The sequence below is a fragment of the Haliotis rubra genome, unplaced genomic scaffold, assembly GCF_003918875.1.
Source record: "Haliotis rubra isolate DU_JTF1 unplaced genomic scaffold, ASM391887v1 Scf9, whole genome shotgun sequence".
In the NCBI taxonomy this organism is placed as follows: domain Eukaryota; kingdom Metazoa; phylum Mollusca; class Gastropoda; order Lepetellida; family Haliotidae; genus Haliotis; species Haliotis rubra.
The window spans coordinates 2,563,111-2,635,199 of NW_025767634.1; the positions used below are offsets into that span (position 1 = coordinate 2,563,111).

A 72,089-nucleotide genomic window follows, 5' to 3' on the forward strand; every position below is an offset into this window, starting at 1 on the left:
TGCATGATAACTGCAACAAACTGACAATCCGCAAACTAAACTGCAATCATATCCCCACATACCTTCTGTTCTCCCCCACCCCCAAACAACAACAACAAACAAAACAACACACACAAACACTCAATCCAAACAAACAAACAAACTAAAACACACAAAACCAAAAACCACAAGAATGAAGAGAACGAAACTGTTTATCTATATTTTTGGTTTGACAAAAAACATACAAAGGTTTACTCAACGTTGCCTTTCTGAAACGGTCGCCGAAACAATGAAGTTAAGATCCAAAACATAACGAGGTCCATAACATAACGATTCAAGTATACCGCAATCGAATAACCATATCTAGCTTGTCTCATTTTATTCACAATCAAACATATGTGTATACATTCCTTTGTCCTGCAATAATAAGTTCCATGTCCTGAACATTTTTAAACTCAAATGCTTTACTTCTTCAATACACTCTTGTGCTGTTGGAGTTCAGCAACATCTAAACAAAATAATCTGAATGCACTTTATTCTAAATCATTCATACCGAACCAAATTAACCCAGACTTAACAATTTCCACGTGTTTTCTGGTTTTCAGTATTTTCTGTCTTTTCATAACTTGTTCGATATGTTTGCCTGCTCAAAAACAAGTTCACAGAACGCCACACTAATCACCCCAGATAGCTGAATGGAGATAAATAATCGGAAAGTAAAACATGTTATGTACCCCTTGACACTAATACAGGACATTAATAATATTGACCAAACAGTTTTTCAAGAATGTCCAAGCTTAATGTAAACATTGATTGAATAAATTATAAGTCAAGCAAAAATTTTATTCTTCCCGTAGCAGTTTCCGCTGCCTTGTCTACTTAGTACAATTCACATAAACTGTGCACATACCTTCAGCTTCCACTCCCTCCACCTGTCTCTCTCCTCTTACCCTTCTCCCAATTATTAAGTTATCCGGCAGAATCCTCCTCTTGTCCTGCCCTATTTCCACCCTACCCTCTACCCTAACACCATTCCTACCATATTTCTACCTGTTATTGTACCTTTCTCCTCCCTCTGTCCTTCCACTACCCTTCATCTCATCCTACCCTAACACCATTCCTACCATATTTCTACCTGTTATTTTACCCTTCTCCTCCCTCTGTCCTTCCACTACCCCTACATCTCACCCTACCGTAACACCATTCCTACCATATTTCTACCTGTTTTATACCCTTCTCCTCCCTCTGTCCTTCCACTACCCCTACATCTCATCCTACCCTAACACCATTCCTACCATATTTCTACCTGTTATTGTACCCTTCTCCTCCCTCTGTCCTTCCACTACCCTACATCTCATCCTACCCTAACACCATTCCTACCATATTTCTACCTGTTTTATACCCTTCTCCTCCCTCTGTCCTTCCACTACCCCTACATCTCATCCTACTCTAACCCTTACCCTGTCCTTCACTATCCCTACCATACATTGTTCGTACCTTGTACTTTATTAAATAATACCTTTATCATTTCGCTTGTTCTGTGTGAAATATTGTCATATATATGGGGAAGTTTGGAATCAAGTCCTAGCCTTACTTCCACTCTTGCCTCCCTGACACTAAGTTTTCTCAAGCACAGCCTCTACCCCTAATCCTTTGTCATATCTACCTCTACACTTACATCTATTCTTACCTATTCACTACCCCAATCACTGCCATTATGCCTACCCCTACCAAAGGGCCATCCCCCACATGTACCGTTTCCTGTGCCCCATATCTGCCAAACCCAGTCCCTTCCTACTTCCCACCCTAGCCTTGCTCCAATGCTGTTCTGAATGCTGAGCCCATGGATGTATAGTAATTCTATCCCACGAAGAGGCAAGTCTAGGTAAGTTGACAGTACAAGGAACCCAGATTGTTATTTATTATTGTTTTAGAAATTATCATTTAAACTGTTAATTTGTACCTTAGGGACTTGTGCATAGACATGTGCAGTCTATCCTAACCCCACCCCTACTTATTGCCAACACATTTCTACCGTATCACTTCCCTACTCCTACCTGTGCCTCTATACTACCCCGAAGACTAACCCTACTCCTGCTGTCCCATCTACCAAACCCAACCACACACTACCCCTATCCTTACCTCTACCCCTACCTGTGCCTCTATACTACCCCTACCTGTGCCTCTATACTACCCCTACCTGTGCCTCTATACTACCCCTACCTGTGCCTCTATACTACCCCTACCTGTGCCTCTATACTACCCCTACATGTGCCTCTATACTACCCCTACCTGTGCCACTAAACTACCCCTGCGACTAACCCTACTCCTACTGTCCCTCTACCAAACCCAACCACACACTACCCCATCCTTACCTCTACTCCGACCTGTGTCACCCAACATGTTTCTCTTTCTACCCCGGCCAAACACTATTCCTTATCCCTACTCTCCTTCTACCTCATCTCCACTCCTTACAATCCCCTACCTCTAATTCTACTCTTCGTCTACCCTTCTGTCTACCCTACTTCTGCTGTATCTTCACTTCTGCCAATACGTCTCTCGTTACCCTACTCTTACTCCTTCTCTAGTCCTCTAATTAATTCTACCTCTGCCTCTACCCTATTCCTACCGCTAGACTCTTCGTCTTATTGTGTAGCTACCTTCACATTTATTCCACCCTATTTTCTGTTTCTACTCTACCCCTATCGCTTTTCTATCTCATGATTACCCCTACTCTAACCCGTTCTCTATCCCTGTCTCTACCTCTATCCCTACCTTTACTTCTAATCTACTCTTGCCACTACCCCTATTCTACCTAAAACGTTACCCCTACTCTACCCCTTTCCCTACCTGTGCATCTACCTATAACCCTGTCCCAACATATACTTACATCCCAACTCCACCCTTACCACTACCCCTATCGCTTTTCTACCTCAAATTTAACACCACTCTACCCATTTCTCTATCCCTTCTTCTACCCATATCCCTGTCTCCACATTTACTTACATCCCTACTCCACCCTTACCACTTCCCCTATCGCTTTTCTACATCAAATTTAACACCACTCTACCCATTTCTCTATCCCTTCTTCTACCCATATCCCTGTCCCAGCATATACTTACATCCCAAATCCACCCTTACAACATCCCTTATCGCTTTTCTACCTCAAATTTAACTCAACTCTACCCATTTCTCTATCCCTTCTTCTACCCATATCCCTGTCTCCACGTTTACTTACATCCCAACTCCACCCTTACCACTACCCCTATCGCTTTTCTACCTCAAATTTAACACCACTCTACCCCTTTCTCTATCCCTTCTTCTACCCATATCCCTGTCCCAACATATACTTACATCCCAACTCCACCCTTACCACTACCCCTATCGCTTTTCTACCTCAAATTTAACACCACTCTACCCCTTCCTCTATCCCTTCTTCTACCCATATCCCTGTCCCAACATATACTTACATCCCTACCTCTATCTTACAATTATCCTACCTATGTTCTGCCTCAAGTTTAACCCTACCATACCCCTTTCTCTATCACAAACATCAACCTATGTCCCTATCCCTACGTTTGCTTCTACCCTTCCTTCTACCATGTCCATAAATATCAGCCTACACATCTTTTAATTACTCTACCTTTCCTGAAAGGAATGGATGGATAGTATGTAAAGAGACCAAAACATTGAGGCCATTTTCACATTTTCATGTAAGGGGGAGGGTGAGCTGACTGGAGGAAGAGGTACGGGTGGGGTAAGTAATGCAATTACCTCAAGGTCTGTATGAAGGCTCTAGGCATCTTACAGTCACTTACGGCCCCCTCTATCTGTGGATGAAGGGCATCAGTGGGGTTATCCCGGCTCAAGACTGATGCATTCGGAAATTGAATTAACCACATAGCACATTATTTTCATTCAGACATGAATTCAATTATGTGTCTGTTGTCAGCTAACATCAACATCATCAAGACCAGATGGTATTTTAGTTGAATGTTTTACTTGCCCCAGATTTCAACTGAAAATATTTCTTTTTAAACAATTTACACTATATATAAAAAACAACTTCACTTCGTAAATGACAAACCCAATGGCATAACTTAAACATATTATTAGAAAAGTATGTGTTTTGGCAATTTGAACATATTAATATTTTTGTTTTGCTATTTTTATGTAATAATTTAACAAGTAACCTCAAAAAGAAAATGAAAAACAATGGAAGAAACTTAAGGTAATGTTAGGAGTTGATATTTTTCTTCATAAGCTTGTACTTAATTTAACCGCCCGCCAGACGTCCGTCTTCACATAATATACATTTATTCTGAGAGAAAGATATTACGACAAATGGATATACCTGCCCGCAACAGGTGAAAGTCCGGATTACAAACTTTTCACATAAATACTGCTCATTTTTTTATGTACGTCAGATGTAAATTTATTTTCTCCTATGTGATACATTTCACCAGCCCTTCCCTTCTGTAATTTATGATTTTTGTGTATGTATTCTGTTGTCCGTGAAATCTGTTTAATGTGGATGTTTTTACTATTGCTTTTTTTTATATCTTTTTATTGATAATTCAGATCTGATTTAATTCAAATCATTCATTTTCAATTTAGAAAATCATTAGAAACTTTTATCATTAAGCTTTTAGGTTAAATAGCTTTAGTTCAAGTAATGTGAACAAAGCCAGTAAGCATGGTTTGTGTTTATTAACCATTCATGAAAATTATATTTCAGAATTATTACTTATGATACAGCGTCTGTTACTCGCATATTACAAAAATGTCTAATTCATGTCAATAGCGAATGTGAATATACATATTACTGTACACAATTATCTACTAATATTTAATGAAATAATGTGAAATATCCAATGAATGTATCGAAGGATATACGTGTAGGCATATTCATCAACATTGACGTTAAAAGGTCACGTGTATAACTTTCCTGAAGCTAGTGAGGAACGTTACATTGAACAAGACAGCAATCTGAATACTTGTCGCCAGTTTATGTGATAGAGATTGCGATGTTGTGGGTATATCTCTGGCGCTCGACTCCGTCCCGACGGGTAAGGTGAGAGATGGCTCAACACCGCTACCCTGGATCGAGAATACTCCTCAGTCACTGATCACTTCTCGCCTAGATCAACTCTCAGACGCTCTCTCCTCCCTCCCGCCCCTCCCCACTCACGGCCGCCATGTTTGTCCCATTAACAAACCACGAGCCCTCTGCATACAGGTAAAATCTCACCCAACTGACAAATATGTCGTCACCCCATGAACGGTGTAGAAAAAAGGAAATTGTAACAGAAACGAAATCTTCCAATTCCTTTAATGAATTTGCTCAATTTCGATTTTAAAGTCGAACCGAAAAGATTTTTGAACGTTTCCATATATATACACTTATCCAGTTCACCCCCCGTAGCTTTTGCGGTGCCTTCAATGATCACCAACTCGCGACGATCTAATTGCAATCAACCTGTCTGCTCAGGCCTTTGCGTGAAGAAAAAAAGTTTGCCTCGAAGCGATAGCTGGAGAAACCTGCTAGGTATTTTCTATTTACAACAATGCGGCAACATCTCTTACAGTGTCCCCAATGCTATAGTTTATTCGTTATTTCCTTCTGGCGTGCAAAATCTTACCCCGGCTTAAGACTGTCCAATGATAGAGAAAGATGTTAATTATGACTGCTAGAAATTTCAATCTACCCCCCGTGATCATTGCACGGCGTTGTTTTTAGCAAGGGCAATCGAAATAAAGCTAATAAGTGTACGTTTTCTACCCGACGTGCAAAAATTCGTTGAGATCAGAGCGAGGGAACGTAAATCCTGAGTCTCGCTAATCCCTCAGCGGCGGCCATGTTTGAGAAGCGAAGCGGCGGGGAGATAGCTGGCTGGTCTGGGCGAGGGAAGCGACCATACCCCGGGCTGGTGGGACGCTAGGGAGGGGCAGGGAGAGGGGTCAGGACGTGAGGGGGTCGGAATGTGAAGATGAAGATCGAATAATACCCAAAGTCGATCGTAGCAGACCCCTGATCATGTACTGAGACGACAGGCCGGCGACGGGAGTTCCCAGTGAGTAAACACACAATGTTTTTACATATGCGCATAATGTTTATCTCCGCAGATTGATGAAATTATAACTTAAAGTTGTTTTGTTGTGTTCTTAAGTTTCATTCTAAATATCATTTGCAGCTATATAGTGTTTAGTTTTGTTTATTTCGTTTGCATTCGATTCCTTTGTTCCCGTGAAACAGATTTAAGCGAATGTTGTCGATAGGGTGCGCTATCGATTGTTTTTAATCTTATCTTTGCATTGTTATTTCCTGTGAGAAACACATCTGTAAATATGTCGATATGTTTATTATCATTATGACTTCAGTGTGGGTACACACGACGTCCGATACATAATTTATCCATAGCATGCCATGATAACGTTATCGAAAGATTGTAGGTGATAGCAATTATTACAACGAAATATCAAATATACCTCAGGTGAAAAGTTACTTATAAGTTTCAAGGTATAATTCTATGTTGCAATAATGTTTATTAACATAAACTAGCTCTGAACTCCACCATGGATTGACTCATCCAACACACTAGGGCAACCACCGGCGATATCCGCCATTTTCTATTCAAAGTGAATATGCTTGGCCTAATGCGACGAACGAAATTCCCGAAGGATTAGGACCCAACTCACACTTATTGCACAAATTTGAAACAACAGTCAAGTTTGACTACGCTGATTGTGGATAATGTGTAAATACAGGCCCGATTCCTGCAGTGTAACTAACAAACAGTTGTTTGTCGTCAACACTCAAAGGAAGATCCTAGGCGCCATTTTGGAGCAGCCAGGGCCTCCAAATTGAGGATAAGGTTTGAAAATTTGCACCTTTGACTCACCACACCTGTAAAAGCTTTTATCTGCACTATATTAATTTGTTCATGATGTTATAATAATGCATAAATCCACAAAAACCGATAATCAAATCAACTTGCGCAGCGAGTCAAACGAAAATATCTTTAATATTTTAACAAACGATTTTGTCTTCAAAAAGCAAGGTGATGAAACATCATCTGAAAAAGCACTGAAAGTTTCAGCTTCTTCATCCGTCTCAAACACAGCTACATCAACTCGATGTACATTTCATCACCGGATCAGCGCGACGAAGTAATTGCGTTTTGGGATGTCGATCTCACATCGCGGGCAAGGCGCGTCACCCCAATTGCAATTAACATGTCGTGTTCCGTCGTGGACAATAGGCTAGGCTATATCGAAGTTGCTACCCCTACAATGGGGTGCCCCCGGGCAGCAGCTAGGGGCAAATCGACGCAAGACAACCCTACCTATCCGAATACCCCTAGGAAGTGATATGCACAAGGTGAACGTGGCTAGTAGACGTCCTGATTGCAATAAGCCCGGTGACCTGAAGGCCCGAGGCAATGATCGCACGTCAAAGGTCGAAAACATATAAGAATTAATTTGAGCAGGATTGTTTTGAAATCGCGAGGAGATAACAGGTATTATCTCACAAAATGTAGAGAGCACGCGAGTTCATTTGATACAGCTGTGAATTATTGTAATTCATTTCTAAATTTAACGAAACCTAGCTAGAAAATATAAACGGTCAATACAAGAGAGAATCCAATCTAGGTTATCAACCAAAACAGATTCCATTTGTCATATAGGGCTAAAGCCTGCGGATATTGTGAAAATGGACACCTGAAAATCAGTGACGACACCGGGTGTTCTCCAAAAGTGTAAGCGTGTCCTGCCTACCAGTAGGACGCATCCACATAATTGATTAATATTACAAAAAGTATTGTAATTTAATACAGTTTTATCACAAGTGGCAACTTTACTACATTACTACTTTGCTACACTTTCTTATTAGAATATCGATCAACGTTGCACTTAAGTAGGCAGTTATATTTCCAATCGCGTAAAGAGGCTCAACCACTAGAAACTAAGTGTTACTATTGTCATAAAAACTCAAAAATCAGCTACAGAGCAAATAGGTTTCATTCATTTATCCGGAAATCACCGAACATTCACATCGGTATAAGTTCTGAAGGTATATAAAATGTTCTCAGTAAGTGAAATAAATGACAGGTGATGCCTCTTAAGATTACTATGATAATACTCTTCATCATAACAGTCTTTCGTAAGGAATATATAATAGCCTATATCAGCAGTCCGCTAAACAAACACTCATTGGAGATAGTTGTAGACAGTCATGATCGTGTTTGTGGACCTAGGCACTAAAATACAGCTAATGTAACGGGTTTTTGTCCAGCTAAAGGGGTGAATTTCAAAGTAAACAAATCCAGACCCTCTCACCCACTGACTACCATACACAGATATTCTCAACGACTTTAACGTATGGAGGAGCACCAGGGCCACATTGTAATGAATTCTAGACAATTCGTTGTGCTGAGATCACGATTTTATCAAATTATCGAAATTTTGACATTATGAAATATTTTCTATAAATGTTGCACTTTGATATATACATCCCAGTCCCAGGCCCAGTTACCTTACACGAGAATATATTGGAGGTATATGTACATTTGTTTTGTATGTATAGGTATGTTAGGTATAAGTACAATTTTACATTTTTTTAATTGTACTAACACAGTTTCGAAATGACAGTTCATTTTCAATTCAGTATTCACGGCATTAATTGATGCAAATCCCAGCAGAAGCTGGTTACATTAGAGCAGTTTGAAACTATGTGCTAACATTTTTGAATAAGTCCAACCTGTGACAGACCTTTCTAGAACTGTGTGTGGAATTACTTTGTGGACCAAGTGCCAACAATTCGTAACCAAGACTTCATTTATTTACCGAAAAGCTGGTCGAAATATGTACGTTATGGACGAGTGACACACATAGAAATAATTTGCAGAAAAAAACCCATTTAACCCTTTCCTCTTTCCAGCTGGCTGAATTCCTATAAAGAGCAAACACATTACGTTTGTTATCTCTCTGTAGATTAGCAATAGTTAATTCATTCAAAACTTGAAAACACATGGAATGTATTTTACTAAAGGCAAACTTAAGAACAAATAAAAATCGAAATCCAAAGGTGCAAACTTGCCTTAAAAATGACATTTAATTTTAACAGTTTAACAACGTCAATAAACCATTGAATCAATAAATTACAAAATGTATGGTTTCCACCTCAAAAAGCAGCTGTCAGAATAGTCTTGATATCAGGAAGGCCTCACACTAAATAAATAGTAAAAGGTCTTAATAATATGTCTCTCCACAAACTAAAACCTAGTCATATCAACAATCAGCCCAACAAAACAGTCAACATTTATCGAGAGAGATACAAAACTATGGTAGACCAAAGGGACCAAATTTACTAAGATATCCGAATTATCAGCTTATGGTACAGCGATATCGGTCGTCTCCCTCCATCTATTCCCACATAACACACGTCATAAACATAATTACTACCTGTATGTGGGTCAATGGCGGTATTTAACAATCGGAGTCCACTGTGACCCATAAACCCACAGAGAGCAATTACACTGAATGTCATGTTTCTGTGGAAACCGGTAGGACGAAAAAAACACCCATTTATCCTACAAATGCCAGAAAAGATTTTATCACAAGTTTATGTCACTCTGGAGCGTGGAGTACAGTTGTATGTGTTTTCATACTCAGTCTCGCGGTATAAACTGAACAGGGCATATGAATCATCCCCAGTGGGCAAATTTGCTGTTATTATTATCGACGGTTTGATTTGTGAAAGTATTCTGAATGAATATTACAATGAAGTAAGACCTGTATGGCTTTATGATAAAATCGATTAAATAATATATTTGATTTTATAAACAATTCACAATGTTTACACACACGTTCAAGGTATTTCATAACATCAAGGTTAAACTAACCTCACAGATATAATTTGGCATCTACAAGCCGAAATACAAACGTTCATACAATACGTGAGATGAGTATTTCATTATATAAATAAAAACGACAACAAAAGAATCTGAATGGGCATATTCATTTTGTTAACAATATATTGATAAATTTCGTCTTATAGAAGCATCATATTTTTTCTGTGTCGGTGTGGACATGGGAGGGGCCAGTCAGCCTGAAAATCCAGGGTTAGCCAATGGGAGGTCTTGGTCTGTAACGAGGTCATCTTTCCAACCAATCACTATGCTCTCACATGACTTTTATTGCTTATGTGCCGTTCGTAAACGTTTCTACTTTATCTCTTCGTATAAAAAGATTTTTTTGCGTGATTAATGATATCAGGAAAACAAGTTACATTAATGTATAATATTCACACTTACAGCATAAATAAGAGTTATAGTTTGTGACAAGAAATTCGTCAAGTAAAACAGTTTGAAGTACAAGGAGACGATTTGACACGAATTGGATTTCATATACAACACATATACGTATGTTTCACAGCCACAATAACGAACTGGTTTTGATTTTCGAAACAGAATCGTCTTTTTACTGAAGTGACCAAGATTCCCTCCAAGACATTCCAAAAATCATCAGACAAAAATACTGTTTTCTCAAATGTTTTAATAATGTTTGTTAATTGTAAAAGCACATGTTATTATTACATTTTTATTAGCAAAAGAAAACAATTCAAATTAGATTTAACTCCACCGAAATGGCGTACAGAATCATTTAATTTCGTTTATAGTCGACAATCTGAAATCCCTTTGATAAATGATCTCAAATCGTGCATACAATGTGCTTGTTTTTCGGATATCGAAATTTGGCATGTATGTTAGAAAAGCCCTGAAGGGACACTCCTGTAAGATTTATGGGTGTCTATAAATATGTCCTTTTGTCAGTTACATCAACGAATTATGTTTTAAAGATCCTGACAGTTCTGGTATAGATTCACTGTGAATGGGGACATTCAATCCTCGACATAGACCGATGTCATTGCTCCACATATAACGCTAACTATGTGTCTCAGGCTTCATCAAACGGGGTTGGTTTTAGGGGCCTGAATAACTGGTAACCGCCTGATTAGGTCGTCTCGGTAAACATAATGGATGACCTATGACCCTCCTCTTGTGTCACGTGATAAACATCACGTGATCGTTCTGGTATGGAAGAACTCATGCAGGGGGGGAGATAAAACAGAAAGAAATTAGCACCTATGTATGCCGAACGACAGTTGAAATGGTTTAATAATTACCACAGGAAAGATTGAATGTGATGTGATTGGATAAATTGCCACTTATAGTGTCTGTGTTGGTTTGTTTGTGTTTACAAATGACGGGTTGTCCATCAATTCTGATGAATGCGATGCTTCTGACCCCGATATGGGCCTATAAGCTGGAGTGGGAAGGCCTGTAAGGTTCGGAGTGTTCTCTCCTATAAATTACAGATGTAATGTACACACATGGCCTATCTAATTGAGTATTCACTTCATCATACCATCGTCTAGAACTTCCAGCGTTCTGATTACACAATAAACGTGACTCAGATAAATGGGGGGCACACTGCGTTTAGTATCTACACATAAGCCACCATGGCAATCAACCCTGAAACAGGTATTCAGTAAAATGTGAATTTAAAAAAAATATCCTCTGTTTGTTTACCCAAACATTTTAAATAATACTCTTAAAGGGTAAATGAATTCGTAATTTATAACATATAGATGAAAAAAACCATATACATCCAAAACGAGTTTGTAAACACAAAACGCTATGAATCAACCGCGCTATTATGAACGGAGATATATTTTATGCAGCAACTAACTGGTATTGTTTTGCCCAGTCGGATTAAACCGGCGTTTAAGTTTGACATTCAGGGTAAATAATCGACATCGCCTCTAAAGGATGTCCCCCATTTGGCTACGCCAGGCTGCCTGGGGAAAGACAGGGCTGCATGAACGGGAACAGTGATACTGGAGATCTGTTTCTATTTGTGACATACGTTGACAACAGTCAGTTAAAAATTTAAAATCAGTCCTGTAAAAATTGTAGATTTAATACTTAACCCTGTGTCTACTATTACAATTTGTGATCAACGGAATGACACCTGTAGTTTAAAACATTTTGTATATATATATATAAAGTGTATATTCATTACTCATAAATTTATAAATAACGCTATTTTAACACTGTCTAATGACCGCCACTTATGGAATTGGTAATCTACTTCGTTTCTATCTATTTTAAACAAACAATCCTTGAGATTCCATTTAGCACCTAACTTATGCAGATTTCGTTCAGTCTCTTTAAATTATCATTATTTTCTACACTCTGCAGCTTATTTAGATATAGAAAACCTAATCGCCAAGGCTTGACGTGTGTAAAGTCATGTGCAATAATTTCACACATTTGCTATAACATTTGAAAATAACGAAAAGTAGCAAAATTGCACCTCGTTTCAAAACATTAGACAGTTTAATAGTATTTTTGACGCCTGCAAATGTGCTGTTATAAAATTTAAATGATTTTTAACGTGATTCATTTAAATATAAGGTCGTTAAACGTTAAGCGTTGAACGTTAAGCACGTGTGTGTGGTCCTACACTTAAACCGTCGTTAAAGTGGAGGTCATTTTATGTCACAATACATTCACACAAAGTCAAGGTGTTATTTACTTTTAATTGTCTACTCATACAAAACAGCGATAAATTACCGTGCACTGTGACAGATCACACCTTACAGAAAATAAAGGTGCAATGCAGTGACTTAGATTGCTGAATGGTGTTCTTCAAGCCTGATACATGTGTGTGTTAAATACGTATGAGCAATGCTTCATTTATACTCATCAACCTAACAATAGGGGCGTAACTTAAGCAGAGTGTTGTACACATATATCAAGATACACGTATATGCCCCAACCCTCCCTCATTGGTTAACCAGACACTATATTTTCCATAAATCCAACCGAAAAACAATGTCCCCGAGTTCTATTTGATCATGCAAATGTGCAAGTATGATCTGCATTTGTAACGTACTGTGCAGCGTCGGTGCACGCAATTGTGCCCAGTCAGTGTAAAATACTTTAATCTGGTATTTTTAGTCGTTTCGTAACCCGATTCGTTCTTCTTGGGCGCAGATAAGGAAAGGTCGGGGACCGGTTATTGTAGCCAAAGCTTCGATGACATAAGGGCAGGGAGCAGCAATTGTTGGCAAATACTGTGATGACATTACGTCAGAGAAGACGAGATAGGGAGGACCTGGGTCTGTGTCACGTCAGGGAATGCGGGTCCAGCAACGGGCTGGGGATTAACAGATTTCTCAACCCTTTCATCTGTGATTAGCAAGGGTGGATTGGATAGACTCGTAGCTGTGAAATACACGTTAAGGATTACGAAAACACGTAGTTGTGGATTTGCATATTATTTGTTTACCTTTCAAAATTAGAAAAAAGGCTTAACCTTCAAATATCACCATTTCTTCACAGAATAACATATAAATACAAATTTCTATTTTTCTCCTTTGGTCAAAACATTGAATTTTATTTTGAAATAGCTTTAGTAAAATGCTTTATTTTTTTAATGAAAATCGAGAGATAAACCGTTTTGGACATCTTTTTCAAGTTGATTCCAGAAAGAGCTTCAGATTTGAGGTTACACGGCATATGTACATATATCTGTCTTATTAACTGACAAGTCAACAGAAAAAGGGCATGAATTTGTTAAATCAATGCCAAAGGTGAATAATTTATCATAAAGGACGAACTTATTTTTAAATGGAATTGCCACCTTGGGGTTTATCGGGTACACTGAAATATCCCAGTATTACAAGTGTCAAGCAGATATCATTTTGTAACATCGGACTTTGTCCTACTGATAGAAGAAATGTAGTTTGAAATTCCGACATCGATTACGTCGGGAGTTAGAACGTAGGTCAGCTTGCCGTCACCCCATTGGCTGGACACAAACCGGCGTTATCTATGTAGATGAGGCGTAGCCTCGTTCTGACGTGGAGTGGGCGATCCAACCAATGGTGTGGCAGGTTCAAGCATGGGTCAGGTGTAAGGGGTAATGTTATGAAAGTAAGGAGGTTTTGTGTGAATAGATTACTTAGATAACAATTTGAGTTTCAACGTTACTTTGAAACACAAGAATTTATATTAGCTCTGTAAGGTGACACTGGTACGAACGAAAAATTGCCCTATACCATCACGACGAATCTACACATTATGTATTGATTCGACGGAGTAATTATTCAACAAATCATGCCTTATCTGTCGAATATTTCAGTTAAAAACAACATTCCAAACAACAATATCTTTGGGACTATAACAATACAACACAAAATTGCATAATTTGATACCATCGTCCTTTCGCGCAATTTTCAACCTTAACATTCCAAAAATCAATAGAAACACTACACGATAATTTTCGTTATTGTAAAACACACATTTAGATGTCAGATTCAATCTATATTTACAATGTGTTGACTTCAGTCTGCCCGGCTCAGAAAGAACATTAAAACATCAGCTGACACTCTTCAACGGGCTTTCAATGAAATATTCGTGTAATGATTTTATTATTGAATTGCCTTGTATAACTACCATTTAGCAAAACATGCAATGACGATGAAGACTTTAATATCCAACTGCGTTAATGGGATAATACAACCGTTAGAATACACGTGACAACTATAGCTTTAAGAAACCACAATGAAAATATAATTTAACGAAATATGAATACTTGAAGCACCATGTAATATGATTTTAGCAAAATGTGCAAGTACTTATTATTACCACGCTTTCTGAATAATCTATGAAAGGTTAAGAGGTGAGATTTCTTCGAAATCGTAGCTTACTTTGCGTTAGTGTGTCTGTCTCTTAAACCACGCCCCAACGTTCTTGCGTTCCTTGCAAGTGGTGTTGATTACATCGTCTTTGATTTATCACAGGCTGTCCCCATAGAGTAAAGCCCCTCGTCCTATCGTATACGTTGGAATTGGACCATTAAAATTGATAAAATCACAAGTAAACGGGCCTTACCGTTTACCCTCCACTGCGCTTGGATTCAACTCCTATTCAGAATTTCATCCTTTTATTCTCATTACGAATACTCCATTCAGATTTAAAGGGCCATATTTGAGAGCATGTGATATAAGAATGCTTGACAGATACCTTTGGCTGTATTTCATTGTCGCACTTATTTCAATTTTATTTAAGACTTCCTATGTTCTCGTAAAACAAAAATATAGTCAATTTTCGTAAAGTACTCTCTTCTCTGAATTTCCGATTCTCTCAGGGAATACATTTGAACAGAGAGTTTGAAAATGTTCACTCAGTATTGACAAGTTGTACTGTAGTCCAGTGTTTCTCGTTGCACCCATGCACGTGTTTGGCATTCGAGTGTAATATTCAAGAAAGAAAGTATTTGATTGGCCGCACGTGACAATCGCGTGACTATTAATAGTAATCCTGCCGCCGTAATCAACTTCCGTTCTGGGTGTTAGGATCAGGGATTGGGTGAATTCATCACGTGACTCTTTAAATTCCGGCTACATAAACAGAAGAGACGCATAACTGATGTTCGCTGCCGTAAAACAAACCCTTGTGTAGTAATTGGCAGTTGGTTCAAAGATGGGCTTTGAAGTTGTCACATTTTCTCTTTTTAATGGAAAGTTGCCAGATCAACAGAACAAGTCTCCCACGTTTTCATGAACTTCAAAAGCAACACAGAAACATATCTGTCCGAAAAATATTTTACTTCATTTCTTTGGGCAACTGCTAAGAAACGAGTAAATACATGTTTACGTTTTGATATTAGTGATATTCGAATTTAACATGAAATGGGTAGTAAAACGGTATATTTACCTTACCACAACCTCTTATTTGAAAAGATACATATGCCAAAATAATATATATTTTCCTCTTTCGTAGCCCTGGAATGCCTTCTCGCTCGACTGCTTACAAATGTAAGCTACCTTTTCAGATGCCTATGCATATATCGTTTCCTTCCCTGGGGATTTCTCGTTTGAAATGTGTCCCCGTTTCCCCAATGAAGGCCTCGCATTACAAAAGGGGGACGGGTTGAGAGTTGATATCCCATCCCCGTACTCAGGTATTCGTTCGGCTGACATCCCCAGAAAAAAAATTACTTGTTATGTGCGGGGAGTCTGTCCAGCCTCACCCTTCGCGCATCACTGAGATGAATCGCTTAAAAAGACTTGTCCCAAGATAACCAACTCCAGTCTTTGTGTCATACTTCATAGAATTTGGACGGTGGGACAGGCTGTCCTCCTTTATTCGATTGACAAGGGTGGCATATAAAAAAAAACAGGAATGAAGAAAGATAACTGGAAAAAAATTCAGCGCTAAATCTCTATCCCTACCCCTCCATCCATACCCCCCACGACACCCCCTTCCGTTTTTTTTATGATTAATCATATGACACTGGTGAAAGAAGCAGGCTCAATGGTGGCCAAGCGTACCAGATTTTGTGACCCATTTTATGTCAACTGGTTACTGAATACAGATCAGTCGTTATTTGCCTGTAGTCGCAGTGTTATTGGGTGAAACCAGTATGAATTGTCAGCTAGAGTCATTATAATAGACCTAACTCATGTCTTTGTGAGGTCTGTTAGGCGGGGATTAGTTTATTAGAGTCTTACTCAAGTCTTTCACATAGAGGGGATCTTTCACTCTTTTAGGGTAAACCGCTTCGACTTGGTCGCAAAAAGACGTCAACAAAAGTAAGATCAGATAAATAGACGCACATTGTCACCGTGTGAATAGCGGATCGATGTGAACATGGATGTGTAAACCATAAGGGTCATAACGAGAAGATTGGAACAGCATAAAATAAGTGACGACTCGACCCTACTGTCGACTCGGGCAAAGACGTCGTGTCACAGGGTTTGAATGACGTTCTCATCGAATATTCAAAGAATCCTCTTTAGACTTATAACTGTTGGAGCTAAACTTGTTTGTAAGATTAATCCTTTTATGCCTAGAGTGGTACTAGTGGACCCCAGGGCTAAGCGCTGTGTTAGGCCACAATGGAGTCTGTAGGGCAAATATGTACGGTGGGATTACCCTAATGTTCATTTAACGAATTTTACAATACTATGCCGGAGATTTTAGGTTTTAGTGATTAAGCGTATTTATTAACATCGACTTTTTAGATCCCTTAATCCTGTAAGTGTGGTATATGCTTTACCTCTGAGTTATGTTCGCTATTACGTTACGGCCCCGGCCCGTGAAAGCAGAATGCGGGTTACATGTAACGAAATTTCGCACATTTGCCAATTTAATTCATACTTCAGTGATTAAATTTGTACCTGCTATAAGGGTCATTACGTTTTTCGAAAGACGTTTTGTCACTTGTGCGTAAATAGGGCTAGCCGGTAACACATTTTATTACCATCAGAATCTCGCTCTCCTCTTCTGTATGCATAATGTATGTATGTTCCCATAAAGTATGCTTTCGTTAATTTTATGAAAATCACAACATGAATGTTCTGCTTGTTCTCATCCTTTGTGAATATGTGAACTGTATGTGTGTACTTTGACACATTTGTCATGCAAATGTCTGGAAAACGTTCTACAAAATATGTAAGAAAACAAAACAAAACTTTCCACTAGTTAGTGAAGGCAAATTGACATATTCCATGTTAAAATAACATTACAAATGATCATGGTCTACTGGCATTCCTTTCGGATTAAATCTTCTGCAAACACACAGAGACTCAATTCCTAATTATCATAATAATTATCACCCATAGCTTAATAGTAAATCGAAACATATTTCTAACTTTTGTACAAGTTATTGCTGACACATGAAAATAAATGATGAAATAGACTACTCAGTTTTCGAAATCATTAAATAAATATCTATAAGGATTGAAACTGTGGACCAAACTTATGTTACATGTATATATATACACATGTAGTTTGTAAATGCATTCTAAATGGGTTGTCAAGTGGTACGTTGTTTATATTTGACTTTGGAAAATGATGGAATTCTTTTCTAATCCATATAGCCGGTGTCCTTTCATGGCATTAGGGGGCAAAGGGAGATAATGTATGCTGCGTTATTAATCATTTCTCTTGCTTGTTCCCGTTTTATTGAGTGGTACTAGCATTAAGGGCCAAAAAAGATTCCAAGACTGTAAATCACAATGGCTCTTGAATATTGATGCCGTGTAGAAGAATACACAATTTATCACGATGATTTCGTTTGATATGCCACGTAGTATGTGAAATAACGAAATACAAATACTTAATGCATAATCGTGTTGATTAAGAATATAAAATACGTAATTACCCCATAAACTATGATGCGAAACAATGATTAATCCTAATTACGCTTAACAAGGGGATTTATGGCATGCTGATGAAAAACACGCCCACTTTTGAACATTATTTCAAGCCTTTGAAGCGATTGGACAAATGTTTATCAACGAAAAAACTACAAATATGCGTGTTGAAAAAGTAACCTTGAATAAATCCTGTTGTAAATGCATATATTATATATGTGCTTATTCGAAACAGCTCGACTGGATTGAAATAAAGTTGCATTGACGATGCATAGTTTTAAGTTTTGTAGAAAATATGTGAATGGTTTTGATTGGCTAGCTCGATTCGAAAAGTAGGTCACTGAGACACTGATTGGCTGTGAGGACACTTCCGTTTTAAGGTCTTTGTTTTGACCAATCAGCAGGCTTAAACTGTTCGGAATGGTTCGAATGTTAGCCTAACGAATTAACTTCTATTTACAGCTTTAATGTAACTTTTATGCCAAAATATTTTGATACCCTGTTTACTTGTTGAACTGCAGTTACAAAACGTACGAGAATCGATGTATTGTTAAAGATATACTCGTGCAAACAAATATGTTTAACATAATATTTCTGAAATAGCTATTAATAAAAGTATCGAATAATAGCTAGATTTAACTAATAATAATACTTTTTTCATAAAATATACTTTTCGTGATATTATTTTATGATCCTCTTAGATCATTATGCTTTCCTTGCCTTTGATAAGCTCAAAAATATATATAAAGGTTATAATAAGAAAATAATGTTTTGCGTAGGATATGTAATTAGTGTTAACGAAGTAACAGAAACCATTAATATTGACTGTGAACTATTTACCAAAAAATATTAAACTATGGCTATGGTATCGGTAGCACCCTGATCTATAACTCCCAGGACAATAATTGAGCTAAAATACCTTAAATATGCAAAATACACCTCCCACAGAGATCCCTGTTATCGAATACTTCCTCAACGAAATTTTGTCAGTTTTGACGCCACTGTTTACATTTACTCGACATTTCGGTGACAGGGAGACCCGAGTGTTCGGTAATGTATATGTCGCTGTGCGTAGACCTGTGTATAGAGAACCACGTTATCCTAACTCGCGGAATACAATGTACAGGCTTGAAGATTCTGAGTCCTATCCGTCTCTCGCTCAGTCCAGTACACCTTAACAATAGCCGGCCCTCAACATTCCGGTAACCCTAGCTACAGGTAGCGACGCTAAAGCGGGGTAAATAGGGGAATACGCGGTTAGCATGTAAATTTAGCCTCCTCGTTATAACACCAGTACGCTTTACCTCTGAATATTCAGTTGGCAACTCCTGATGTAGTTTTAACCATGTATAATTTACAACATAAAGTATTTATCTGTGATTCTGTTCAATAATAATTGTATTATAATGATTTATTAATTATGTACATGTTAGGATTTTAGGGCAAGTTGATTAGACGTGGAGATGGTGTGTATGATGTTGGTGTAGTGGTCAGCGGCTACATGTGGTCAATTTCGTTATCCAAATGGCTGAGCACTTCTGAACGTGTAAAACTGACCATGGAGGGACCCCGTTTGTTGTTCTGCTCGGATTTGTACCTCGTAGCACGTGAACACATCACTGTCATGTTGACTTTTATTATTAGAAGATCCCAGAGGGAGATTTGAACACAAAGAATTAACCCACTACACGTTTGGGTGTAGTAATAATGTGTCGGCAATCCAAGCCGGTCGCATTCGCTATTGACGACAGATTTATCCAGTTAGTTATGTGAGTGTATGCCTCCGCCGTACAAAAGAGTTCCCCAGTGACCAGCAGAGTGCGGCGTTTGTGTTTACAATACAAACACGCCGAGAGATAGGGCATGTGGACTTATACTGTAGTACTCAAAATATCATTGCACTTACAAGTTTTCTAGTATTTGACCGCAGTAAATAAACATTTGTGATGCCGAAAAGTAATCGGTAAAGTACTATTCCAGGTCGACTAGTTTTCTATTGACATAATTTGAAGCTTGTTTTAAGCAAATGCAAAACGGCATCAACTGGGAGAAGCATTGATTTCTTTACGTTACAAAAACAATTTCGATATTAATTTTTTCGATTTGAGTTATCTGAAACGTGGTTAAAAAGGCATATGTCAGATTCAACACCAATTTTGCCATTTACCACTTTTCTCCTGTAGATACAAAGCGGCTCTATCGCCCGTGGCCGTTTACGTGACGACAAAATATTGATTTGTAATTTGCTGATATAATCTTCAACATCGAAATGGGTTGTACGAGGGGTCGAATATTGACGGTACACACATACCATTACGAATTCAGATGCGAGGAAAAGGAGCGTTATCATTTACTTAAATGTGTTTTGTTCGTAACCTCCTATCATTGGGCATCGCCAGACGCACACGAATATGTCATTTTCAAATGACATTTGACATGCAACACGTCGGCCACAGTGTTAAATGGAACGTACCCGGTCTCGTGACCTACCCGCTTAACGAAGTTTGATTTTTCGAGCGATCTACCCCTTTAGGAAGAATTCGCACCTGTTATATGGCGTATGAGGAATTATTGACATGCGATTATGAAATTAAAATTGATATTATGTGTGTTTCACTGAGCCTTCGTGCCAAAGTTGCTGCTACTCCTGCAGCTAGAACTCTGTCTATTTCCATAACCAATACTGCCGCCACCTGTTCAGTTACCACGGCTACGACCTCTACTTGGAGTGAGTGAGTGTGGTCTACGCCTCTTTTAGCAATATTCCAGCAATATCACTGGGACACCAGAAAGGACTTCACACATTGTACCCATGGGGGGAATCGAACCTGAGACTTCGGCGTGACGAGTGAACGCTTTAACCACTAGATACCCCACCGCCCCCCTTTACTACTAGAGCATCCATTTGATGCGTATAGGATAGAGGTAGTCTTGAGGTATGTAGGGCGGTGGGGTAGCCTAGTGGTTAAAACGTTCGCTCGTCACGCCGAAAACCCGGGTTCGATTCCCCACATGGGCACAATTTGTGACGCCCATTTCTGGTGTCCCCCGCCGTGATATTGCTGGAATAAACCTAAACCCACTCACTCACTTGAGGTATGTGAGGGTAGGTGTGTGTGGGTAAGGGTTCAGCTTCTACGTCAGCAACGACTACTCTTGATACACCTATTCCTAATACTATAAGGTACGGTGGTCCACGTGGCTATGACACCACAGATTGATGTACACATGCCACAATCGAATGGTTGTGGGTTCAATTCTCAGAGTCGGGCGGATTCTAGGTTTGTCAGCGCCACGCGTCTTCGTTGCTTTGTAAAACCTGCATCACAATAAGCCTTTATCCCTGATCACCGACTGAGTGAGTTTAGTCTTACGCCGCACTCAGCAATATTCCAGCTATATGGCGGCGGTCTGTAAATAATCCAATCTGGACCAGACAATCCAGTGATCAACAGCATGAGCATCGGTCTATGCAATTGGGAACCGATGACATGTGTCAACCAAGTGAGCGAGCCTGACCACCCGATCCCGTTAGTCATCTCATATCCCTGATCAAGCAGACACGCCATGATAAAACTGACAACGGCGTCAAACCAAACTGACTCACTGATGCTCATGAGGTTGATCACTGGATTATCTGGTCCAGACTCGATTATTTACAGACTGGGATATTGCAGAGTGTGGCGGTAAACAACAAACAAACAAACAAACACTAACACTGTCCATACTCCTTATTCCACTTGACCCCCTTTGCCTCACAAGACCGCCTCCGTGGTGTAGTGGTTAGAGCGTCCGCCCGCAGAGCGGAAGGTCGCGGGTTCGATCCCTGATCGCGTCATACCAAATGACGTTAAAATATGGTACCTGTTGGTCCCTGCCTGGCGCTCGGCATGAATGGGTACAACAAGGACTGGTCGGCTCGGAGTCAGTATAATGTGTCTGAGTGGGGTATTCATGCTTCACTGCGGCATGATATCTCAGTGGGCTAGCACAATAAAACCAGCTTAAGTCTGGGCTAGTACAAGCAGCCGCACATACACATACACACGCATGCACGTCGTCATATGAGCGAAATATTCTCAAGTACGACGTTAAACCCAATTTCACCTCACCTCACCTTTGCCTCACATCAAATGTCATCTTTTTGTAACGCAAGAAACATGTAAAGGTCCGGGTTAGAATTGATCCTCAGTAACCCATGCTTGTCGTATTAGGCGACTAACGGGACTCGGTGGTCAGTCTCGCTGACATGATTGATACATGTCATCGTATCCCAGTGGGATCGATGTTCATAATGTCAAGAACGGCATTGTTTGTTCCAGACTGGGTTATTTACAGACCGCCGTCATATATTGGAACATTGCTGAGCGCCGCCGTAAACAACAAACAAAACAAACAAGTAGATGAGGTGTAACTAAAGCCCCTGACCTGCGTAATAGGTAGACTGCTGCCGTGTCAATAACACACTTTCCACAATCCTCTCATTTACAATAATCAAGGACTAATAATCCGGACTACCAACATAAGTATGGGAGAGTTAAGTGTTTTTCTATCTATAACCCTCATAGATAAACCGTGACATATCGCGGACAAAGGACCAAATAACAGCCCGCATGTGTCGGAATTCTAACTTCAATTACAGTTCCGATTTAATATTTGCGTTTCTAATCACCCCAATGTCCGGGCCATCTTAAAGGTTTACGTAGAGTAATAAAATCAATGATTGTGAGGGAGGTTTTGTGGTTGTGATTTCGCAGTTTTTTTCTTGCCCCTGGTCGATGAGTGTTTTTCAGCACAGCGGGAAATCGATGCAGCGAAATGAGTGCCTTGTGGTGGTAATGGGCGATCAATTTGATAGCAATTACAATTGTGATAAGATAGGCTTAATTATACGGAGACTTTATACGGCAGCCATTACACGGTGATGTATGTGTTTGTAACCTGTGGTACAAGGACCGGCGGGAGAAATACTACATCTTCAAGTTTTGTAACTAAAAGGTTCCACCACTAATCCATTTCACAGCAAATGTATTGATTATGGTTTGAGATTAAATTATTTTAAATGTGAGAGGACTTGTTGTGAATGTAACTTCTTAGATGAAGGAAATCACAAACCTTTAACGTTTAACAAGATAAGATGATTCAATTTGAATCAATAATTGCCTATGTTTTTAATTTGGAATTGAAATGCGAATTTCAAAAGAAAATCTTTTGCTCAGATTACATTAATTTAATGAAAAATCCAACATCACGAAAGCAATGGAACAAAATTAACCGATGCTGAAGAACAAAGTGTCATTTGTTTAATGAACAAAACACACTATTCCTTTGTATTTAACCTTTCTTTGTCCCTTTATAACTACGCCACGAATCAGGTACTCAATGATATGGAATATGATACCCCAAGTGTGTACCCTTTTAGACATTTAGATATGTCATTGTCCGTGTGGAGAATAATATTTGCTATATTTACTGGTCAACGACTGGCTAAGTGTCGAATGACCGGACAATGCTGGTGCCCCAATGCTCAACAAATACTGACCTTATGTACGGAATTAGGTATTCTATTGACGTTAATTATGAGAATAGTTGCAATGGAGAAATTTTATACTCTTCCATTTTTATCATAAATCATACAGTTTGAGTCTGTGGCCCTCTACATGAAAATGACATTGACACAATTGCAATACAAAACCCCTTATCTTTGGAACACGTTTTGACGCTTGAAACATTATTTGATCAGTTTTGAGCCCCTATTATACTTTGTTCGTCGAATCGATGATATCTAAATTAAAATGACCACGGAACAGTACCATATATATTATGCTGGAGAAGACTAATTACAATTATCATGATTTTCTGCACGTACTATACATCATAGCCATTGGTTAATATTGATGATGAGAGGTTTTCTTTAAATGCAGACTGTACTGATAGTTACCAGAGATCAGGACAACTGACTCTTTAACACTGAGATCAACAGAGTTGTCGATACATATGTTATGCCGCTGTAAATACAACGACTGTAAAGTAACTGTTACTTAATAGCTTACTCTTTCAAATTTCACGTGTCATTAATTGCTGGTTGGCCACAAGCTCACTTAAACACGTGTAAAGGAAATTAAATGATAAATTAATCATATAAGTACGATAAAGAAAGTGCAGTGTCTGATTATGTATAATTCGTTGTCCTTGTCCATCATAGCAGCTATAGATCATACCAGAATACGCCCAAAATACTTGTACCTTTACACATAACTGTCATTTAAATGCCCCTTTTTTACATTAAATAATTTTTCCCTCACAATTTACACAACAGTATAATATATTACAGTAGAAATATGCTGAAGGCTGGGCCCCATTGATAGCTTGGCGAAACTGACAGCATGGATCCTGATCTGGTCTTCACTGGAGCAAATGACATCCAGTTTTACATTATTTCCAATTCACTCAGCAAAAGCCTGGAGCAATGTTAGAAACTGCGTTATTAGAATACAGAGATGGGAGCCCCTAAGGAGCAAGGACCCCCCAACCATTTGGTGAATAATATCACAAGGAGAGTTAGGTCCCTTGTGTCTTTACCACAAACCGGGGTCAACTTTTGGCAAGTCGTAAACAAAAAACTACAATCTAATGTCAGGGACCGATCGCTCAGTTCTGTTCCCGCTGGGCGTGTTGTCAATTTCATTTTAGATTCATAATTAATCTCAAGCACTAGTGTTTTTGACATCTTCTTAATCAGAAAAAAGATTATTTTCATGTAAACCTATTAGTGGTTTGTGTTTGCTTTTACCATCGGTTTGTCAAATGGATCATGTATACCGGCATATTTCCCCTTTACTCCATACAACATGCATTATTCATTTCAGTACAGCAACTGTTTAATTAATCTCAAGAAATATCTGCTAAAAGAATTAATCGGATTTTATGATAAGTATGACACCAGGTGTTCGCGAAAAGAGAAATCATCTCATCGCATAACGAAATTATACATCATATTATGCAAATATCATCCATGATTTACCTTGACATAGGAATATATTTCTGTCAAATACCTATGTGAAACATACATTTATGAAGTATTTTAACATGCATCTAACAAAACACACCAGACTTGATGTACTGTATGTACATAAAAAAGCCTCCAACAGGGTTTGACAGGTAATGGTTCAAGGAGCATTTAAGTGCATTTTGAAGCACACGCATTTGTTTTGTGAAGGTAGGTGCAAGACTATTGTTATTAACCTGCCCTGTCGACTAAAATGTGTTTTGGTATATATCTTATGCTTGTCAGATCTGCGGCTTTGTTACAGTCAACATGGGAGGTTGCACATGTGTCGTTGTCGCTGGGATGACGAACACCTAAGTAATTAAAATCACGACATGTAACTAATGCAAATTACAATTCTAGGTCAGCAGAAAACGTGAAAATTTACGAGCTAAAAATGAACTGCAAATCCTTTGCTATTGTTAGCAGTCATTTCCTAAAGTTCTAAGTATAGAAAACATCAAAGCTGATGTTTGAATAGACGGGGTGTCAAAACGACGCCTTGGCGTGTTCCTTTTTCATGCCTGAGTAATTGCTTAATGCATGCTCATGTGCATTTGATGTGCAGTTTGTGGTGCTCACTCAAGTAAGTGTGAACCAAATATCGTAAATATCAGTCAGAAGTTAATTAAATGATAACAAAGTGCACATAAACCACACACGAACTGGTCCAAACTAAGTAGTATGTTTTCTGATACCAAACACGGTGAGATTCGATGAATGCATAATGCATCAAAGTGCCAAACAGTCCTAATCCACGGGATCAGCTTTACGTTATTTTATTGCGGTCTAAGCCTATTGGGGTAAAAGTCATCTACAAGGATCAAAATGACTATATTTGTCAAACATATTATATAATTCGTTCTTTATAGGAATGCCAACTTTTCTGACAATTTTACGGTTTAATATGATCGTCATTTATACACAAACACTTTTTCATGCCTTTACTAACAAGGTTCAATGACTTAAGTCACACGTAATGTTTTCTATAATAATATAAGGTAATGAATCTGGTACCTGTACAATGTAACAGAAGGGCACTCGGTGGTACGTATTGCAATATACAAAGCAATAGTGTTGGATCCGTATCAAGGGTATCTATGGATTAATATTTACCATTCTATGATAATTAAACCATGCTTATATAGTCAAATATATATTCGAAAAAAGGAACTTAATATTTCAGGTGAGATAACGTTTTAAGTACCTTCAAAATATCTGAACTGTTTTAACAGACAAAACTATCAACATTTGTATTATTAATGAACCGTGCCATTTGGGAGATATTATTATGAATTTACTTCTCTGGTTGCCTTCCAACTTTTCCCCAATAGATTTTCTCAATGATAGAAAGCAACTGGCATCAGAGGTGTTCCACCACTGCAGGATAAACATGTATGCACATGTACTGTCAATCAATAACTCCAAGAGGCACGTTTTAGTCTCTGAAAGAGAAGCAGTAGTGGGAAGTCTTGTTTAAGTACACCATAGTATCTCGATAGTGATAAGTACTCTCGTGAGAGGTACTGGACAGTGAACGTTTAGAGCAGCCGTGCTAATTAACGTTAGCCATAACCAACCACAAGGGTAAACAAAACGAATAGATAGCTATTGAAGACGCTATTAGTTCTGAGACATATGTGTGCAGAGGGACTACTTCAAGATTCTATAGTAGATACCTGTGGGAATATGCAAAATGTGCATTGATGGCACAGAAAAAGGTAAAACATCAAATTGATTAACTGGAGATCTTGACATCAAACAATGCCACAAGTCTCGATTTCAAAGCAAAGTGTGACATTAACTACTTAAGGCACAATTCGTTCTTTCGAAGATCCTCTGTCACTGCTTTTGTAATTAACAGATAATGGTAATTATCAGTATACTGTCATGAACCAAACAGGGGCTGGAAGTGATATGAGACAAGACTCCGCATTGATTATCAGCAGGAAACAAACTATAACGATGTGGATACACACTGCATCCCTTGGCGCTGGTTGTCCCCAATAAATTGAACATCGATGTAAATTAAATCTAGTACGTCCTACACTAGGTGGAGAGGGGGAGCTTGATAGCGTTAGCCCTTCTCCGAGGGGAGAAATTCCCCCAAGGGCGTCATGACGATAGCCAGACACAAATTTCCAAGCTCCAAAATGGCCTCTTGTTCCGAATCTGGAGTGGTTGGTCCTTGATAGCTTGTTTGGAACACGTACATGCGAAGTTCTATATTTGGTTGAAAGCTTTAGCTCTGCATGGCGAACCTTCTCGTTTTAATCGTCCTCAACCATGATCATGTTACTCAGTTGTTGTATATGTCCCAAGATTATGCACAATTGTCTGTTAACATTGATCTTCTCTCCCATCTCCTTGTTTGTTGTGCACATTTAGGGGACGCATGTTTTTAAATTATACGGGAAAATTAGATTTGATGTTTCCCCAGGCTCATTTACTTCAAACGAAAACCTTCAACGTTTGTAGATGTAAATTTAGATTGATCACATCCCGACGAGATTTTGCAGTCATTCTAGATGATTTCCGCAAACTACAACCGTATTTGCTTTCCATTTGTGTACATATAAATATTGTTGAGTGAAGACGACCGGTTATTTGTGGGCTCTCATTTTACTTATAATGCATTACAATGGGATCCTTCTTCACAAAAGTGTCACGTTGGCTTTTTAAACACACGCCATGCATCTACTGGAGGTATGAGGAAAATGGAAGCAACGACAAACTCGATGTTCTCATTTAAACGCCATTTAAGGACGTTGGCAATGGTCCACATTCGATGTTGGTGAATATGGGCACGTCTCCTGGAATCAAAAGAAAGGGAAAGAAAAGTTAAGAATTTCTCCCGTAATCTGAAAGGGCAATGGAGCGCCATCCTGTCTTTAAAATCGGGAGACATAATTGGGAATACATGTAGGACTGGTTCTACTTCAGTTGTGTGTCCTGTCGTGTTGGGATCAAGGAGTTAAGTTCGGACATATCGTGCTTTCTTCTTCATCTCGCCATGGCAACCCTTTAGATGAAAACTGCAAAACAATCTGATATAGTTGCTCGTGTATAGGCAGTATTAAAAAATAGTCATTTTGATCATTAACTGTTTGATCCATGGAACCAACAGTGCATTTGTATGTAGTTTACTTCATGTGATTGAAATTTCACTAGGATATAAATGCGGTTTATGTAAGTTTGTTCTGGTTAACACTGAAAAACACCACACAATGCATTTCAAAGGTTTCATTTGGCCTCGTATGTACGAAAATATATTTTTATAAGATCATATTACTCATGTAATGTTTAACCACAAAATGGCACATTTTCCCTAATTTAATTGCGTATCTTATCTTCCAGAAGATGAAAATAGACACATCCAGAACTGGTCAAACGAGTGTTTTTATGTGAAATAATGATCTGCTTTGAACCTATTTTGAATTGTATATAAAGTTCTTCATTGCTATCCAGATAAATGATTGAATGCAAATCCTCAATAACACTATGCAATCTGTAAATGATAAAGAACTCTACGTACACTGATACCTCCTAAGTGAGGCACGAGGGGTGTGAAAAGTTCTCAGCCTAACTACGAATGATGTACACCTATTATAGTTTGCATGTATTATGCAAAATTCGTTCCATGCTCAAAGCTGCGTTTGAACCAAATACACAACTAGTCAGCTTATGACTGCAGGCAATAAAGTAACTAGTTATTCACTGTTGACGAAAATGGACAAAATTGGCTACCGTACTGTCATCAACTCCATTAGCCATCCAGGCGGACATAATGTCAATTTTAGGGGATGATGCTTCTTCCTGTGTAACCTCTAAGAAGTTGGCGTCTGAGCTGACGAGAGGGAAGAAGGAGCCTCCAAAATGGCCAAAATCAGAAAGACCTTTAACTGTCATCATTAAAGAATATTTTGATAAAATACATGATAGTATTGGTAAATGACGACACAGCTCACGCCACACACCCAAAACAACAGGCACCTAACATTCTGAGGAAGGAACTACAAATGAAACATGTCTTAGGACGCTGCGGTCGAAGTTAGGTTTCAGGTTCATCATCCCCAGCCAAAATGTATGATGTTTGGAAACCGATTCAGATGATGTTGTGGTGCTATTTGTAACCGTCAAGTCGAAGTCAAAGCAGTAGAAACATCTAAAGTATCCTTCTCTGAAGAAGGCAATATCTGTTGGTTTGGGATTTTAATTTTAAAGAATTCAAAATTAGTGGACAACCTCCCAAAACGTAAGATGATTAATCCAAAATTATTGTCATCTATTTAGGCAACATTGTGAGACTATCAAGGCTTGCCTAAGTGTGTTGGAAGGTGTGTTCTTCAACGTGAACAGTACTCCTGTGCACATGTCTGTTGCCCACATAGCTACAATTCATGTGGCTTTGAACTCATTGAATGTCCCTCAGACTGACCACATCTGGTAGCACCAGATTTCCCTTTCTAAGAAGCTAAAGGCCTGTGATATCAACAGTACAATGTATCTGTCACGTGCCTTATAAGTATACCAAACATTAACTCTTGTCCTAGTACCAATAACGTTCGTGTATATCGTCCCGATTTCGTCGAATCTAAAATAATGACCCGATTGGCATATGGAGCCATAAACTGATTACAGGCCTTCCGTAATGTTTTGCCTAGTCGCTCGCTAACGATCTGGTGTGTCCCTTGGGACAATCAGAGCTTTTAACTCATTCTCCGACCGAATTTCTTTCTTTTTAGAGAATAGGGTTTCAAGAATACTGCTGATGATTCTCTAAAGCTAATGCGGGATGGAACGTCGAAAACCACAACGTCCAACTATCGCCTTATTTGTGAAGGGGAATGTTTTTGAAGGGTGGGGAACTGTAATGACATAAGAGGGGATGTGTCAACGGCTGATTAGTGTATATTTACACAGGGACTAAGACAGTCACATGGAACGAATGTTTTATTTGTTAAACATAGAATGTATGTGTTCCCTTATTTGGAAATCTGCAAGCAATAGTTTACTCGTTTTGAATTATTTCTGAAAGTTTGGGCCATATCCTATTTAAATGTTGACACATTTCGTGTGTATTTTAAAGAGAGTGTTTTCTGGTTAATTGTCGCCTTTGATGTTTAATTTTTCGGAACATATACAAACATATGAACTGTCTACTAAAATTTTTCAACATATCATACAAACACTTATAGGATTAATAAAGTATTTAAGGATCTTCTTGCCATATACTGGTTGTATGCCACCAGTGGAATCCGTTTCTATAAAGCCATTATTAAATCGTCATTCATATGTTAGCAAAGGCACATGTCAATATTTAACGTCTCTAATATTGTAACAAGCATATTAACCAATTAGAGATTGAAAAGTTATAGTGTAAGGCAGTGTTAATCACAAATTCATCATGAGGGTTTCCGACCTTGTATTAAGGCTCTGTTTTACATAATACAGAGAGGCAGCTGAACACTCATCAATCAATCATCCTCACGCAGTCCGACACAAGGCTTGCAAATTGGATTATATTTCTTTTTTACTGATGTGTATTCCCATTAAAGGATTGACCAGTAACTCCATTGTGGAGCAAACCTTTTGCTTCCGCCTTTTGTGTTTTGGGTCAACTTTTCAAGTTGTTGGATTAAATTATCGCACATTACAATTGAGCTGTCCCCCTATCAGGGGATGGGGCATTTCGGTGGAAAGTAATGTAGTGTAAATTGCCGAACGATCGTGTGCCAGTTTTTAATTCTTTCAGCACTACGTCCGTGTCACTTAGATATACACCACACAACATTAAGCCGCGACCTGGCGCTGTCGGCATAGCCCAAACTGTTAACATTGTGACGATGTTAGCATCGGGATGCCGAACCTGGCTTCTGCAAAAACGTGTAACCCATCACTTGAGTAGGTGTGTTTCAGCGCTTGCTTCATACACAAAACGTTCACGTTCGATGGCATAATGGTATCTTTCGGTGGCAAGTGCAATGGTTAGATGACAGAGGAACACGCTGCAAAACATGTCCAAATATTAACTCCTGTATATAATGTATGCTTAAATTTGATAAGTTATTCGGTTTATGTAAACCATACATTGCATAGAGATATCATGTAGAGATACGGCTTAGATTGGTCTTCACCAATCAATGCTTGTCGTAACGGTATCGGGTGGTCAGGCTCGCTGCTTTGATTGACACATGCTATCTGTCCCAGTAACGTAGATCGATGCTCATGATGTTAACCACTTGATTGCCTGTCCAGACTCGATTATATACAGACAAACGTTACATAGCTAAAAATTGCTGAGTGGGGCGTTAAACAGCAAACTCAGCATGGAGGTAGACAGGTGATTCGTCATGACATATCTTCTGGCACCTTAGATGATTTATTATTACGATCCATTTTTATCTGTAAAATATTAACATGGGTGGTACACAATAACTCACAATACGGAAGTGTAACAACAGTCTAAATACTGGATGTTGATGTCTGCATATGATGCATATATAATGAACTATTTATATTTTCTGCTTTGCGGTGAGTCATCGTATGTGAAATCGTAAGCAAAAATAATATTTCTCAGATTGCGAACATCTGTCACAAAAATGACAGCTCATCAGAGTTTTAATGATTTCTTTTATAAAAGCCGCGAATAATTTCAAAATTCCTTATGTCCATGACGGGGTTGGTTGGAATCTATACTTGTCTTTCAGATGGATAGGATTCCTGGATAATCAAGCACATATACTTTTCTCAAACATTTATACTACTAACCAAGTTATTACAGTTAGTACGTCATGCTTTGACAATTTTACTACAGAAATATACAAAATCTATCAAAATCATGAATCTCATCATCGACGTAATCGTCATCATCGAATGTCAGAATGGAGTTAACAGGCTCCAAACCCCTTTGTAGGCGAGCCCTGTAAAAACTTTCTTGTGTGACGTCATGCAGTACGGTGGATACCAAGCTTTATCTTAAACGTGGATGCTAATATTTCCGTGTTGATATATATATTTCGACTTTGTGAGTGACAAAATCAATCAAATAACTTGCCCTAAGTTTCTGAACACACATTGTCGTGCATTCTGTGTGACAACTTGCAGTGTGCGAATTAACCACTGGCCCGCTAGCCCGTGGCTAGTAAAAATCCAGTCGGACCAGTAAATCTTCACAGTCACTGGCCTGACTGGCTAGTGACTTTTCATGGGGACATATGTTTTTGGTAGTATTTTACCTTTTTGTAATCTTTTGCTTAGGTTCTACATTCAAATTTCGTGCTAGTGAATTATTTTGTGGGCTGGTAACTTTCATAGCATAGTAATGAAAATTTGGAAACCATTTCGAACACTGGTGACAACCACAGTCTAGTTTAACTGAACCAGCTATAGAGGCTGATGAAACCTAAGAGTTCTTAAATTTGATGCCAAAACAAATCAGGTATACCGGATGTCCAGAGGGATGGGGTTGACACCCTCAGTAAAAGTGTAATCAAAATGTTATTAGTTTCATATCACCTGAGTTGAACACCACATTATAAGGTACTCTGCTCAAATCCAGTATTCGCAGAATTCCTTACGAAGAAATGTGGAAAGGCACTAAAATAAACGAGCCATAATGATACACATGGGTGCCTCTCAGAACAGTTCTAAAATATATTCTCGGGCCCCGCCCTACACACACGCCCTCTGATCCGTGAAGGGGGCGGGGTGTAGGGGTCCAGTATTGTCCTCAACTACAGGGAGACCAGCTTTACCGTGGGGCAAATTGTGACCTAAATAAATCCCATCTCTTACAAACAAACACACTCTCACACACGGCTTTCTGAAAAAAATATCAAATGTTATTAAATTTGGTTAATGGCCCGAGAATAACATAAATCATGATAATAGTCCCACAGAACATATCATCCTGTCCCCCAAAGTCAAGTCGACAGCTGAGTTTCTGATCCGGTTGACATAAACATGTCTTCCTGGAGAACCTATCAGATTTGAGGAAGTTTCTTTTATTTCTAGACTCTCACAAGTTTTGTACATCATGTTATGTTTGTTATTATGAAACCTAAAGAAACAGCTTTTCCTGGATCCTCTTAATAGTTATTATTTATTTACCAACGTCATACATCGTTTAAACATTATTCCATGTCCTTTGAGGTGTTGGGATGTTATTACAAGCTGAAAATATAATGTTGTTTTGATAGTCAAAATCGCTGTTTCCACGTGCATTTTAATATGAAACTGTTTGAAAGCAGATAGCAAAGTGTACACATATATGTGTAATATGAATCAAAGTCTTTACCACATTAATATACTTCACTTGATATATAAACTGATTTTCTTTTATAAAGCTTCTTCCTTTCAATGCGGATATTTTTTGAAAGCATAGAAATACAAGCACAATTCCCTCAGCTTTTAAAATTCAATAAATAAGACAACAAAGTAACTTCTTGTCAAAACATGTACATACACACTCAAACCTGAACATGTTGCAGAAAAAGGTACAACCCGTATTATCTAATTACACCATCAATATAGAATTATCAATAATTTGTTGCATAATTATGTCTGATAGCTTCGGAAGTTATTTGTGAAAAAGGTCACGAAGATTCTGTTTCATGACCCGAGAATATATGTGGATAAAGGTGGTTATAAGCAACAATGAAGCAGTTCCTTGGTTGACAAGGGCCGACCCCTGTGTGTGGAGGAGGCCCCTAGAATCGCCTCCAGCCATAGATAAAGTTGGATAGTTTCTACACCTCCGCCTATAAACTGGCTGTGCGATTTCACACGGCAAGAAGGTTTATGGCTGTGTCATCTCTTCCTCTGGGCCTGCCTCTCTCTTTGCCTGACAACTGGTATTAAATTACTACGCGGATATCATACGAACTTGGATTATGTAAAATGTAATGTGTTAATTCTGTTAAAGTATTGATATATCATCTCTCAAAAGAAACATCCAGTCCCTACACGAGCTGTGATTTTGTTGAAAATAACATGCATGTTAAATATGTAGGATTATTTATCAAATAAATAATAATAGAAAGAATAATATATCTGTATAGAGTTAAATGCATTCACATACGTTCAGCTTAGGCATTACACACCAAACGGGTTTTAAATGTGTGCTTGGTTCAGTGTTAAATATTTTTCATAATAGTGTGAATAACTTAATGTGTTCGTTTCGTTTGGATGCACAAATATCACACAATATTATTGTAAACTCTGCCGGTACCTGTACAGGCAATTATCGGTAATTTTCACAGTATCACTTGAATGATTAGATGTTTCAGTGATGTAAGGTTTAATACGGCGATAGGCCCCTCATATCAAGAAGACAGCGTGAAAAGAGATGTCGTCTTAGTAAATAGCTTAGCTTTATCTGGTCGCTGCGCGTCAACCAGAGTTTAGACAAAGATAAAACAAGTGTTAAATTACCAGATTTGATAAGTTTGCTACTAATCTTTAATATCCGTACCTTGTTTATCGACCAAAGGCCCGCAATTCTGTGTAGCTAGAGGCTGGCCCTGGCAAGCGTATTTAGGATTCCGTGAAAGTATTGGGTCTTAGGACCTCACCCTGGTGAACTCCTTTTCAAACGCCGCATCTTTAATCCCAGGATAAACAAACTTTGCATATCAGTGTTCGTAACACACCTGCAAACCCAGGCTTTGTCACACAACATCTGATTACAACCTATTATTTTCTCTAATATTATCAAAGAAACGATTTACATTCTTTCGTCGTTTGCGATATTTCGTTTAATTTTAAACGAAACCATAATATTATCAAAATTCATTGACATTATTCAGTATCATAATGATTGAATCTAATTTTATCTGTTTGAACATGCAAAAAAATCATCTAAACATGAAACGTAATTTCGAAACAAATAAGTCTTGTGGACAATATAATGCAGTATATACCTTAAGCAATGAAAAAACTAACCAAAACGCCAATTCATTGAATTGCTACTGCTGTCTCGAAGATATAATACCTTTACCTCGTTATCTGTAAGTTGATAGCTCACTTTATGCCGAGGGCACGGTATACATTAACCGAATGATTTGTTTAATGTATAATTAAGCACGCCAACGGGTATAGATATGATATAAAATGGTATATATTTTACCAGAAAATGGTATGACGGATTATTTTCAAATAAATATCAAAATGAACTCCTAAATAACAAACATTTCGTTCACTGAGCAGGTTGTAAGTAAATCAGTCAATAATCATAACGATCCATTAAATAAATACTCAATTACAAAAAAAATGCATTTACTTCTAAATATTTTCCAGTTAATAATTATTTTAATTGTGTACCATTTGAAACTGGACTACATATAAAATAACTGAAATTGTTCACAATTGCACAAAGACAATAAAGTTATTACAGTGTACAGTGTATTTCAATCCTTCAAACAATATATTCATAATGTTAAGATGCATAGCCATCGCTAATAGAAACCAACGCCTCTCAATTCAATATTTTACGGAGCTTATAAATAAATGCTCCCTCGAATCCCTCAACACATTCGATCAGCAGATCACATTACACATCTTAGAACCAGTTTCTTTCTATATATAGATGACGTGACAGACCGTTGCATGTGTACGTCAATGTTCAGTCATACGTTTTGCTGATAAAATAGACGTTTCAGGACAACTAAAGGCATGACCTGTGTGCAAGGGTTTCTTCATGCTCCATTCTTTATAACGTCGCTTGCCAATCAATGAACGGAAATTGTACCCACTTGCTAAGTTGTAAGACATATATCCATTTGGTCTTTCAATGCTCACAAAACTAGTAAAACACAGAAAAAATATGTTAAAAACCACGAAGTCTAAAGACTTGTGATATGTTCATGGTGATTCAATGCTTTTTTGACAATGGTTACGAAACGGGACTGAACCTTGCCCTGCGTAATAAAGGCTGACAGAAAAATTAGTTAAATGTTTTAACCCCAAAGTTCCTCTTTTCAGTCATATTAATGGAGCATAATTAACCGCGACAATTCTAACACCAAGAAGAAATTTAATCTTTTGTTGTTCCCTTGCTGGAGTGTCTAATGTAGCGTTGTCTGAGTATTCATAACTCTTTGTTGCAGGCTAAGCCTCCTCCACTCGACGCAATGACAGGAAGTTGACAGAATAAACCAATCACTGGCTGGACAAGAAGGCACGTGACTTCTCTCAGGTATGGCTAATTCAATATGTCAGTTGACATTGGTTATAAAGTGAGCATTATACCATATTTCGCACAGTGACAACAACGTGTGATTAATTAGAATGCACTACACCCTTATATGTAAAATGGGAAATTTCCTTTTGTAAGATTGATAACTTTTTTTGGCTGACAACAATCCTCGTAACCCATCAGAAAACAAGTCATGCCACTCTACAAGCTTTACCACTCAGTTTTGCCAAGTGAATGGTAAATGTGACCACAGGTTCGTTCCTAATCCCCGACTGTTAATTGTTTATGTTAAGTTAATTATCATGTCCGTGATACAAATGAATGGCCCATTCACCATAACCCTCAATGTCTCGCCATAGCGAGGTTATCTGGTTGCACGCGTAAAGAGCAGAGTGAAATACCCACGTCATTTCTGCGGTACCACGCCAACAAGATATGACAATATAGAAAAGCGTAGATAATGTCTTGACCACGAGACTGCCCGCGTGATGTAAGAGTAGCTGGGAAATATATACGGAAATAATTGACAGATCACGCATGGCTATTTACATACACCTCCATTCAGGAGGCTGGAGACTTCTTTGAATTGCGAGATAATGTACAATGTATAACATTGTAATCTTTATAGAGAAATGTCACCCTATTCCCACCGAATGCAGTTGTAATCGGTTATTCAATGTCTAGAAGTGCCCAAGTGACAAGTCCCTATTCCAAAAATGATCTCATCGTGTTTTATTTCTGTTTTAGATATATTTTCTGAGCTTATTGCACAATGTTAATAAGTGACATGATCATCCACAGCAACAGTTATAGCTCTTCAAAGGTTATATGCATGTAAAAAGCATGAAAATGACATTGATTTAATATAGCTATTGTTGCAAAAATTATGTTATCTGAAATATACATACTCCACGGAATATAAAAAAATAAATTGGTAGTTGCTAATGACGTCTCATTAAGGTCTCTATTCCACTTAACCACAATGCCGGATCGAAGGTTCGTTTTTGTCTCATCAACTATTATTATGTTCTTGGCTTGTGTGGAGAAATCTGGATGTGGACAATAGACTGAGTCAAGTTCGTTACGGTTGTTGTGTGAGGGTATTTTCACAAATGTATTCTTCCTCGTGAAAAGGTTAAAGATAATTACTCAATTTATGTCTAAAAATATCCATTAATACTTTCTTCTGAACTCATGTCAATTTCTGTCTCCTGCATCCAGAAAACGTACATTCCATTTCATGTAAATGAGTACAGCTATTTACATAATTACGGTAAATATTCACTAATTGTGAATACACTGTTGTCCGTTTCTTATCGAACAAAACTATGACACATATTGTTCGCAGGGTACAGAGTGGCACATGATGTTACTAATTACTGAACAATGACCTTTGTGGTTCCTCTAGGCATCCTCTGCCCACCAGGTTGTCAATATTGCCAATATTGTCTAACCATATCACTGTACATATTTGGCCTAAATCTGATATCGCTACTGTCACACAGACACACGTTTGAAGGTGTTGCATAAGATGAGGAGGCTGTTGAAGGGGCATGGTCGCTGCTAGGCAGGGTTGCTTCCCAGTGTGGCGTTACATTGATGCAATATGAGATAAATGATCATGATGGTCACTGGAACACAATAACGTATGCATAATCGCCGATATGTTGTAACATACACAAGGAAGGCATAAAGCAACGCATCATCATCAATAAACTTGGTAGTTTCTGATTAAAATTTTTGAGTTCTACCAAAAGTTCAAATATCATCTTGGTGTTTTTAAGAGCTTCTGTAGGGCCGTTTTAATAACACAGTGAACAAATATTTTCTATTGAAATCAAATTCTGTAATCATATTGATATTATTCGGATCCTCTAATCACGTTCCATTGCATTCCCCTTTTGACCAGAACGTGGCATCGTTCGAAAGTCCAAACTGAAACAATATCATGCACACATCAATAAAATCCAATCATGTGTGAAATGACACATAAAACAAGCTGTTTCACTACTGCAGTCATTATCTGCTATAAACGACCTGGTGCTTTTGTTATTTAGTCAATGTTTGACCACAGCTGTAGTTCCAAGCGTACTGTACAGTGTTAAGCCACCGCTGGAACACTTCAGTTAAGGGCCTCAAACGCCTGAAAATTGTTCACCATCTCTGATGATTTAAACAGGGATTTTTAACAGGAGGTTTTTTTAACAAAGTAATATATGCTCCAAGCAGTTACACAAATATTAAACATTTTCATGGTTTTCGCGCTGTTTGCTATTAAAGGTCGTGACAACGTGATTAAGTAATCTCTAGAATCTCAACAGTCCTGCTTCTTTCACAAACCGTAGAAGCTTTTCATTCCCTGACATTCCTGAACATAAAATTTACTTATGTTATGAGATGTTCCGGTAAAACAATCAAGTGACGCGCAGGAAAGACATATGTATTTGGGCGGTTGCCTTTGAAGACTCCTAAAAGGTGTTGCCGTGTTAATTTATTACTATTATGACAATCAGTATATGGCTTGAAGCTTTCAGGGTTGTCTAGCGTAAATCAACCTCCAGATTTCGTCCCGAAATAATTTAAGGTTCTAAGATGGCTTTGCTCCCTAAGGTTCCTCATTACGTAGGTTTAACCTATGCCACGTTAAACACTTCTACACCACCTTGTAAGTACCTCGATACAGTCGGAGCACGTCCTCCAGCTTTGTCAATGTCAGGCTGAACAAAATACTGGATTATAAATGTTATTAAAAGATTGAAACTTTTGAACACAAAGTTGAACCTGCTTTTTTTCGGTAGTGCTACTGGGTGCTTGAAAAAGCCAGAGACCTTGTCAGTGTCATGGTGAGGATCCTTCACTTGTTGCTACTGACGAGCAGAGGTCTATTATTGACAGGAGGTTCGCCCCTGCGTCATGGTGTTATATTAACAGGTCTTCCTTGAGGCTCATTATATCTGCTAATTGTAACTCTTATCAATTTATAATTAGAGAGCAGACACGGCCAGGGTCATGAACTGCTGAGAGCCTCGATAGGCACACCAAGCACATCTCTCCAAGACCAGCTGCTGAACTGGAAACGTTGCCCATATCATACTTTACACAAACTCCACCAGAACAAATAGTTTAGTATGACACCCTTGCCCTCTTCTACCACTGACCCACATCGCGTGAATGTCCCATTACACATTTGTGGACACTGGGATATGTGCACATGAATGTATGATTGCTTTGGGTTCATTGTTTCGACATAATGTAGAGTTAATATTTAATATATCTGAAGAGTAGCCCGAGTGAACAAAATACTCCCCGTTCTAGTTATACATGAGCATACACGTGTTGTCGAAGCCTTTGCGAGCAGTTTCAATGTTCTCTCGTGTCATCATGGAAGTTCCTGGATGACATTTCCACTTCTCAGCCTGTATGTATGTCGTCAGTCTGACCTCCTTGGATATAGTGTCCAGTTATGTCTGCTATGTGCCTGTCGTGAGTCTGACACCCCCATGCTGTGCACTGATATGTGCGTGTGGCGATACTGACTATATATCCTCTTCGTGTGATCGCTTCTGGCCAGTAACACGAACCCTGGACATCGGTCTCTGACAGGCGTGTCCAGTCGTGAAATGGCCGAAAGGGGTCGTTTCTTGGGCATACGAGATCATAGTTACCAGTGATAGGGGCACTTGGACAATACAGGCGCTGATCTGGAACTGGAGGTTGAAGAAGGAACCCGTAGGGAAGATTGTGTTGGGTCGGTTACAACCAGCGACTCTTGGCCAAGATACTTTGAAATATCTCTGGAATTCCATCCCTCATAGATGAACATCCTTAAATGCAACCCTTGAAGTCAGATACTTTTAGCAGGATCATTTACTCTGACTATCAGGATGACAGTTCTACCAAACAAGTAATAAACTATGGCTTTATCGTTTTATTGTAACAGATGTAATCCCAAGTTCTTAAAAGAGATCCTGATAACATCTCTCAAATGTTTGTGTGATATATTGATGTAACTACGGTAGTTGTCTGAACCCAGTAAATCACTGACAACATCTCTCTGTGTGTTGGTCAGTTTACATAGATGATCCCTCTTGATCCTATGTGCTCATTGCGTGGCTTGGGTCTAGTGGATCTGCCTAACCCTGAGCACAACAATCCAAGGTTTCAACTGGTCAGCTCTCGGGTGACCACAACTCTATATCATTTACCCCAGTGCTTCTGCTCAACAAAAGCCCTCGTGGACACAAGTCATTGTTGATTCAGTGCTATTGAGGTGCCACTGGGAGTCTTTTATGGGAATTTATTATCAGGAAGCATTAATTAAAGATCATTGCTGGATTACACCGGCCCATAAGTGCCATTGTTTTTACCATCTACTCCAGCTAATGGTTAAGCTTAGAGTACAAATTTCCCAGGGCTGTGTTGAAGAAAGGTCTACCGTGTATTTGACAATGATCAGTTCTAGGAGGAATCGTAACTTTCACCTCATCCACAGCATCTTATGACAAACATAATAACAACGACATGTAGATCAATTATTTTTTTAATACACAGTTGATACATGAGCAGCTTCGAACATTCTGCTGCGGTAAGCCCGATGATCCGCCTCGCATTTTTCTTCACAAGAAAGTGATGAGGAATTTGGTTCAGTGTTACAGTGTGATGGGGATTGCTGCCAAGAAGAATCAGAAACAGGTTTCCTGTGTGGAGTGTTACCCCGTGTCTGTATGACGGGACCCTGTCAGTGAGCCATCTCCCTGTCCCTGTTACCTTGACAGTCCATGAATCAGAGGGGTCAGCACCACAGCCACTATCACTTTTCAGTGTCGACTCACCCCACCTGGGGGTTATGTATGGCTAAGCAACACGTGGGAGATGGGACGACTGTTGAAGATGGATGAAGATCTCAATTGCATGGTTACTGGACGACTTCGAGAAGGTGCACAAGAACTTCCATAACCCCAAGTCCAATGTTGTTCTAGAGGGATGGGCACGAGGAGTCATTATGGGTCGAACAAGTCCCAAGCAAAATGAACATCCTCAGTTGGATGGCAATGGAAACGGAATACTAAAGTCCAGCTCAATGCGCTTTTTAAAAGAATACGTTCTAAACAAAGAATATGCAAACAAACAGGCCATATTTTGGTATGATCTTTTTTGTGTATTATCTGTTTGTGTTATACGGTACGGACAGCGTTTTGGGCGCTTTCTGAAAATTCTGACCGAAAACTCTTCTAGGAGACAAAAGGCACGCTTCATCATTTTTTTTGTCAAGTGACTCCTGTACCCATTTAAGCGAAATGTTTACCACCGTCATGTTTAAGATTTAATACCCTAACATCTCATTAAAATTCCAGACTCTCCGTCTGAAAAGAGTGGAAAACGATCCATATGAAAATTACCACTGCACTTACTCCCTCGCCTCGTTAGTTTCTGATTGCTTTTGGACAGTTACGTTAGCAACACATGAAATAAATTCCAGTGACTTGTCAACGAATACTGGGATAGTGTTACGTTCTTTAAATCACAGCCTCCTAAGATTTCCAATATTAAAAGGATATCTATAATATCAAAATCAATGCATTCCATAGCTCCAAGTAGACTGTGGAAAGTGAGTTCTTGGGCTAAAGCTGGTTAAGATTGTTGTCGGGTGTCACTTGTGGGATTAATTCCTCAAGTAGCAGGGTCAGCAGATGTCCCCAGCTGGAATTGAGATTGAAATACGATCTGGGTTGCAGATTAGGATAAGAAATACAGGTAGTATTAAGTCTGGTGTAGTGTGGCCCTTGCTCTCATCCACTCGGGAACATCACAGTGGTGTGAGAAAGGTTTATCTTGCATGGTCACCTCTCGCCCTGTGATAATAAACGTCATATTTTCTGATGGATGTGCAGGTCTTGGGTAAGCGAGGGTGACAAGGAGGGGGTATCATGTCGTCATTACGTTATGTGCACAGACAGGGTTATTGGAAAGAGGTTAATGTGTGATTTGAGAGGAATGGCGTGTCGTTGGTATATTTCTACTGCCGGCAGGTACATCGTGAGTTAGGTCAATGCTTATGAGGCTGGAATGCAGGGGTGCATATTGTCATAATTATATGATAAGCAATAAAATGAATATAAGGTATGAATTGCTAATAATTGCAAACAGTATATGACAGTAATGACTAATGATGATTATGATGATGAGTATGCTGTTGGTGGTCATACTTGAGTCTGGATGTACTGGAATATGCCAACATATTTATTTTGTGGATGGAAACAGATACAAATGGTAGCTAATTATTGACCTATTTTGTTGGGATAGTGAGGATCCACGATTGATGCTTTTGTGACGGATAGTTTTTCAACTTCACATGCATAAATATATATTTATGAATATGAATATTTCCAGGAATTAGAGGGAAATGGTGGACATGGTAAACCTGTACTAGCCTTTTACAAGCATATTATTCTTCTCCGATTTCCTGCTACGCATATGGTTCCTACCACTTTAATGGAAGATCTTCAAGTATATTCTTCTGAGAATACCACAGCGGCATTGGCTATCTGCTTTGCTATGAGGTATATAAACGATATAAAGTATCTGTGTGCTTGTGTCTGAAGAGTTGTCTAAATAGCTGTCACCAGTATTTTTTCTCGATGCATCATCCGTTTTCATTTGTCATATTAGTGTCACAACAGGCCGCCAAAAGTCGTAAAAATGTTTCATATAACTTGACTTCTCCTTTGCTGTCTCCCTTGTCTTTGAGGGAAACTCTGTTACACTATGCGTGGCATCCACAACTGAAGTTCAAAAGTGTTCCTGTATATACTGTACTTTATTACCCTTGTTAACTATTCTTGATACTGATACTTTCAAGGTACAGATTGCATTGAGGCGATTGCTAATGATTCATTAGCAATAACAATTCTGATAAACATCAGAAAATATATGTAAAAATGAAAATACAAATAACAACGAAAAGCTAATATGGATAAGTAGGTCTTTACTGATGTAAATACACATTGTAAATCGTAATATTTCGGTTTTGATTCGACGCATCATATGAATGGAAATTGTACATTTTTATTCCGTAAACGTATGAAATCCCTCAACTGAAATACTTTTATGAAATGTTAATTATGTGCATATTATTTCTAGCTTCACTGTATAGAGGCAAGGCATATAACGAGATGTGAACTATTGTTTTTGATACTGCTTAAATTCAGTTATAATCACGTTAAAATGCATTTTCTGCTCTTCACTCTTTTATAACTGTTGTGGCATTTTCTGCATGGGATGGCGTCAGTTTTTAAAAAAACATCACCCTGTAATAGCTATTGTAAATAGCATTATTCTAAAAAGTGACAGTTATTTACGCACCAAAGCACTCAGTGCATGATATAGGGTCTTTGTTTGCTATACCTCTTTTTAATGTTTTGGTTTTCTGTGCTCATGTCAGACATTTGTGTCTGCGTTGTGTATGTTGCCTCGTGTAATCTTTAGTTTTCATCTGGCATGTTTAAATATGAGCTCTCTATCACTCAATGAATATCGTATAGCCATTCTGAATGAATTGCTCCCATACTTTGTTGCTGCCCCGATGGAAGTAAACTTGATGCATACGTTGATAAGTGACAGTTTTATAAATCATCAATTTAGTTCTTGCTGTAATTATTTTCACATAACCATCTCGTGTACACTGCTTTATGGTCATTTACATGCAACACAGGGATTATGGTCATCAAAGAGGTAATCGTGACAGGTACATCATTCATTGCAATAAACGTTCATAGCCAATACACCCGGGTTAAATGTCAAAGGTTTAGTACACAAGTGATAGCGAAAAATGCCACCGAGAATAAATCCGACCAAAATGATAAAATATATAGAATGCTTTATGACATGTTGACTTTTATCATGATAATCGCCTAACCTTCCTTTTCTGATATATGACAAAATTGGTTGCTACTAAATAGCAAACCAGTGATAATGAAAAATAATTATCCGGATTTTCTGACAGCTTCAGTTAGTGTTGCAATAGGTACGGAGGAAAATGTTCACCTTGTCTCACACACCTGATGCTAGTGTAACTCTCCCCTAAATTTTAAATGCTACTCCTCCTTCTCGTTTGCGTTTGCACACCTGTCGGCAATGTGATCAATCAGTGAGAGCGTCCTCTACCTGTACCTGTCAATCATACGTCGCGCGTGTCACTTGCAGGTAATATGCATCACTGTCACCTGGGCAGTCTTGTTGACCAGGCTTGTAAATTACTTATCTGCTCTAATGATTGACAGTGTGACTTAGCACAACCATACTGGTCCTTGTATATAAATCTTTATGAAAATCAAAGAAATTTTGTGCACAGTTCAACTGAACCATCTTTTGATGCAAACTTCATTATTTTTATTAGGATTAGATAAATCATAATGATCTATTTTCAAACCTGTCACATTATTTGGATAGAACCAGTTAATTTGTATGCATATCTAAACGTACCTGTTTATCATTTATACATTCCTTCAAATTTTGGACGAACGTTTAAAAGTGTAAATGTTCTGAATTTTAAAAAATTCGTATATCCTGATAAGGTAATGCAGATAGTTACTACTATAGTGTCGGCGTCTCCATGCTCATCTAAAATCTTTGGGATTAAGTAATATTGAGAATTCATTGTGCATTGGTGGAAGTTTATTGTTACAGTTAGTTGAAAATAACACCGCATATTATTCATAGGCATCTACTGTAACCCGTAGGAATAGCGCTTCTGTCCTCGGGACATCATTTAACTCCTTCAGTGAAGAATGTACGTCGCCACTTTTAAGTGATTTGAGTCAGATTAGGAATTATTTTTTAAATCCTGTTGATATAACGTCAGCGTCTGAACATTTAGTTCGAAACATTAATAAATAAGATCAATGCATATATTTTCTTGGTCATTTGCGCATTCCTCTAGATCTCTGCTGTGTGTTTCTTCTAACAGAAATCTGGTTTGGGTTCAAATTCCAGATTAGACCTGCTTATGATGGGTTGGGTTTGCGAGCACCAAATATAATATTTTGGGCATGCCTCCCATATAAAGCAGTCACCAAAATACAACTGAAATGGGATAAAAAAGAAGAAGACAAAAACCACTTAACGTTTTTATTAAGCAGGGGTAAGAGTGAGTGAGTATGGTTTTACGCCGCTTTTAGCAATATTCCAGCAATATCACGGCGGGGGACACCAGAACGGGGCTTCACACATTGTACCCATGTGAGGAATAGAACCTTTAACCACTAGGCTACCCCACCGCCCCAGCAAGGGTAGGAGACAATCTATTTCCACAGTAGAAGCGTATTGTTTCCAATTCGTTTTGTCGAAGGTACGGAATCTATCGAAAATCTATAGTTCGAGTTATCTATAGTTCGAGACAAGCATGACTGCTAACATCAACCTGGATTTGTCCAGGACTAGCATCTTTTTAAACGATATATCGACTAAAAGTAGTAAATGTGTTTTATTGTTTATAACAAGCTGACAACCATTTGAATTGAAATGTATGGAGATATATGTGAAAGGAAACTCATATGCTACACACAGCTCTATATTTCTCATAACAAGTAAACTGGGCTATATTAGTCTATATATATATGGCACATGCCTCATCGTAATGTAATATTCTATACACACTATACACTGAAACAGTATGAAGCATTTTCAAATAGCACTATGGCATGGTCTTTCACAATACGATCTTATTACTTTACTCAAGTAATGTGGCCGACGACTGTTTTCCGTTAATCCCGTCTATTTGACATCGACAGTAATTATCTAATTACATTTTGTCCAAACCTCATTCATTTTATTTAAAGGGAAACAACTCCATCTAAAATGCCGACATACCGCTAATCAGGAGTCTTCCGGGAACAATGGAAGGGTTTTTCAATGTTGGGATATGGAATAGTGCATGAAATGTATACTCCCTGTGAATAGCCATGAACCATTCAACTTATAAATCGGCATGACGTCGATTTATCTTAGACGTTTTTGCACAATTTGTTGCGGTAGATGATATTACTGTTCACCGCGGAATGGATAGCTTCACAGTAGAGGAAAATCAATTGAATACGTGCAGCAAGTTTCAGGATATCATGTTTTAATCTTTATAAGCAGTTCGTCTATTGATCGATATGATGCTGTCTGAAAGATGCTTCATCCGTTATGTTCATTTAACACATGTGAGAAAAGATGAAGATTCTCTCTTGTTTCGCAAACATGTGCATGCTTTCGAATTGTGAAAAACACTTTGTGAAATTAGAACTTTAATAGATCATCTTGCCCATAAGCACAAATAATGTGATCAGCGGTGTAAAGACTATCTTTACTGGGCTTTTTAAAAGAAGTGTATAAAACAGAGATAGTGATATCAATTCCTTAATGATGTTAAGCTATATGTTAACATTATGTGGGCAAAGGAAATGCTAAACAATATTTGATAGTGGATGAAAAATGAAACAAAAGACAAGTGGTCATGCGATGGTGGTACATCTGATACGGTATCATGTTGTATTTCGAGCCTTAAGATTGAAGCGGTTATTTTCAGTCTAACAGCGTTTTGATAACGTTTGAAATGTTTGGCCAGGTACAATTCGATAACGTGTATATTTCTTTTGAGGGCAGCATAGTTTCTGTTGGCTTGTTATTGCTCTTTCTGTGGGCTATCTTTGTCCAGTGCAACGAGAATCCTTGATTAATATTGCATAATCGTTTGTTTCGTGTTTGGGTATGATGCTCTGTTGTATACGATGGTATCTGGCTACCAATTTGGCTATGTAAGACAACATTCACCTGTTTATACAATCAAGCAATAATAGCAGTGGCAGAAATGAGATAATATATATATATATATTTGTTCCAGTGTACTTGTATATATTATTGGACATTGCGGGGTGGTGGTGTAGCCTAGGGGTTAATGCATTCGCCGAAGACCCGGTTTCGATTCCCCACATGGGTACATTTCTGGTGCTCCCAGTCGTGATATTGCTCGAATATTGCTAAAAGCGGCGTAAAACTAAACTCACTCACTGTTGGACATTGCTATCAAAATATTACGTTTATGTGTTCCACGTTCAGCAAGGGTTGTCATCACTGGATGAACATACACATAACTGTTTTCTTTAACATAGAACGTACACTGTTTCTATCTGATGCTTAGGTTTCATCAGCTGAACTGCATAAATGACGTCTTTCTTAATATCTTAACGAGAGATATTAATTCATCCCTGTAAATCATGTTCAGATAACCACGAAGCCTAATGTGATTGAAGTTCATTGTTTTATACAATCATGTAAATAGACTCCGACACGATGTACATTGCATTATGAAATACACAAGAGGATCAGCTGATAAATTTCTCGCACAGCTCTTCAACATTGATTATGGCATTCGCTATCCCTCGGCCCCTACAGACACGGAAAGCATGTGAAACACACTGATAGTCTCCGTATGATTGAGTAGGGCACTAAAGAAAGTTCTCTCACGGGTAATAAGGCCGGATTAATTATCACAAATGGTTTAGATTCAAATCCATGCTCTGTGATGTTTATGTGTTTAACGGGACGACCGATACTGACACAATCCAGGTTTTCGGTTTTTACGAAAGATGCGATTGTAGGTTGACTTGAGATCATGGAAAATGATTTATACCTTACTGTAATTGGATAACTTAAATGGATTAATATATTACACAAGAAGATAGATTGGAAAATAATTAAAAGGAACTTGATTTGAGAGCTTCGTTTAAGAGGTTACTCCTTTGTCGATTTCTTTTTAAAAATCTTTCCTTACTTGTCATGGGCTTGTGGTCAGGTTCCATTACGTTTATAAGTGAGTGGCAAATTGATCGGGGATTGATTGCTATTGATGGGATAACATAATTTAATGTTTAAATTGTTCCATTGTCCAAACTTTAACCATTATCGCAAAACGCGAATTACAATGACACCCTTTACAATATAGTGAATCCCAGACGCAAATGATAATTAAATGTAGACAACTTCAATGTTCGATCTCACAAAATATATTACACCTGACTCATTTCAGTAGACATCATTTAAAATTAGAGCTATTTTATAATAAATTCGTTAAAGTAAGCAACGATGTTGAAATCGGATTCACGAATAGAGATGGGAGGAGCTTCGAAAGGGATATAGTTTGGGCGGAGCTTGTACTGTATTTTGACCTATGCGCCAAGCAGGATAAGATACATCTAAAAACGTTTTGTTTTTATGAATTAGAGATTGGATATAGTGCCATAATTTTCGTAAGAATGTTAAAATTAAGATTAAGAAAATCCTTCTCAATGTCACAATACCAGATACATTCAGAACGATAGACTGATTTTCTCATTATTCATAAACATATATGATTAACCAATTATCTTAATTTAATAATCATGGTTCTGAACTCAATTTTTTTTTCTGTCAATTTTGTAATTGACATCAGAAGAAGTCATTCCATACCATTCGACGCGGATCGTGTTCGTTTCATTCTTGCAGTCACTGACATAATAACTGTCATCGTCAATTTCACACACACGGCTTACACGTGCATGACAGACGCCTGTGTGCTCTTTATTGACGCACGTGTGAGAGTTGAAATGAACCTTCGTAGTAAGTTACGTGAATGAAACTTACCTTCTTGTCGGAGATAGCAAATGAATTATTTAAAATGAAATCGATATCATACATATCACCAGTCATTATTTTAAATCAATTTCGATTCTCAAAATATACATAGCTCTTTCACTCAACAAATGTAAAAATCTCCCAAAATACATCCAAATATAAACTAGACAGTCTCACTTGACATCCATTCAATAATACTCGTCGTAAAACTGTCACAGGTTATTCGTGTTATGTATTAGAAAATTGCAATTTTTACACATGATAAATTGATGGTGATTTATCACCTTATGCAAGATGCCACAATAGATCACGTGACCTTCATTTCCCTACATTCCCTGGTGTATGTTTAACTTGCCAATCAGGAAAGACCCAACCACAAAACACACTCTCTTGTATGCCAACGACAACTCAACCCTCTCATTTTCTCTTCACTTCGACTTTTCCAACGTTATCGATATTTGTAAATTACAAATTTCAGAAAATGCGCGTTTATTGTCTGTGTGTTGCTTATAAGTGATACTTCTGGTATCGTGTTTCATAGTTTCGTTCCCGCTCAGACCGGGTGGCGCCTGAATATGTAATTAGCAACGAGTTGGCTTCAGCAGGCCTACAACCAATCTGTATGTCTCGCTGCAACTGAACAGTATTTCTGAATTTTTCATTCCCTGGGATATTATATTTAAAAGAAGCATTACAAATAATCATATTGTATCGAATGGCAAACTCTCGTTATTTCATTTGAAAACATGCGTATTTATGGTGTGTATTAATGTAACGATATTCATGATTTTTTACTGAAATACTGATAAAATTTAATTTATTGCAAATTAAATAATTATGGTTGATGTATAATTTGTAACTTTGGTACTCTCTGTAGCTGTGATTGGCGTGAAATTATCAAATATCAAAGCCAAGTTTTCGTTTTCTGAAATCACACAAAGAAATGACTTCATTTAACGAAATAACCAGTTTTTGTGAAATCACATGAAGATTAAATTCAAAATATACATGTCAGAAGTGTTGACTCTATGTGTGTTTTAAAGAATTAACTAACAATGGAGTTGTTTGTGAAGCTTTGAGATTAATGTTCCGGTGTTCAGACCATGGATGTGAAGGCATATTCATAGAGTATACATCACAAATACCTTATTTATTATTACATTACCAAGGAACTAGTCATTTTAAATTCCCAATATTGGAGATAATTGTATGACAATGTATTTTTCCATCTTCATGACATTATTTTTTATCAGCTGTGACTAATTTCGTTCACACTGAAAGCGTTACTGATATACCAATACACTTGTTTTGTCAGATATGCTAGGTTTCCGTTAGCCGTGATATTCTATCATCAACATTGGTCTTATATACTCTTAATTGTGAACTTAAATTTGGAATACCCACTTTTGACCTTCAGGAGAAGATAAATTTAAGTATGAGACAGACTGGATAAGAGTAATTTCATATCCAACATAACTTGAAAAATCTCCTTTAGTATACCAGCTGTTGTCTTAAGGAGAGAACCGTTTAGTAGCAGTGAGAACGACTTTACATTTGTTGAAGTCATATGCAAGTGGGTTTTATAAATTTCGTTAATTTACTTTTGAATTGATGATACGGTCTTGTTACTGAAACAAAACCGCAAAAAATGATAATATATATTCTAAAATCTCCTCTTGAAAAGAACTTTAGAAATAGGAAACAGCATCAACATTTGTTTTATAAAATAACAGTGATTTATCACCTGTCCTATAGCTTTCGTTCCATGGTCTTTAAACGCGCGAGTTCAGTGCCCGCACTTTATATTTATATTTGTTTTAAATATACACATTAACCACTTTGCTGCTAACACAGTCATAGAAAAACACCATCTGCTAACGAACACATTGTCTGTACTACTATACTATGATTATATCTGAAATAAGTTATTCAGATAATATCAAATGCCTTCTTCCTCAGCACGGTTGCATTTTTTAAAACGTTCCACCCTCTAGGGAAATACACCGAAGCCAAGTGGGTTAAAGGCAAATTTAACAAGCGATGTTTTGACATGACTTATATTGTCTACATCATCTTATTTAAGCACCTCCCTCTACAAAGTCCCTCAGGGCAAAAGCTTTCTACCGATCTCTCAGATAAACTGTTTCTATAAACGTATGCATGATACCAGAAAACAACATATTCTATCGCAATAGCTGTGATATATACCAAGATGGGATTTACTTTCCTGTGGACTAACGCGATTTTATACCGATAAAAGTGGTTCGTATTTAACAGTTGATGTGGAGATTGTTGGACCGAAATAGCCACCAATGAAATTAGCTGTCTTATATTCTGAAAAGAAGCTTTCTCTTTTTATGTCAATCAGTAATTTGTAAACAATTTGTATTGTAGTCATGTTCATGTGTTTATCCACCTATTGGCACTGACTATATGCGATATGGTCTGTTCTTAAATTCATTGTTAATGTACATATGCAACCGTACTATTGCTGACAATATGACGTTTCTCTCTAATTCATAGGTTATAAAACTCAAATATTGACATGTTTTTTCAGCTTTGTATATATTTGCACAATTTTTACATTATATTTTCGCTCTATTTCAGTCTCAAGAGAGCCTGTGAAGGGTATGTATGCCGCCTGAAACAAAAACAATCCGAATATTATAACCTGTAGAGAAGCGTTTTACAATGAAACTATACGTCCATATGACGTGCATAGGTATTTAAAGAGCGACAAAATCGGCACTGTGTCCCATTGTTGAAAATTTTATTACTCCTGGACATGAGCATGGTCAAATGTTTGTCAAGACACAAGTAATAAATCCGCAATAAATATCTATGTCGGATTGATATATGTACTTCCATACGAATCATGAAATGTGCAATAAAATCTATAGATTTCCGTCCTTTGTTGTCGATTGTTTTACACGGGTGGAGAAATTCTGCGTTATCATTGTAGTAAGAATTAAACCTGACATGGCGTGCGGCAATTTATTACCATTGTACATCTAATTTTCTTGATTTACGTGTCGAAAGAAGGATATTTAGCCTCGACTAGGTTCTGATAAAATGACAAGGCGGAACCCTACTGTGAGAGCGACTAATCTTTAAAGTATACCTCGTCCAAATCCTCACCCGACGTACACCATTACCCTCCCCTAGTGTCAATCGGGGCAAGAAAAAACAGTCTAACGGAATTGGTGATTTATGCTTCTGATCGGACGTACAATAGAACCATGATCGGCTGCAATATATTGTGAATTTTGACATGAGTGGACATTATATATGGCTGTCTCAAGTGTCCGGCCTTCAAAACTACGTTTTTGTGACGTGAGGGGTAGGACAGGGCAGGGGTGGGGGTTGATCGCGTTTTGACAATACCCCTGGAACCAGAGCCTCCCTCTTCCACGTCACTGGCTGAGCCTTCCCCGACCGTCTTTGAAATTGCCCCTTTTTTGTCGTCTAAAATAACGCCCCTACCCTCCCCGCCTTCACCCCACACCCTGCCTCTATTGTTCAACTACCATGATTCTGTTTATTGACCACGTCCGTCCCGAATGGTATTGTCCACTCCAGTGTGAAACCCTGTCCAAGCACTCCTGGTTTATCTAACATACATCTAAAACAAAACCATTTCCTGAAATTCTCCTTGTCATTTATAACAGGGTATCAATTCTCCTTCTACTCCACCCATCCTTGTTCTGTAGCTCCTCCTTACTCTATGTGTTCATGTGGTACCAACCTTTGAAAGGACCACTTTCCTATAGCTGCACACCCTCCTAACTCACAAGCTACTTATTTGACCACATCACCCGATACGACTGTTCATACCATTCTTCTCCTTAACTCTACTTCTTCCTCTAATTTAGATCCACCCTTTAATTATATACGTACTTCCGTTGGGTTATAATTCGTTACATTACAGAACACCAATTCCATTACGACCGTTATTACTTTGACCCGATTGTAATAACCTGGTAATAACACCTGATGTGATGACTGATTTTCAGTGAGCCATTCATGTAATTTAAACCACTATTTTAACTTTGTACGCCCAATGCAATCTGTTTCGCCAAACAATCAAGACATCATATTTTATATGTACCATTAATGGTTTGTAGCTCATAGATTAACATATTCTTTATTCTGTACTTATTTGATGGTTATTAAACTTAATCCAAATACATATATAATGAAGTATAATTGACCCGAACGGTAGGTTAGGCAATGAAATATTTCATATTAACAAATTCAGAAACGAATTCCACTATAAAACAACTACAATCTATCATATTCCCCTATCCAGCTTCATAATCTTCCTTCATGAAGTATGGCACTTCTTGCCTGCCTCCCAAAATGCTTCCACTCTATCCACAAAAAACGTATCCACCCACACCCACAATCTCCCACCATCCAACACGTTTCACATGGGCCCAGTTCCTGACGTGTCAGAGACCATTTCTCACGGGGTCTTCCAAGAAAATTTTGTTTGCCGAATCAATCTTCCTTGAAAAATTGACACTAGTCATAATTGTCATTTCAGAATCAACTAATCAACTTTAAACGTTACGAACACAGAAAAAAATCATTTGTCGAGTAACAATTAGATATGTCAGAGATAGGCGTTGGGAAGTTAAGTCCTTCACTCTTCGAGAGATTAGAGGTGATGGGCTCCTTGCTCCTAGGATTGATGTAGTGGTTTGTTATGTTAATTGTCCGAGTATTCAAAGGGAAATATGAAGTGATTATGGTCATTGACCTGAAAACCATATAACGCAAATCGTGTCCCGAGGTACATAATCGACATTGTTTGTTCACGAACTTTGTGTATGCGGATCATTAAAAAATATAAACTTAACAAAGTCAATCTTATCATTTAGAATGGCCCTATTGTCAGAACACCTGATGTATTCAAGTACCATATTATGTATGGAAACGACACATCATAATCAAATGTTCATGCGAACACTATTTTGTATAGAAAATGACTCTTTAGTCACATTAGAAGCAGCTTCATGAATATAACACACATCTCAAAGAATTTAACTTTCAACTCACATTTGAAAACTAAAATGGTCGTTTTATTGGTTTGGCGCTCCCAAAATTTACATGTTGAGTCAATGATAAGTCCGTTCCAAACATTGAAACAAACGCAACTCCTTTGATACCATCAACCCACTCAAAAAGCCGCTCCCATAGGAATTCGGTACCTGAAAACACTCCATAAACCAATGTCATTTATACATGATCTAACCAGCCTGAGAGTCATAGGGATCTGTACAACATACAAATTCCCACCTTGGTCGTATTACATTTAACTCGCCTATACCTACATTAACATATTTCAGCTACACATACAAATACAGGAAGATGCAATGTTAACTTGCAGATTGTTTGGCCCTCGTGGTTAATTAGGACTTTGGTCATCTTTACGAATGTCATCAAGTCATTCTGTTCAACTAGGCACCACAAACCATCACTTCAGGCAACACGAAGACAACACACAGTATATTGTCGAGAAATCGATCGTACCATAACCAAATAAGTGTTTACGTAAATTGCTTTAGGATTCCACTTTTTTACGTAATTTTCTTTTTCTGAGCCGCATGACTAGAATGCTAATGTTTTTACTTACAATGTCTGTCAGATTCGTTTGAAAAAGAATTCCCTAAACATTGTCATACACGGTAATTGTACAGGATAGATAATTATGGAAATTACCAGAATTCGTTACGTAAGAAAGGTGTTATCGATTTTTAAAGTTTTGTAGAAAAACAACCGTTCCAGTTTGCCTTTCTTTAAAGACAAATGACAGTGAAATGCAATTTAATACTGATGTGTCACTATTTTAACGGAAACAGTTTACTCCCAACTTCAATATCGAAAAACTCGGTGATTGGTACTGTTTAACCGAAAATTTAATCACCTCGTACTCGTATTTCTTGTACGTATATATCTGTGATCTAGTCATTAATTACAAAGCTAGTTTGGGAAAACTTACACAAAATGCAAGTTTGGAGTTATTTCCCTTTGACCATAGACTTTTTATCAATTTAATGTCAAATTAAAATATAAAATAATTTATATGTTTTAAACAAAAATTGCAAAATTCATATTGAAATAAAAAAGTTAGAATTTCGTATTAGATATTATGAAGATGTTCTTTGAACGCAGGCGATTTCACAATTGAGAAACAATTAACATTCATATGAAGAACTAATCTTGGTCAAACCTTAGTCTATCTGATCAGATAAATATACCTCAGGCATTGTATAATGACAAAATACGTAATGACTGATCTTATATATATATATGGTCAAGCAAAATATAACAAAAACCATTACACTGAATCGCAGACAAATGAACGCATCAGGAGTCGAACTTAAAGTAAACAATTGGTACGAAGATGCGACTGACTCGAAACAAAGAAGGATCTTCGCTAGGGTTACTTCCCTTAGACCTCTGACACCTACGCGAGATTAATATTTGAATTGTTGAACAAATAAGCATAAGTATGAAAACTGCCAATGACTGACGTCGGGTACTTAATCTGTAAGTTCAAACAGAAAAGTTAAAACTTTGAAGTTTGAAGAGATTGTGAAGAGATTGTAAAGAACTGTCATCGGGCAAATGAGGGTTATGTTTCACCAGTGTCTACCAAATAAACCGGATGTCTGACAACTCTACAAAATATACATATCTGGGGTCAGAAATATATTCAATTCTAATCCAAACTTTCTTCAAAACTGTATTTAAATACTAACTGTGGACAGAGAACAATCAGGAAATCCCAAATGTTAGCCAAGGGAGGTAATATATTTTCATACCTAAAACTGATTTCACAATCCAAGAAATTCGGGTTCGAATCCACTGTCTGCTCGCAAAGATATTTTTGAGATATTCCCATTTTTGAGAATGTTATTTGGTAAGATAATACGTTGTATGTTAGAACAAAATGTTTCAGCACTAAAAACCGAAAACAAATCCGAATTGTCAAGTAATTCAGATTTGTTTCTGGAACGTTATTTTGACCCTCTTCATACGTAATAGTGGCGTAATTTTCTGCTCAAAATTATTAATGGTCTAGTTTGGAACTAATGAAAACTGTAGAAAAGTGAAGAAGCAAACGAAAATAATGACAATCTTCTCCTTCACAAATGCTTGGCGCAATGTCAAAAACTGCACCTACCAGGCTCCCCCATCCCAATTTCACTGTTATAATGTTGAAAAGTTTAGTGTCAACCACAACCAGTGAACAACCTCTTCATTTGTTGGAAACGAATTCATAGGGAATTCAAATTCTCGCGCCAAGAAACTCTCAACCAATAGACGCTTCCCTGTAGCGAGATAGCATGAACTCCATGGAATGAACCTTCAAGCACAGGTTACCACGTAACAACAAGTTTAAGCTGAGTTCAAGTATAGGTTTAAGAATTATTAAATAGTGTGATGTTTTATAAAGGTTTGGCAAGTTTGTTCAAATAAACAGGACATATGTAATGTGAGCCATCCACATTAAAAAGCCAACTGCAAGTTTCAGTTATACACAAGCTATTAACTCGAATCGCCCATCAACGCACAGGGATGTCAACTGCATGGACATACACTTAGGAGAGATTTATTCTTCGGACCACTTTTGATAAATCTATTTTTCCAAATTTGATCACTAGCTGATGTCCATACACGTACAATTGTGTCACCAATATGTCACCAAAGCTTCATATAACCATCATGGAAGTCATGTCATGTCGTATGTCATTTTCTGCCAGAATAGTCTGTTAATGTCGAACACCAACAGAACTCTGAAGGTGTAAAAAAAACACCTAATCAGAAGCACGAACTGAAATTCAGCTCGTATGAGGCGAGGTGAAATTGAGTTTAACGTCGTACTTGAGAATATTTCGCTCATATGACGACGTGCATGCGTGTGTATGTGTATGTGTGGCTGCTTGTACTAGCCCAGTCTGAAGCTGGCTTTATAGTGCTAGCAAACTGAGATACCATGCTGCAGTGAAACATGAATACCCCACTCAGACACATTATACTGACTCCGAGCCGACCAGTCCTTGTTGTACCCATTAATGCCGAGCGCCAGGCAGGGACCAACAAGTACCCTATTTTAACGTCTTTTGGTATGACGCGGTCGGGGATCGAACCCGCGACCTTCCGCTCTGCGGGCGGACGCTCTAACCACTACACCACGGAGGCGGTCTCAGCTCGTATGAAACCAATTTTAAGACCAAGAGGTACATGCAGAGTCCAGACGACACGAATCCACCACCGAACAAATATTTCAACCACTCATTTTAAACCACTGCTACACTTTGTATTTATTAACACGAACACCGAATTTCATGTGTAAGGTACTGATGTTATGAGTTCCTTAGAGCCATTGTAACCCGTGTGGGCTGTATTCCGCTAAAACCTGATATTCCTGGATAAGGTCTACATATTGTCCACGAAGCATCATGAAACGTGTCCAGTTGTGAGGTACACACATCAGCTACAACAATTAACGTCTTTTTGTTGTTGTAAAATGCAAATTTGCCTTGTTTGACGTAAACATTTATGGAGCTTCTCCTAAAATATGGTACTGACAAATGACAAAACGCCACCAGTTCTGACAAGACATACGGTTTAACTCCCTGACCCAGTCCCAGACGGACCTATAATTACATTCTGGGTCTGCCGCAAGGTTACAGAGCTAAGAGGTATGAAAGAAACTAATACGGCTTGATCTGAGTTCAGAGTCCTGGACACTGCTCGGCAGTCTCTTCCCGCTTGTTTATCGTCATGTACTGCTGTTGGGAATCCACCATCTTAGGAAGTTTAAAGGATATCTGATATATCCAATAGCTTCCCTAGTGTTCTGTCAGCATTTCCCGTAGGAAATGTAGCCCGGGTTCGATAAACGGACCTCCCCTCTTAATTCCATTAGTTTTACTACCGAGCGTAACTTTCATGAGAAACAAGGGCAAGAGGAACGGGAGACGTGGTTCTTCTCTCAGTCCTTTCAAGAGCTGGACAAGTTTGAATCTTGATGTGAAGGGATCCTGAAGCTAAAGTAGAGCACCGGAAGAGTGGAGAAAGACTGGGCTGGTCACGCAAACAGCCGAGAGGGACGTTGATGATGGTGGTCAGTCTGTTGGTCCTTTGTGTGTCCGAATCTGGCTATTTTCCATTAGGTGTATATTGTGGAGTGACGTCTTCAAGAGCGACTCCTTAACGCACGAACAACACGCTGGTCGTGTCTTCTGACCAATTCCCTTACAAGGAGACCAAAACACTGACACTAAAGCAAACAATAGCCCTGGTTCCAAGTTTCCTTCTGTCTAATTGATTAAATTAGCTGCAGTTCGTTATTATGACGTTTAAAGCACGTTGGGCGCTCAGTCGAAATAGAAACTGTATATACAGACCGATTTGGACATGGTTACCGTGATTAAAACGAGCCAAATCTGGTTTGTCATATTACTATGGAGTTCAACGACCAAAGTTCAACTTGTCATGGAATGTTTAATGGATAACGGTCTGACTGAATTAAGATCTATTATTATCTAATGCAGATCCGTACTGGCAAGAAGGGAAGTGTCACAAAACAGAAAGAACTTCAAATTTATGTATTTTATACAAGTGTCAGCCGCCTGCGCTTAGTATAAATACGGTTAACTAATTACTAGTCTACTCTTGGTGGACACACATGTTTATTTATATAAAGATGTCGTGGATGTCAAGACTTCTAAGACAATGCAATCCGCTTCGTCTTGCCCATGTCTTTCTGATGTATTCGTGGGTTCGAATCCAAGATTGTTCCTGAATGTGATCATGGTTTGTTAGCACCATATCCAGCATTTGGGGCTTTCTTCCCACAAGGCGTGATGTAAAGGAAGTACTGTTCTAAGAAGACATAAACAGAACACACATTCACATAACATCCATATCCCACATGAAATAGAGTTAGTGAAGAAGGTAGAGGAATAAAGTTTATATCTTATAAACCTGGTTAGATGAACGAAAATCTTACATTTAATAGCCTTCATAACCGCACGTGCTGTTTGTTGCATAACCATGACATTCACCAGCCGGAGGGTTACGACAAGACACAACGTATGACAAGCCATCAAGGTCAAAATTTTTCCCCCTTAAACGACAAATCTGGTAATGCAGTTCTCATGTTCTTTCGTTTTTTAACCTTAACACGGGGGGTTGTTGTAACACGTCGTTTAATATACCTTATGTTATGCTAGTCTCCTTCTGATGGTTAAAGGGGAAGCCTAGTAGTTAAAGCATTTGCTCGTCACGCCGAAGACCCGGGTTCGATGCCCCACATGGATACATTGTGTGAAGCCCATTTCTGATGTCCCCCGCCGTGATATTGCTGGAATATTGCTAAAAGCGACGTAAAACTAAACTCACTCACTCTGATGGTTAAAAACATGCTCAGATGCTTCGTGAATGAATCGTCCCCACTGACAAATGTAAGAACCGGATTGCTTCCAATATGAACCTCCCAGCAAGTCCATCTAATAAATATATAATGTTGGGACCAAGGTTACTGTGTTAGTGTGTTCATTGATGTTTAGACGAAGCTACAATGACGATCAATACAACAAATGAGGTTTAACTTGATCAAATATCATTTTATGATCTATTTACAAAATAATGTCAGTCTTAACAGCGTGTTTGCCTGGTAAGACAGAATCAATGTTGTGAATGTGTTGCAATGGGATGCATCATATTGGAATTGAAACAATCAAGGTCATCATACTGTACCCTGAATTCTGTAATTGTCTGATGGAAAAGCCTCTAAAAATGTAACTCGAACAATGAAATATGTTTTGCGCACTTTTATTTCTCTAAAAGTAATTTTGACATTTTAGGAAACAAACCGTACCGAAATACCCACCTCAGTGAGTGCTGGAGTCCACTGAAGACATGTCGAGCTCCAGAATTTTAAGAGAAATTTAGAGTCGATGTTAATCCTCAGTTAATCTTCACTGTAGAAATGAACCGACTATACAACTCCTGCAGTTTACTTTATGTAGATTTATTCTATTAACTGTCTAACTTAACTGTCTCTTATTCATATATTTATGAACGTAAATAAATCCACCTATAGGTGAAGGCAGTATCAGCTATGTACGGCCGCACCTCTTACTGTCACTCTCCTCCCCACCTAACTATATACATCCTCCCTCTTTCTGTAATATAAATATTGAATTATCATATATTAGATTATAAGCTTTAATGTTGAATTTTACAGACTAAAATGCATGCGTGTGTGTGTATAACACCAACAACCTCATTCAGTGAGAAGATCTTCATTCACGTATCAAATGTACAAACAACTCGGATAATATTACAAGCGAAAAAAACTTTACATAATCCTAAGACATATCTTCTCAAGCCAGGGTCTATCGCATGGTTCGGCAATATCATAAACTGATGTTCATGTGTCCCTATCACAAATCATACGATAAACAATGTGACGGCCCAATACATCACGAATACAGGGAATACAATCTAAGTTACATTCATGTTGAAATACTCGCAGTACATAACTCTTCGTCACGACAAACCAACGACGAATCAACTCGCAACCTATAGTCCTTGTTTGGGAGTTTTTGACCACAGACACAATCAGTTAGAGACGATGTAGGAGGGGCATTGACGTATTGTCACCATCGAAAATACGTCTCAGGTCAAGATAAGGATTAAAGGGGTTAATCCAGGATTACCCTTTGTTTTTTTTCTCGTGTTACTGTTCATGCCTTCTCCTTCTTAAGATCCACGCTTTCAAACCTCAAGGGTCAGAGGTTAATCCAGGAGTTCCTAAGCCAATATGGCGTTACGTCTTAGGTTGACTGGCGCTCAGTGTTTTTGTGAGGGTCAAGCATATTAAGTGACCAGAGCCTTACACAAGAATTGTTCTCTGTCCGGGTGAATTGTTGTAATTTGCGGGTTAAGCAGAAGATTATGTATCCCAACTCTCCGCCATATACAAGCAGTAAATCTGGAGGTATCGCACACCAACAAAAAGCATTACGTGTCAAGATCTCATTTAAGAGTCTCCTGCGCCTCCTCTGCTTTCAAATGGAACGATACTGTTCCGCCTTTGGGCGAGTACAAAATCATGGCATTGTCTCCTGAAATGATACGCGAAAAGAAGTTAAAGAGAGTGGTCTCTTGTTCTTGGGATATTAGACACCGTGCTTAATCCTTGAAATAACCTCTATAACATTTCTGATAAAACCAACCCACACCATGGAACGGCTGACGGTTTCACCTCCTTGTGTGTCAAACAGAAAAGAAAAGATATGAGTGTGTATCTACATATAGTAAACTAAGAGTCAACGTGCTAAGTATCTGTGACATCGGTTGCTGAGCATTCACTGCCTCTCACGTGTGCAAGGTAACCAATACAGATCATTATTTCTCAAAGTCAAATGACTATTTGACATGACCAGAATTCCGAAAAAGGTGTCACCCAGATCTCTGCGTCATGGGCAGGAAGCAGTCACTACTAGGACGTTCTTTATGGCCATAATCGGTGAGACCGTCTCCGTGGTGTAGTGGTTAGAGCGTCCGCCCGAGGAGCGGAAGGTCGCGGGTTCCATCCCCGATCGCGTCATACCAAAAGACGTTAAAATATGGTACTTGTTGGTCCCTGCCTGGCGCTCGGCATTTATGGGTACAACAAGGACTGGTCGGCTCGGAGTCAGTATAGTGTGTCTGAGTGGGGTATTCATGTTTCACTGCGGCATGGTATCTCAGTTTGCTAGCACTATAAAACCAGCTTAAGTCTGGGCTAGTACAAGCAGCCGCACATACACATACACACGCATGCACGTCGTCATATGAGCGAAATATTCTCAAGCACGACGTTAAACCCAATTTCACCTCACCTCATAACCGATGTATCTGGGGGATGTGTAACGATGTTTTGTGGATTCCACCAGCTTCATAACAATTGCATGAATTTTTAGGGATTACATGTACATGAAATTAATAACATGTGAAATACATAACCAGATTCTTCATTTGAAGAATCTATGACGATCCACCGAAGAGGGCATTTAAGAGAAGATGCAGAGATGATACCATTCTAATTACATATGTACATATGCACCATCAGTTATACCATCGCCATGTCGCTAGTAGGCCAAAGAAACACGATTAAAGGCATCCGATATATCATACACCATAGTTATGTTAATGTCCATCCCTAATCCCTTCTAAGTTACCTTTTATCTTAGAAACATAATCCACAAGGCCACGACTTCAAATACAGAAAGGACTCTCCTTGAGAGCTTGATATTTAAAACTGGCCAACTTAAATTATTTTTTCACGTGCAGTGTATACCAGAAGAAAGTCATAGGAAGTAAAAGCGTTCCCGATCCAGTGTATTGCCCCTAAAGTGGTCGTTATGGTATAACCGGTAAGGAATATGATAGAGTCGCTTGAAGAGCTCAGGGCACCACGCATACATTACAGCAATGACCGGAGTTCATCAAGCTCTCGTTATGACTGTCCACATGTCATCGAGGAGAGTTTCGGCTTTGTCATTTATGCATGGGTAGAACACTGTGCAGGTGTGAAACACATTACGAATATGTAACAAGACAGACTCTCCTTCCACCTTGTAATCTTCAGCGACGACAACAACACATTAATATTTCAACTTTAATATACAGCATTTGTATTACACTGTCATTGTGTTTCAACAACGAAATAAAAGTGACAACTCCCATTCCATATTCATTAGAGATCTACGCTGAAAACTGAGTCAATTGCATGATTCCGGCAATGTCATAATCATGTGTCTCAGATCACAGAGAAATGGTCATGGAACCAGGGGCAGCTGTTCTATCCACCAGAAACATAGTGATTTGGGTATATGATGGTACCAGACACTTCTCCTCCACATACGAAAGATAGGGCATCTTATCTTTAGGATGAAATCACACAAGAATAGCGTGATCAAATGTTCTTCAACGCCACTGTAAGCAATATTCCAGCTATGGCATGGGGCCATTAACAGTAAGCTATAAACCAAATGGTAAATAAAATGAGCAATTATGTAAGCTTATTACGATAACACCAAATAGATCATTCATTCTACTTCTTCAAATATTAAGTATTTAGAACCTCTTCTTCTTTGGATACCTATGAGGGGAGGTCTTCTGGTCATACTCCAATTCAGAATCATTCAAAACATCACCTTGGTCTGCACAAGAAACATAAAAAACACGAGAGGCGCCCTATCATCGGTCTTCTTGAGGGTATCACCCGGATCGGCTTCTGACGGGTGTGTACTTTTAGTATTAGGACGTCTTCAGCCTAAGTCGCATTATGTCACACTATTCTACGGTTTCCTGGGGGTCAGAGAACAACACCTTAAAAACATTATGACGTAAAATGATAGGTCACATGTTATCGAAAAACTGTTTTTATGAGAAGGAACACACACGGGTGAAAATGATATGTGTTATGTTTGGAAAATAATGTTTACTAGGGCGATCAGTGATGCCTTCTTTGTGTATTATACACTCTCCTCTGTGGAGTTCGCGTTTTTTAAGACTTCCCAACCTTTCCCTGTGAACCTGTAACGATGAAAAGTAAATGATATGAATGTTTACCAGGTACCAGGTGCCGACACATCTCTGTTAGATTGAATAAATTTTGAAAATGCATTTCTGAAATTTAGTTTGTCTTTAAAACAGAGCAAACTATATTTCAGTAGTTATATAGTATATAGTTCAGCCTGTGTTACATTTTTAAAAGGGATGATGACTTCACTAGATCGGTAGACATTTGTACTCTGTACAACCAAAGGTATGTAATACAGGATTGGATTGTAAAAGTCATTTTCCGGTGGTCAGTATGAAACTGAGGACTCAGAATAAGACGTTTACCATTTTGATGATGCCCACGGGGATGGGATGCTTCCTGCTGACCAATTACCATTATTGGTACCAAGCCTAATTCTGAACCCATGCCCTCGAGTCCTTGCTTGTAATTTATAAAGAGGCACCGCTCTGCACATCTCATCAAATACATTGTAAGTCACTTGTCACTGAAACACAAAACAATGAAATACCAATTCAAAAAAGCAAATAACACCAAAGGAACAACAACTGGATACTTTTCCAACTTAAACACGAAACTTTGATAGTTAATTATTCAAAGCTATATATTTCCCACAGAAATGTACACCAGGTAAAAGAGGCTGTTAACAGAGCCGCACCTGCCACCTGATGAACAATAACATGTCATACCTACACTCCTTATGCTTAACAAAAGTCATGTATTATCATCAAGAACGTTTTTAATGAAACGACATAAGCACTGGGATCAAGCTATACTTTTCTCTTTAATAACCAGGCGTCATGTTCAAGTATGTTTACAAAGGTTAGAGAATGTTATGATTAAGTCGCTTAAGACATAAGCTCAATTTTCACGCCATATAACCACTCTGTTGAACATTTAAAGTTGAGAATAGCATGAAATGTCACAGTAGTGCTTCAAGACGTGTCAATATCGTCTATTTTATTTTTTCTCATAACTGATTCGTATGTTTGGAGATTAGCATTTAACCCAATGGCCCTGAGCGCTTTTCAAATGAAATGTTTGTGATTAGCAGTATGGAATTGTACAAACGTGTTTGTAACTGAACCGTCAAATTTAACCTATGTGTTGAATGGGAAATAATTGCTACATTAAGAAATGTGTATTACATTTGCTTGTCTCCATGATCTGGTAGCTTCGAATAAGCAGCCTCGATTAATCATTGGATTTAATGTTTAGCAGCCTTTTCTTAAACTGGAACCATGACGTTACCGTTTAAATCCCAATCTTTGTAAAGTCTCGCGAGAGGGTAAGCTGGTAATGACTGGGGTCACGTGAGAGCGTACGAGATCACGTTTTGACATCACACTCATCACATTGCTGGTTTCAAAGCCATTCAACCAAACACCGTGTAGTGTTACTCAACAATGGGGTATCTTGTATCCAAATCCAAATACCTTGTTAGTGTTTTATGAAAATGGCAATTTCTGAGTGTGATGTTTGAACCCAAAATATATATTTTCCCCTGTCGCTACGTCCTCTTTATCTGCACATCCGTCTGTTCACATATCCCATCCATCCTTTATCTGTATACCTGTCTATCCACCCGTCTGTCGGTCTATCCGTTAATTCCTTGAGGCATTTCAACGTTGGGTAAAGGATTCAGTATGCAGATTTACGCTATAACTGTTATGAATATCGCTGATAGTTGCTGAAAACGTTACTTGGTGGGTTTAGACAGAGGCGAGATTGAAGTCAGAGGGCAGAAATACAATCTTACATATGATGCTATCTGGCTGAAGGTAAAGGGGATCGGTTGCCTGGTGATTGTGTAAACGTCAGATGCCAGCCTAGGGCACTACTCATCATGACAGTCAGATACATTTCATCCCGATCAGAATCAGTAACATTTGGTATTTCAGGCATCCCCGCCCATGGTGTTATGTGATACACCTTGTTTAAACGAATCTTCTACAGTAAAATACTAATCCATAACGCTGAGACGTTTTACCCAAGTCATAAATGTTGCTTGAATCTAAGAACGAAAATACATAATAAATGTGAATGACGAGACAGTAGAAACAGAATGTGTGTTGGTTGTGAACAACCAGCAAGCAGTGAAATAACCTTCATGGCACATTTTCCTGTGCATGTATGAAAATACTTTCAATACTGTTATTGTGTCACGTCATTGTTGTAGAAATGCCTTAGTCACTCTCAACACTGACTGACTGACTGAGTTTGGTTTTACGCCGCTTTTAGCAATATTCCAGCAATATCACGGCGGGGGACACCAGAAATGGGCTTCACTCATTGTACCCATGTGGGGATTCGAACCCGGGTCTTCGGCGTGACGAGCCAACGCTTTAACTACTAGACTACCCCACCGCCCAAATGTCATCAACAACAACTGAGACCAATATAAATATAATGCAATGCGAATTGATTTAAAGAACGTTAAAGATTTGTAAGGTGAGTCTTTGTCCCATGACACAACGACACCCCATTTCCTTTCCCTTGGTTGAAAATGTTTCATACCGAAAGTATTTTACAAAAATCTCTTATTGTCATTGTTATTCATTTTATGCTGTGTCAGCACAACAGAATATGCCCATTCATAGTGACAGGAAATATCACTACATCTATGCCATTATCTGTCACTTCTAGCAACTGATAGTCCGTTATGGCGTTTATGGTGTAAATCATAATCATCGACAACAATGCATTTCCTCTGGACAAACCTGCACACATATAGCATACTTCATAAAACTTCCTATCGCCCTCTGTTCTCAGCGACTCCCCACCCTGTGGAGGGAGCAACCCACCCTTGACGTCTGTGATAAACGACATGGTGCTCAGGTGGTCTTACAACAACACTGTTTCAGATGTTTTTGGGATGATTTATTTGAAATATGAATCTTGGAACGAGTATCCGAGAGTTGTATTTTTAGGTTGAACAGAAACAACACCAGTTACTCGGGTAACGCACATTATATACAAAAGATGAAATCAGAGATGGTGATAACACGGGCAGAGTCACATCTATTTAGTATTTTTTTAATATTTAAGGTATGAAAAGGCCCTGTCCAGCTCTTGGTTAGACACCATGACACGGCGTGAAAAGATACTGCTTCACAAACGCGTGGAAACGGGCTGTTCCACAAGATTAACGACTTTTTCTTTTCCAGGGATTTTCAGCAACCGGTCTTGGCTATTTAAAGATGTAAATCACGTGCGTCCCAAACTGGCACACGACAAGGATCCTTGTTTCGTTGATTGGCGGAACAGCACGCGTCTAGACCTTCCATGCCACATGCGTCGTGGACGGTGCCTGTTCAAAAATGGGAAATACATTTGTACATAAAGTATTGGGCATTCAGAACATGCCGGATAGAAGCATCATAGCCATTTACGAATGATGTATGTCCGGGTGACACGTGACGAGCAGCAGGTTAGCCCAGCTCAAGCTTGATAGACGTTTAAGGAAAAGGTGGCGGTTACAAGTGGACTTAGAGCAAGGAGACCAAACAGAAATAGCTTCAAGCTTATTCATTTAACCCACATTTTACCCCGGATGCTTCAGCTAGCACATATGGCTGAAAAAGGTAGTAAATACGTACAAACAGGCAAACCATTGAAAATTAAGATGTTTTACATTAAAACTTTGTAAAGGTGATGCTTGGAAACGCAACAAGAAACAAGGATTTGGTTGAATAAGAATGACTACATGTTGGTAATCAGAACGGCTGGGATGTACAAATTTCCTGGTCAAATGAAGCAAACAGTGCATACTGGATGCTTCCTCAACTGACCTACTTGTAGGAAATTGGTCTATTTTCTTGAATGGCAAAGGCAATTTCTATTCACACGTGATGTGGTCAAAACCCATTTGACCCATATTCGCTAATGAGTCTCACTAAAAGGGAACGGGGATGGTGATAGGCGATGATCACCTATATATTTGCCATTATCAAAATCACCATGTTCGCCTCAAACAGACAAATCTAATTGCACCAGTGCTCTAAAGCATACTGCTCTCTTACAACGGTATGGTACCACAGTCTTCATGGCGTTATCCACACTCATGTTGTACGTATTTAATGTTTCAACTGTAAAATACATGTTCATTGTCCGGAGGCATGAATGGATGGTGATTGAGCTAACCGGTGAATGATGCCTGCTGAAATTCTATTTCAACGTATGAAGATTTCAGTGAGCGAGTGAGTGACTCAACCCTTGCTACTTGAGCTGGTTATTGTAGGAGTGAGTGAGTTTAGGTGTACACCGCTTTTAGCAATATTCCAGCAATATCACGGCGGGGGACACCAGAAATGGGCTTCACATATTGTACCCATGTGGGGAATCGAACCCGGGTATTCGGCGTGACGAGCGAACCACTAGGCTACCCCACCACCCTGTTATTGTAGGAAATGTAAACGCCAGAGAATAATCAGTCTCCATTAACAACCTGAAAAGATTACACTGGGCCTAAAATGAAAAACAATAATGAACATAATATGAACGAATCACTGAAAATCTGTGATTGCACCGGTTGTTCTGGAAAAGAGTGTTCATGTCCAGACCTATGTGTAGCGCCCGTTACTTTCAGAGAAAAACGAAACATCCTTACATTGCTGCACTATGCATTTCCGTCCCTACGCCTTCAATATACATCATGGGCCCGAAAACGACTATTTTCACAGCAAAGTTTGGTCTATTTGGTCTTAGCATTGCGGACATCTTCAATGAGTGATTAAATCCCGATACAGGATGAACTGACCGTTGATTATTATGTTGAAGAAGTCCCAGTGGACTTAACGAGATCGGTAGAACAATGCCATGGGTAATTTAGCAAATAGGGTACTTTAGGAGAAATTATTACTTGAAGTATTTCTTGGACTATAACGAAGTCTTCACAGAATGCTGTACCAAAATACTAAAAGTATTAAAGAATCATCTGACCACTTCGTACGAACTAATTCACCGTACTAGATGACCCATTTCCACACAAGACATTCTCAGTTGCATGACCGTCCTTAAATCTGTTAAATTAAAGCAATTACTAACGATGAAGCGTACAAAATCACTTTGTTCATTCACGGTCGAACCATCTTGTCGACGGAATGTTCCTTTGATACGTTTGTCGACCAATCATTTCTTGTTTTTTAGGATCTGGCTGTGCCTTCAATTGACAAATTTGCTTCAATTATGAAAACATGGGTACCTCGGACAGCCCAGTTGCCAACAAGCCTCATGTCGCTGTGCTAGGTGTGAGCGTCAGCTTCAAGTATCTGCTTGTAGAGAATTAGAATTCCGTCATTCTGAGCTTGATTTCTGTCAGAGCTTTTACCTGGATCATGTTTCGGGTTTCAATATTTGATGCACCTGTAAAGAAAACGCTCACCTTCTCTAATCACCTGGTCTATCTCATTACCTTTGACTGTAAGTCGTACTACATATTTCACCAACTGATTTAATGACCCTTGAAGTCTATATTTTGCTTATGGTGATGTATAGTTGCACTTGCTTTGTATTTCAAACGCCCAGTGGCTCGTTATAAATAAAGTTGTGTCTTGTATCTTCATGTCCCTGAGCCAAAGTATCTTCTGACACCATTTTTCAATGTCTGTATTTTAGCTTTAAGATGCTGACTGGGGTCATTGCAGAAGAAGACGACCTTCACAACGTTCCAGTTCCTGCTTCATCTGAAGACCATACATCAAATTATGAAATCGGAGGAACTACTCGACGCGAGTAACGGTGAGGGGGTGTTCACCCCACTTGACCTTTGCATTAAAAGACAATGGTCACAAGCGCCCATCGCTTGTATCAATCATAAGATCAGGTGCGTCAGTCGATAGTTTAACGATCCATATTGTTGTATCAAACGGTGTAAGCTGCTTCTGCTTGCAGCAGTCAATATTGGGTATTGTCTTGCTGGGTCGAGGTGACGACCTGAAACACTACATCAAGACCAGACCGAGGCTGAAGAGGCTTCGCTCCTTCTCCACTACTCTGTGACAGCGTCGGTGTTACTTCTCAATTGACATCGATTGGTCCCTTTGCTCCTTACTCTGCGGGCCAATTTTAACCAGAATAGTTACTGCGGTAACTTCTGTCCGCTTGTAGAACATCAGTTTAGGCGATGCATTTACCTTAACTCACGGGTGGGTCACATGTCTTGTTTTGTAGCGTACAATATAAACCACACATTGTCAAGATTTCTGGGTGTATTTAGTAATAATGTCTCCTGGTGTAATTTCTTCAGCTGGAAGAAGCATTCTCGAAAGGGCAAAGAGGTTATTAAGTCATTTGGGTCCTAAAATCGGTGTCAGTGGCATTAAAGACTGAGTCTAATTGACTTTCCTGTACACATCAGTTCACTGACCCCGCCGCCATATAGCTGGAATATTGCTGAGTGCGGCGTAAAACTAAACTCACTCACCCCAGTTCACTAATCCACCAATCGCCTTTCAACATGCTAAGGTTCTGGGGCTTTAATAGCCTAGTGGACAAAGCGTTCGCTCGTCACGCCGAAGACCCTTGTTCGATTCCCCACACGGGTAAAATGTGTGAAGCCTTTTTCGGGTGTCCCCCGCCGTGATATTACTGGAATATTGCTGAAAAACGGCGTAAAACCTCATTTCCTCACTTACTCATACTTTCTAACAGAACAAACAGAAACGACAAACGTTTATTCTATGAATGAAATGTACATCAAACTGTCCAATAAATAAATCAGAATGTTTCTAAAACTGATCTCAGTGTATATGATACTAATTTACAGTCTGTGTAATACAACATAAGATGAAAGGCATCTTGACAGCCACGTCGCATTGTTCCCCAGCTGATAGCAATCTGCATGTACACGCTTGTAAATAATGTAACGTGAAATAAACACATGCCGATTAAACCTCATTGTCAATCAATTAAGTACCGGATGCGATCTTGTTGATTTAATGTGTGTGTTCCAGTAACAAAATGGGGGTTATGAGATACGTAGCATAACCGTAGAAGCTGTTTAAGAAGACAGATAAGATTTATTGCAGAGACAACGATAGTCTCACGGGTACACAAAAGACGAGATGGTATACCATGTATTGCGAGAGTAGGCATTGCTTCATTCAACGTCATGTCTTGCAAGCAGAATAAGAAATTGGTCACGGTGGATTTTTTTTCATTTTATGACCTATGATTGGCTGTTATTTTCGGATGGTTAGCCTTCACAACCACAAAGGATTGAGTAATTTCTCGCTTGCTTGAATGAGCGTTTAGCCCCGACACATAAAATGATGTCTCTGAATTGCTAAGACGACATGACTCCTTGGAAGAAGCTGATGGTTTAAACGTTATATAACCGTGTTTGACACAGGATCCGCGGTAATCTGCCTTCATTCAGTTCACTCTGTTCACTTTTTCGCCTCATTTCTGGCAGACGAAACAGTAACTCTTCCATTGTGAGCAACTGATCCCGATATTACTACCAATCAAGTGGCAATCAAGACGTTACCTACCCTTCGACAGCTTCAAAAGATGTGGTATTTGAATTCTCATTGTGACTTTTATGACGAAGTGTCATATTTTATGGCAACACGTGCAAATTGGTCCTGAGTCATGGTGATTGTAAAGAATAGAACGCACAAACCAGTATAAGAATTGTGTATAATACTTGCCCAATTTGACACTGGATTATGTGGAGCAGAATTGGAACGTTTGAGAGCGTTTACTGGATGCACCTGAGGATTTCACCGAAGGGTACAAGCATTAAAGGATAATAGCCCAGATATAGATCCAGAATTATGAAGTGGCATTTGCTTTCATGGGGCTATTTATGAAGCATCTCTTTCTTGTCCTGGGAACGGAACCTACTTATTACCTAGTGATGAACGACAACACAGCTGTAACGTGTTAGGTGTGTCCCTTCCATGCAAAACTCCATTCGAATTCCATGTTCGAATCCAGTGTTTACTGCGATGGTTTTCCATCGCTCTATAGCACCAGACTAGTGTTTGTGGGTTTATTTCATCGATGTGATCATAACATGCGACTTGCGTCACTTTTGTTTTCACCGAAAACGACGTTACATAATGAAAATACCGTTTTTAATACTTCCAAATACTTAACAGGGTATTTTACTTGTTTCTAGTTTAGAATGTCCTTTAGATATCTGGTGTTATGAATTAGGAAAAGACTCCTTATGTAACTGCTTTTGTTAAAAGGCATGTTGGTAACCACGGTAATGTGGGTAATGTTAGTTTGATGTTATTTAGATATAAATAGCCATTCTGCCTATATGTTTTATGATATATGTATTGCTGACATCATAAATACTATTACATATATTGATGTGGTAATCCTCTCAGTCTTTACACAGTATCCTTTCACTTTCAGATATGATGAACATTGT

At 38.6% G+C, this 72,089-nt stretch overlaps 1 long non-coding RNA gene across 1 annotated transcript; it reads left to right on the forward strand.

Annotated features, from left to right (window-relative positions):
* The first annotated feature begins 5,764 nt into the window (after positions 1-5,764).
* LOC124263873 lies at positions 5,765-52,015 on the forward strand. Its single transcript, XR_006894980.1, has 3 exons — positions 5,765-6,053; positions 36,371-36,459; positions 51,718-52,015. It is a non-coding gene; the product is annotated as an uncharacterized LOC124263873 (long non-coding RNA).
* Positions 52,016-72,089: the final 20,074 nt, after the last annotated feature.